The 70,361-nt window shown below is 56.0% G+C and overlaps 1 protein-coding gene across 1 annotated transcript; it reads right to left on the bottom strand.

Annotated features, from left to right (window-relative positions):
* Positions 1-40,790: 40,790 nt before the first annotated feature.
* METRNL (meteorin like, glial cell differentiation regulator) lies at positions 40,791-55,742 on the bottom strand. Its single transcript, XM_039226293.1, has 4 exons — positions 55,325-55,742; positions 49,459-49,847; positions 42,146-42,205; positions 40,791-41,319 (listed from the first exon to the last, which is right to left on the bottom strand). Exons 1-4 carry the CDS (start codon positions 55,504-55,506, stop codon positions 41,003-41,005), a joined length of 948 nt encoding a protein of 315 aa, XP_039082224.1. The 5' UTR covers positions 55,507-55,742; the 3' UTR covers positions 40,791-41,002.
* Positions 55,743-70,361: the final 14,619 nt, after the last annotated feature.

The following is a 70,361-nucleotide window of genomic DNA, read 5'->3' as shown; positions in this document are numbered from 1 at the left end:
TTGAAAAATAGGGTTCAGATCTCCAGTCTCTGTGGATTTTAGGTATTTTGATTCCTTTTCCTTAAAGATGAGTATTATGTCTTACTTATATTATTTAGTCACAATATGTGGTGCATAACAGAGACACTGAAAAGAATGAAGAATAAAGTCCTCAAAAGGCCAAGGATCTGTAAGGAGTAGAGGCTGGGACCCCACCATCACCTGGTGTCTGAGGGATGAGGGTCTGTGGGGGATGGATGCCATGACCCCACTATCACCCGATGTCTAAAGGGGCCTCTAACATGAGGCCCCTTGCACGTGAGTGGCTCTTGGGTACTGAGGGTGCTCTGGGGGTTTTGGGGTGAAAAAGGCATTTCTCCTTAAGCAACAGGAGTTAGCGTTGGAGACATGCCAAGGAGTGTGAAGAACCAAGATTCGTCTTTCACACAGGGTGGGAGTGATGTTGAAACCCGCGCGCCCCCTCCCCAGTGCCTGACCCCCCAGTGCCCGCCCCCCCCAGTACAGACGGTGTCACCTGGACCCCTTGGTTCCCGTTGCCCCAAAGGAGAAAGCAAACAAACTCCAGGGGCTCTCGTTGGTGATTCTCTGAGAACAAGTCTCTGGGCTGGAAGGCTCCTTCATACATCGTAAATCCTGGAGCTCCCAGTGACATAAGGGTACTGGGGAACCCACTCTCTCCCCAGGGTGGGGCCCATCCTGACACTTTGGAGGACTGAATGGAGAGCTGGCCTGTTGTAGGCACAGGAATGGGATCCCCCAGAGAGGGTGTGGGGGGAAGATCAGTCCCTACCAGGCCCGAGGATGTCCCCACCCCCCACTGGAGGACCATGGATGCATGTAGGCAGTGACCGGACAGGCACCCCTCCTTGCCCCAGGCCTCAGCAGTGGCCCCCACGGTCAGACATCCATCCAGGCCCAACACCCAGGGGAGAAGGCAGCACAAGCAGGGCAGTCACTACAGGGGACGGAGGAAGTGGGAGAGGTGCGAGCAGCATGACCCCTTCATGCCCACAATCTCCCGGGACAGCAACTGAGGCAGGTGTGGGCCCCCTGCCCTCCCTCCAGCCCCCAAGACTATGGACAAGAGTGCATGCTGCAGACGTAGGCCAGACACCAGGGCCACAGAAACTTCGGAAATGAGGTATTTGGTGATATAAAAGAAAGTGTGCCGGGCACGCATAGCCAGAACCAAGGGCATGAACAGGGGTTCAAGAGGAAGAAGCAAACCCAAACGTAACAAGAAGTGGTGAGGAAAGAGGGAACAGAGAAAGTGGGGGTGGGGCTGAGCATCGGAGGTTCCAATTAGCCTTTGACAGTAACACTCCGGGAAACGTGACAGTGACAGTGAGCGAAGTGCAGCTGGAAAAGGGGCCAGCGGGATAGTGAGCAAATGTGTCTTGTAAACGCAATGACTTGTGTTTAACATTTTGAAAGATCTTTTATTTTAAGTCACGATGGAGAAAAGCCCTCTGATAGTGTCCTCAACCTGAAGGCATTGGGGGCGTGAGGAGTGCAGAGTGTCCACAGCTGAGTCTGAGGGTGCCTGCCTCCTTCCTCCCAGATGGACTTCAGCCTGACTCAGGGCGGCCAGGCCTGTGGGGCGGGGCCACATCTGGGCCTCAGCCCAACCCTGAGACGCAGCCTGCCCTCCCACATCCTATAGCCCTTGGGTGTCAGGGTCCCGGGGTGCAGCCCCTGACAGCCCTTTGCTCTGGGCCAACCCCCTGCAGACCGACCGCTGGCCCCCCGGTCCCTGTGCCTCAGTACAAGGCTGCCCAGCCCCGGCTTTCCCTTTCCAGACTCTGCGTGTCTCCTTTTTGGCCGTCAGCTTCCGCCAGTGTTGCCAGCCATGGGTGCCTCCCTCAGTCTTGCCGGGCTCCCCTGCTGGGCCCACAGGTGCTCTCCCCAGTCACAGCCCCCAAACACGTGCCCACTTCCTGAGCCAAACCCAACCACTCTGTCCCCATGCGGGCCCAAGTCACACCGATTTCAAGGTAAGGTTGTCTTCTTCTGAGCTCCTCTCGCCCTGAGCTGCTTGCCCTGAATTGCATCCTGACATGTCGGGGAGCTCCTTCCAGCACCTGCTGACCCTCCTGACCATCCCTCCCCTCTGTCCACCTACTAGAGGGACCTGCTTGGAGCCTCAATGCCCTGTAAAAACTCACGCACACAAATCAGGTCTGACTTGCCTGGATACAGGGAAAACCCAGCACCATTTGTAAAGGCCTGGTGAGCCTGGGCCACCTCCTGCTTACCCCCCGCCTGCCCACCCTCCAGACAGCAGCGTCCATGATCACTCCCTGTGTTTGTGGCACCCCATCCTCACCCGCAGGCTTCTCTCTCACTCCTTTCCCACCTGGCTGCTCCCCCTTTCCCTTTCTCAGCCAGTAGTTTCCTGGCCTTGCTAAACAGTCAAATGCACTCTCAGGACCTTTACCAGCAGAGCTCCCCGAGCCTGCCCTTCTGAAGCCCTTTCACCCAGGGTGGACAACGGGGAGCCAACCAGAACCAGGACGGAGTGTGTCCCCAGCCCTGTGCCTGGAGGTACCAGGACACAAAAATGGAACCGGCTGACCACACCAGACCCCAAGCCTCCCGCACCCTGGTTCTCACCTATGAGTTCAGGGGCAGTGTGCCGACCATCTGGATGTCCAAGGCCTGTCAGCCCTGCAGGTCAGCCCTGCGGACACCTCCCCTGGACCCTCTAGGACCTAGGTTCGCAGCTGTGCATGGGATGGCGGGATGCCCCCATTGCTAAAACCAGTCGATGTCTATCTTCACCCCTTTGTTCTGTCCACCCTACTATCCCCGTCAAAGGCTGGTGGTGGCTGCATGGACAGTGGGGGTGGGTGTTTGAACTTCATGTGGGTCTTTGCTCCTAAGTTTCCAACAATTTAAGGAATGTTGGAGGCCCAGGGTCAGAATGTAAACAAAGCTTCGTCACAGAATCAGTGAGGGCAGTGACCTCCCTGTGAACTGCAGGGTGTCCCTGACGCCTCAGACGACCATGTGTGTCTTTTTGGTCTTATGAAAATATAACAGCTTGGCTCTTACAAATGTGAAGTTCATGTCTTAAGCCAACAACTTTCAAGTTCCAGAAAAATTGTTTATTTTTATCATTTTTCTCATTTTGTTTCTTCTCTTTTTATTAGTGTAACTTGGGCGATGTGGAGCACATCGCCTTGGCCATGTAAGGGCCAACAATGTTGCTGGGACTTCCTTCTCTCCCCTGGACAGCAGTCCACGCACCAGGGCAGGCAGGGCCTGCCCCAGAAGAACCGTGCTCCCCAGCCTTGGCCCAGAGGCAGAGAGAGATGGCAAGGTCGCAGAGGGCTGCCCTGAGAAGCAGGCCCCATGGGAGGAAGAGGCATCGTGCACATGTCCAGAGCAGAAAAGAAGTGGGCTTTGTAGGAAGACATCCCCTAGGAAGAAAGGGAAATTATGCGAGATCTGGAATGAGAAACAGAAGCTCAGATAGAAAAATACATACAGGGGCGCCTGGGTGACTTAGTCGGTTGAGCGTCCGAATTTCGCTTGGGTCATGATCTCGCGGTTCGTGGGTTCGAGCCCCGCATCGGGCTCTGTGCTGACTGCCAGCTCGGAGCCTGGAGCCTGTTTCAGTCTGTGTCTCCCTCTCTCTCTGACCCTCCCCTGCTCACGCTGTCTCTCTCTCTCCTAGAAATAAATAAAAATATTTAAAAAAAAAAAAAAAAGAAAGAAAAATACATACATAAGGGCATACAGAATGCTCGCTGAGGATGGGGCGCAGGAAAAAGGAAAATGGGACTCTGGCCCACTGTGGGCTTTCAGACTGTTTCTTTTTTTTTTTTGGCATGCTCATCCATTCTTCATTTAAAAAGCAAAGCAGGAAGGGAGCAATGCCAGGCCTGGTGGCCAAGTGTGTAAACTGCAGCATGTGGGGCAGCATGTATCGGCTGCAGACCCTGACGCTGCCCTGAACACCTCCTCCCAGGACCCAGCTGGACACCACGTCTTCCCTGCAGCCGTCCCCGCCCACTCTTCTCAGGGAAACCCTCCCTTCCATTGCCCCATGTGGAAGGGTCTGGGGTTGGAGCCTTGGCAATATCAGCCCATCTGGGGAGGAGCCACCTGCACCTTTATGGGAGGAACTGCCCTAAATCAGAGCTGGTTTGACAGGAGAGAAGAAAAGGAGTAGAGTGAATTCTAGAACGAGGGTAATAGCTCTAGGGGAAAGGAGTGTTGAGTTTCCTTGCTGTCTGCTGAGAAGGACTCCACCCCCGTCCTTTATGGAGGCTGTTTCGGGGATGTTTGGTGTCTGGGGGTCTCACTGCTCAGGCTGGTACTTTTGGCAGTGTTCTGTGCAGAGGCCCACGTCAGAGCAGAGGCCTGACTTTCTGTGAAAGCCCATGGGGTGGGGCCACAGGTCCTGGTGCAAAATGCGCCCCACCCCAGGGAGGAAGGACCGAGTTGATGGTGGCTGTCCAACCACCGAGGGGACCTACCACATCTGTCGCTGCATGAGGAACACAGGAGAAGCTCTGCCTTGTCCCCACAGAGGCGGAGGAGAACAGCACATAAGATGTAAGGGGGATGAGGTGCCCTCTGCCCTGCCGGGGTCCTGGTGCCCAGAGCAGGGGTGACCCCCAGAGGGTGAGGGAACCAGACTGGCCCTCACTTGCTGCTGACCCCACCTGGGCTGCAGTGGGACCCCAGGAAGACAGCTCCTGGACAGCTGGGGACCAACAGTTCAGCTTCATGCAGCTCTGACTCCAGATGGCACGTAACAGACTGGGTGAGACCCCCAAATACTCCCAAGCAGCTCTCAAAACTCAGAGTAACTAAGAGCTCTGGTCCTGCCTCCCTCTGTCTCTTTCCTCCTCAAGATGTCAGACGATGGTGATTCTTACCTGTGAGGTTTGGTCCGGAGCCATAAGACCATGTGTGCAAGCAACAATGGCACCGAACCCGTTGGTCAGGGACCTTAGGCCTGCAGACTATAATGGCTTTGATTTTGTTATAGTTCATTATAATGAATTTACAAAGTTAATAGAAAACACTGTATGAGACATTAAGTAGGCAACGTGGAGACCAGGGAGCTGGATGAGGTCTCTGAATTCGAGTCTCTGAATCCGGGATGGTTGCTTGAAGACCCTACTCTGCTTCACGTTACATGACACATGTTACATGACACCGTTGGCTGTGCTCCTATGGTAGCTGACGTGCAGGCCGGGGACACGTGGGGAGCCAGCCTCCAGACCATCACTACTCCAGGCTCACTTCCTTGTCCTGCCTGCTAGTCTCAACCCAACCGCTCCCCAGAGTTTCCCTACTACCTCAGGACCCCACCACTGCCCAGTACCCTCCTCACTACCTCAGGGCCCCATCCCTGACCAGAACCCTCCCCGCTACCTCAAGGCCCCACCCCTGACCAGAACCTTCCCCACTATCCCAGAACCCCACCACTTCCCAGGACCCTTGTCATTACCTCAGGGCACCACCCCTGCCTGGGACCCTCCCCACTTCCCCAGAACCCCACCACTGCCCAGACCCTTCCCACTACTCCAGGGCCCATCACTGCATAGACCTTCCCCACTACCCCAGGGCCCCACCGCTGCCCAGACCCTTCCTGTTACTGCAGCGCCCCACCCCTGCCTGGGATCGTCCTCACTACTCCAAGGACCCACCACTGCCTGGAACCTTCCCACTCCCCCAGGACCTCACCCCCGCTTGGGACCCTCCTCTTTAGCACAGAACATCCTGGGGCCTCTCTGGGGGGTGGGGGGTGGGGTATTTTGAGCCCAGGCTTTGGGTAACAGTGTTAGTTGACTGAGTGGACAAGACCACTGCAGGGAACCTAGGCCTTGGAACCCTCAGGAGGCTCTGTGAGTTCCAGGTGGAGGGGAGTGAAGTTTTCCAGTCACATTGGAGGAGAGGAGGAGAGTGATGCCAGAATAGTCTCTGTGCGATTCCAAAGAGTGAGGCATTAGATCCCTTCAGCATCCCAGACTAATCTCTTGCGTTGGTCTGGATCCGCCTCAGACATTCTTAGGGGGTAAGTCATCCAACAGAACATCATTCACCAGGAAAAGTGCAGCCTTGCTTGGGGTGACTGCAACCACCCTCCAATTCCCCCGTAACTCCCTGGCTCCTCAACCACACAAGTAACAGAAGGGAAGTACGAGTGAGGGACTGGCGGGTGGGACTTCCTGCCTGCTATCTGAGCGGCCCGGGGTGGACCCTCTCCCTGCCCAGGCAAATCCCCACTCTGTCATTATGGCCAGAACCCCACCACCACAGATGGAAACTTCCGGATCTTCAGCTTGGTGTTTTTCCTTTTGAAGGAATTGTTATCACCCATTACCATGCAGTGTGGTATTTTGAGTATGACTGAGTTATGACTCCCTGATAAGATAAGATCAGTTGTCTTATTAAATGAAGCAAGAAGCACCATGGCTCGTATTTGGGTCACTGCTGCTTCACATTTAACACACGCTCTAATGCAGCTAAGAAACAATACACAGGCATCACTGTTCTGACAAATCACAGCGCATGTAGAACAGGCAGGACGCTAACTGTGTTCATTAAACTTGCATTTTACGGAAGTAACTAACACGGAGTGACTGTGTTTCTGGAGAGAGCCCCTCTCCAGGCTGCATGTGCCTGGACACGGCTTCCTGAAAGTCCCTGTGGCCCACAGACTTCAGCCGAGCATGTCCTGGTCTATTACACTAGGGACCCTTGCACAGGAGGGCTTCTCATGGAGGCGGGATGAGGAGGGCCTCTGCTACCCAGGCTTACTCACTGACCCCACGTAATCCAGACCTCCCCCAGTCCCCTCCTTGGGCATAGCCTCAACCGAAGGCCGCAGGCCAACTTCAGACACCAGGGTGGGCAGTTTGCCTGGATTGCACTGTGAAGAAATGATGCTTTCTGGTCACCATGGTAACAAGTCCCACCCAGATCTGTGCCTTTGGGGTAGAGGTGGGGGTGCAGAGGACTGCATGCCCCACCCCCCCGCATCTTCTAGAGGGCCACACACTTGCACATCTCTTCTAACCAATGTCAGAACCTGGCTGAGGAAATAGTGTCAGGTGGGAGCCTTTGTTGACTTTCTAGAGGCCCCTAACAGAAGACCAAATCCCCTGAATGTGTTAGTGGCTCTAAGCTTCTAACACATCCAAGGGATTTGTTGACCATGAGCTGGGGAAAGGGAAGTAGAGAGATTCTGAGAGCCACCAGGAGGGGAAGAAGGACTTTGGAAAGAATGACCACCCTTGTCTGCTCCCACAATTTGCCCAGCATGGGCCCTGGTGAGCAGAGTGTGGGGCATAGTGAGTGCGGGGAGATTGCGCAAGGACTGCAGAGAGCCACACAGACACCCCCATGCCTGCAGACTGCAGGGCTGTAACCAGCACCCCTAAGAACAGCTGCACGCAAGGCAGACTCACAGGGAAGCACCGACAGAACACAACGCCACAAGCAACCTGATCTAGGACCTAAACAAAGCTGTGTGTGTGCAGCTCGTCCTAAATGACTACTAATGATTTATGAACTCTTCTAAAATCTGTGATGCCCCTTAACTGACTTGCAGAGCTGTGGGGACCCAGAGAAGCAGGACCAACTTCACCCTCCTGGTGTTCAGAGCTCAGGACATGGCATGCCTTGCTGCAGTTCTTGACAGACACTTGAGAAGGCAGAGTGGTCCAGTCGAGGAAGCCGTCACTCTGCCTGGGAGTCAGGACGGTCTCAGACAGAGTGACTCGGAGCAGGTAGTATGTGTTCCCAGGTGAGCAGTGGTGGAACATTCCTGGCAAGGAAGAGGCAAGGAGCACCCTGATTTCTGCAAAGCAATTGGAGCCAGCGAGGAGTGGGGAGGAAGCAGGAGCTTCACCTCTGGTCAAAGACCGACACAGCAAAACTCTGACCAAAACCTTGTTTTTCACTGAGATAAGCATCTCACCAGTGATGCCATGTGGTGCCCCTGTGAGCACCAGATAACACAGATCTCGAGATTTGGATGCACAGAGAAGTAACTTGGACATCTTGTCCTCTGGACATTCCTGCTCAACTTGCCCCAGGGAGGAAAAGGAGATACTGACAGGTCATCACAGGGGTGGTGGACAGACTCATCTGCCAACAGACCTTAGGGAGATACCAGATCTCAGGACCTTAATGTGAAAACCTGCAGAGCAGAGATGTGACAGGCAGGACAGGCCTATGTCCCAGAGTGTGCCTCACCAGATGGTGGGATAGAACACGCCTACACACCCATTGGATGCTGGTGTAAGGAAAGGTGGCATCTAAAGCGTAGTGAGGCGCGCCTGGGTGGCTTAGTCGGTTAAGCGTCCGACTTTCGCTTAGGTCATGATCTCGCGGTTTGTGGGTTCGAGCCCCGCGTCGGGCTCTGTGCTGACTGCCGGCTCAGAGCCTGGAGCCTATTTCAGAGTCTGTGTCTCCCTCTCTCTCTGACCCTCCCCTGCTCACGCTGTCTCTCTCTCTCTCCTAGAAATAAATAAAAATATTTAAAAAATAAATAAATAAAGCGTAGTGAAAACCAGAGTGTAAATAGACGACATTCAAACAATGAGGCAACCACTTAGGTTGGACACACGCTCGCCCAGACATCAGCATAATTCTAACAGTTTGGAAATGTAAATGGTAAGAAACAAGACCCCCATAGCCCTAGAAGGAAACACAGGAGAGCCTTTCATAGCCTACAAAATCCAGAAGCCATAAAAGAAAAGATGAAAATTTTTCCTTAAAAATCCATAGCCAAAACACCCACCACACAAAGTGAAGAGATGGATGACACAGGCTACTCGCACTACAGACGAAGGGCCGGTCCTCTGGCTGATCAGCCAACAAACAGGCCACCAAAGAAAGCACCCTTGAACATATAACATGCTTGAGCTCATTCATACAAAGAGAAATAAGCATCAAAACCACACTGAGAAACCGTTATTTTTCATATATCTGATTAGCAAAGGCTGGGAGTTTGGCAGAGCGTGGCAGGCAGGGCTGGGCACCTACACACGTCGCTGGTGGGCACAGGAAATGGCACAAACTCTGACCTGGCAATTCTGCTCCTAATTTTATCAACCAGCATTGAAACTAATGTTCACAAATGTGTGTACGTTCAGTCTTACATCCCAAATGCATATCAAGGAGAAAACCGGCAAAATTCCTTATGCCAGGTACATGCAGCAGAACACTCCCTGGTGCAGAAAAGAATCCCAAGCTCTTTGGGGCGCCTGGGTGGCTCAGTCGGGTAAGCATCTGACTTCGGCTCAGGTCATGATGTCACAGTTTGTGGGTTCAAGCCCTGCATTGATCTCTGTGCCGACAGCTTGGAGCCTGGAGCCTGCTTTAGATTCTGTGTCTCCCTCTCTCTCTACCCCTCCCCCACTCATACTCTCTCTCCATCTCTCTAAATGAATAAACCTTAAAAAAAAAAAAAAAGAATCCTGAGGCCTTTTTGTGCCAACATGAACAGATGCCCAAGAAACAACATTAACCTAAAAAGAAACATGCATCCCTTTTCTTTTTTAAGTTTATTTAAGAAATTTCTACACCCAACATGGGGCTCAAACTCACAACCCCTAGATCAGAAGTTGCATGCTCTTCTGTCTGATCCAAGCACCCCAAGACACATTCATCCTAAGTGTGGGCTGTGGATACTGATTTCCGTCCAAAGAGAACAGGGCAGAAAGGGAAGAAAACGTAACTCCACGGTGGAGAAACCTGGCCTCCACTTGCTCAGGAATCTGCTGGCTGCAGGACCTTGGTGGCTTGCAACCATCTGAAGCTCCAGCCACCCTGTGCCATTGCCACATCCCTTTGTGATGATCCAGGTCTGAGAACTCAGCGTCCAGTGCGGGTCAGGAAGCTGGACAAGGTGAGCAGAGTGAGCAGCAACAGGCCTGGCACACAGGTGCCACGTGTACTCTTCAAGTGTCCTGTCCCTGTTCCACTCTGGGGTCTGGAAAACCACAGCGCAGTGTCCTTGGAAAACTCTCAGAACCGTTGGTAAATCCCAGTGCAAATGTGGTCACCATGTCAGACCTCTCAGATTCCGAGGTGAAGGGACCCCCCTGATGACCCCCCCTTAGGTCTAGGATCTGCCCCTTAGCACTGTGGCTCCTCTTCCTGAAAGCGGCCTAAGACGCGGCTTGCAAGGTTGTTGGGAAATTGGAGAAAGTCTCAGAGGCGGTGTCAGTCTTACGAGAGAGTAATATCACAACTGGGGGTTAGTGACAGTGACACTGAAGCTCATCACTTGGATGAACACTTCCCAGAAACCCGTGTACAACCAGCATGCAGCCACTTGTTCTGTCTAAGCGTGTCTCGCGGTAATAGTAAGGCTCGACAGATATGGGTCAAATGAACAGAGGCCTCATACGGTTGTTCTGGAACCCTGGATGGCCTCCAGAGCCTTGGTGGTCAGGTGTGGGACCACCCTTAGGAGGGTCACCCCCAGACCCCACCCTTCCAGGGCAGCTGGGGTGGATGTGGAGGCCTGACTGAGCAGGGACCCTTGCCCCAGACAGACGGCAGAGGGCGATCTCACCGACAGGGTCACAGTGACCACCCCCAGCAGGGACTTGGACTTCTCCACCCCGAGGAGGGTGGGCAGGCCAGGACCCACCACGGAGCAGCTTTGGGGAGCAGGCCCTTGAGCAAAAGCAATGACAGGAGTGACAGGGTGCTGCCTGGGAGACACCGAACAGCCTCGTCATTGTGGGCAGCTCCTCAAAGGACACAGCACTGGCTGAGTGTCCTTCCCTCAGGCCATTCCACACTCTGAGGCCAAAGGTTCTGCAAGGAGCCCCCAGGCCTCGTGTCTGAACATGCCACAGACCAGCAGCCACGCGTGGGGCCTGGCCTCCCTCCACCACAGTCCACGGAGCAGGGCCGGGCTGCATGTCTGTGTCAGTGAGGGCAAGAGCAGCCTCAGTGGTCACCGGGCTTTGTTCTGAGACTTCTTCCTCCCTCTCTCAGTTCACTTCTCTTAGGTAATGAGAGTGGTGGTGTCTGTGGTTGTTTGCTTTATTTTTTATTTTTTATTTTTTTTGGCAAAATTAAAAGGCCATAAGCTTCAGTCAGCCTTCACGTTGTAGGAAGAACACTTAACTGGCTCGTGAAATTCAAAGCCAAAGAGTTGGTTTTCTGGCTTTCTGGTTGAAGCTTGTTCCCCTCAAGGAACCGATCTCATGTGTTCAGTTGGGAAGCAGAGCCAGTTTTAAACCAAAAAACAGAAAAGTCTGAGAACCAGGCTACTCCCTGGTTACATGTCCAGGCGCCCATCACAACCAGGGTAGTGCCGCTTGCAAGACGACAGGCTCTGGGAAGCTCCACACCTTCCATGAAGCTAGAACCCCCACTTTCTTTACAAACACCCCAAACAGTGACTCTCACTGTTCTGTCTTCTGAGAGATGAACTGGGATGAGCCACAACCTCCTATGTGATCAGCCAAACCCAAGCCAGATGGTCAGGGTGGGTTGCAGTCATGCCTGGTGCTGAGCCAAATACTCCACCATCTGCTCTGCATTCCTGGAGGCAACACAAGCTTCCAGTGACTGTCCACGGCAAAGGGTGCAGATAAAGGGGACACGCATGGAGTCTGATGGCCATCAGCTTAGCTCAGAGACCTGGGGTCAGATGTGGGTGCGGGTCCGGAAGAACCACACAGCCCTGAGTGGCCCCAGCCACATCAGTGACTCCATCATCTTGCCCTCAGTTTCTGATCTGCGAAATGGGGACAAGGGGTTATTTCAAGGAGAAGACCTCCCTGGCCACACTGCCCAGGCCTTACTGTCCCCTGAAGCAATGGGGCCACCATGTTGGCCAGAGCTGCTTCAGTCAACCCCAGAGTCCTGTGAAGCATGGGGTGGAAAGTAGGAGCCCAAGGGGTGCTTTTTGCATGAACAATGAATCCATTTGAAGACCACTTAAGGAAGCCCTTCTCAAACTGCATAGAATCCAGTGAAACCCTTACTTACTAGGCCACGTAGAAGTGTAGACAACTTCTAACCCCCCAAAACTCCTAGAGAAATAGAACTTCCTGCAGGAGCCTCAACCCATTCACCCCTGAGTGAAAGGACTGAGGTCAGACCTGTGCGGCCCACCCAGTGCCCACTGGCCCTCCCTTCTAAGACTCCACGGCAGGGGCTCCACCCAGGATGGTCTCAGCCCGGGCTCCACCTGCTGCAGGTAGGCATAAGGGGTGCACCCCCATCTGAGGGCGAGGGCAGGGGTCTGGCTCTCCTGGCGTGACCTGTGCTGCCTGCCCCGCACAGATGTTTCCTGCTGATGCCTGCACGTTTCTGCTTTAACGCACTGCCTTCATGGCACTGAGCACAAGCTGAAAATTATTGCCGACACAGCCCATGTATCTCACTGTGTTGCAATTTATTCTCTCAGCAAATTTCCAGCTAAGGCCTCCAGAGCCCCTGAGACTGAGCTAGATTCAGTTCTCCAAGGACCTGGGCTGCCCGGAACCCAGGGGTGCGGCAGGAAAAGCGGCTGGGAGTGACGCATCGAGAGCCCAGGGGAGTCGTCTGCTAGCAAGTGGTCTGACCGCAGTCATTCAAATGTGAAATTGCCTTTTCGCTGAAATATTCCTGGGCCTGTTCAGGAAGTCAAAGAGCTGTGGCTGGCTCTTCTCAGGCTGCTGCTTCTGCAGCCCTGCCCCACACAGGTGGAAAGAAGCTGCGGCTCCTACGTTGCTGGCTTTATTCTGCTCTGGGTATGGCAGGAGGTGAGCGTGCACTGGCCGCAGGCCTGGACGAGGGCACTGCCATGGTGGGGGTGAGCAGGGGGGCCCAGAGAGGCAGGGAGGGGCACTCTGCAGGCTGGTTCCCTTGAGTTTGAGCCCCAAGGGTCCCGGCAGCCTACAGATGAGGCCCATCTTCCTTGGGCTTCCCTAAATTAGCTCCAAACACATACCTGCCACCATCAGCTCTGCCTGGTTCATTGGCTGAACTCCAGTCAGCTGGTCTTCCTGCACCCTTGGCCTTGATCAAAACCTCCAGAGGTGTCGAGTCTGCTCAAGCCTGCCAGGGGCTCTATATCCCAACCACCTGAAGGCTGAGGTCTCTCGGGCGGCACACCCTTCCAGTCCCGGCCCCGGCCCCTGGAGGGGCAGCTCCTTGGCCAGGCTGTTTCTCTGCCCCTCCCCGCTAAATGTCTCAGTGAGCTCCCCGCCCCCCCCCCCCACATACCTCCCTTGCTTTAATGGACTGCACAGTTTTCTTAGTTATCTGCCTCACAAACGTGCACTGCACACTAGAATGTAAGCTCCAAGGGGCATCAATATTTGAATGTATTTATTATGGAAAATTTCCCCCAAAAATGCAGAAGTTGAGAACAGTGTCATGAACCCCAGCCTCCCCATTACCCAATTTCAGTAACTACCAGCGCGCGGCTGGCCTCCTATCTCTGCCCACTGCCTCCATGTGCTGCAAAGCAAATCCCGCGTATCACCTGACTTTTCTGTAAGCGCTGCTGGAGTTAGGGCTTTTGAAGACTTTCACCACAATACCATTATCACCTAAAAATTTAGTAACCTTGAAGTTGAATACATAGTCAATGTCCAGAGCTCCCAGTTGTCTCAACCATCACAAGATCTGTAAACAACAAGTTGTCAATAGGTCTCAACTACATAAATAATGCTCTCCTCCCTCTTTTTCCTTTTTCTTGCTGAAGGAGCTGGGCTGTCTGCCCTTCAGATCTTCCATCCTGGCTTTGGCTGGCTGCCTGACAGGCCCTGGTCAGCTTTATGTTTTGGCAAAAGCACATCCTCTTCAGGGCTTACAGCCTCACCATCCTCACCCTGCCTTTTGCTGGATCTTCCTCTAGGAAGCACCTTCTTTTTTTTTTTTTTTAATTTTTTTTATTTATTTCTGAGAGAAAGAGAGAGTCAGTGTGAGCAGGGGAGGGTCAGAGAGAGAGAGATACAGAATCTGAAGCAGGCTCCAGGCTCTGAGCTGGCTGTCAGCACAGAGCCCGACGTGGGGCTCGAACCCAATGTGAGATCATGACGTGAGCCGAAGTCGGACGCTTAACTGACTGAGCCACCTAGGCGCCCCTAGGAAGCACTTTCTTGTCAACTGTTTGGTTACAGCTTATCCAGGAAAGGCAAGATAAATGCGTGCTTTTTACTTTATTTGCCATTTTTAGAACAACGAGAACAGTGAGCATCTTCCAATGGCAACTGGAAACTTTTTTTCCTTTTTGTTTTGTTTCATTTTGGTTTGGTTTGGTTTGGTTTTTGGATACTTAAGAACTCCTGAAATGTAACTTACTTAACATGTTTCAGCCCATTTTTTCTTCCCTTGTTCTTTTCTTTTTTATTCCCTGTTGACTCCTGTACTTTCAGATCTGAAAATGCTTTGGCCGCCACCCTCACACAGGGGGTGACAGCCACCGTCCTCCCTCCCACTCCCATCAGACTCCCCAGTCAAAGCAAAAGAACGCCTTCCCGTCCCCTGCTGGACCATCTTAGACAGGGATGCCCGCCTTCACCCTAATGCAGCTGCCCCCACTTCCTTTGTGGGAAGGCTCCATGGGCTCAGAAAGAGAACTTTCCACCTCCTCTTTTAAATCCAAAATAGTTTAAGAGCTAGACTCTATGGCATAGCTTTCAAGCATCCTCATCACTTTGGTTAAACACAGTCCCCAACACAAACTCCCTCATCTGCTTCCGACGCGGGGCAGTGCCACACCCCACCTCCTCTGCGCTCTTTGTGACGCACGTTCCTGTTTTCAGTTGCGGTTCTACCTGGACGTGGGCTCTGCAAGCTTCCTCTTCCTCTTTTCCTTCCCCTTTGACATCTGCCTAGCTCTTCTTTTTCAAACAGCTTCATTGAGAGAATTCACACACCGTAAAATCCACTCATCCGAAGTGTACAACTCAATGGTCTTCAGCATGTTCGCAGAGCTGCGCACCCATCACCCCTGTCTAATTTTAGAGCATTTTCATCACACAGAAGGGAAACCCTGCACCACCAGCGTTGCTCCCCAGCCACCCAGCAGCCGCTCCCTGTCCCAGACACTTCCCATCGAGGGAGCCCTACAGTATGCGGTGGGTTGTCTCTGGCCATTCCCACCAAATGCATGTCAGGGTTCACCCATGTTGTTGGGCCTGTCATTTCTTTGCTGAATAATCTTCCATGGGGTTTATGGACCATGCTTTGTTTATCTGTCTACAGATGGACATTTGGGTTGTTCCTACTTTTCAGCAATTATGAATAATGCCATGTACAAGTTTTTATGTGGACATGTTTTCATTTCTCTCAGGAGTATGCCTGAGGGTGGAATTGCTGGGTCATATGTAACTCTGTGTTTAATATTTTGAGGAACTGCCAGTTTTATACAGCAATGCGCTGTCATACAGCCCACCACCAGCAGTGACGAGTGCTCTGCTGCCTCCTCCCTCGCCGGCACTTGTTAACGTCTATCTTTGGCTTTGATCGTCCAAGTGGTGAGCCCTCACTCCCACGTACGCTCTGCTCTGCCGCCTGCCTTCTCCCAGACTGACCTGTGCTCAGATCTCCGAGTCGGGGACCCCTTCTCAGGAGACCCAAGCATCTCTGCTTCTCTGACTTTCTTCTGGGCCCCTCTGCACTCTTTTTCCCCTTATTACTCTGGGGCCTCCGGAAGCTGTTCTGCCAGTCCTATGGCCTCCACACAACCACAGACTTTTTTCTGATTTCTTTATTAAAATAATTAGGCATGAATATTAAGAACATGCTTTTAGGGACACCAGAGTGGCTCAGTCAGTTAAGCGTCTGACTCTTGATTTCAGCTCAGGTCATGATTTCACCATTCATGAGTTTGAGCCCTGTGTTGGGCTCTGTGCTGACAGTGCGGAGCCAGCTTGGGATTCTCTCTCTCCCTCTCTGCCCCTCCTTCGCTCGAGTGCCCACATGCATTCTCTCTCTCTCTCTCTCTCTCAAAATAAATAAACTTAAAAAAAAAAAAAGAACCTGCTTTTATATCAAATGCACTGTAATGAGTGGCCTATGCAAGCATGAGTGAAGGTTAATGTCATCTGTACAGACCTGTGCAGGTGAACAGAGACACAAATGGTTTCCATGAGCACAGCTTTTCCCTCTGAGCCCTGCTTGCCTGAACTCACACTTCTCGAGCAGCATCTCTCAGCACAGCTGGGGGGTGGACACAGGAAGAGACAAGGAAGAGCCCCTGGACATGGGCTGTTCTTCCAGTCCCACCCGCTCACACACCACTGCCTCCGGCCTGTACGCCAGCACTACTAATACATCTTTGCTGCTGTGAGGCTTCTCCAAATCTTAACTGGCTCTTTGTCATGCCATGCCACACCTGACAACCTCCTACATTCCTATTTCCTCCAGAACAAAACCCAAACCTCTGTGCCAGGCCTATTAGCTAGCTGTTACTGCAGAACAAGACAGATAACAATAATGACCATTTGCTAGCCTCACGGTTTCTACGGATTAGGAATTTGGGAGCTCGAATCTCTCGAGAGGGTATGGTCAAGCTGTGGGTTGAGGCTGCCCATTCGTCTGGAGGCTTGACCGGAGCCAGGGCTCCTCTGCCACGACAGCTCTCCACATGGCTGGGGGCCAGGGCTGGGTGTTGGTGGGAGGCCTCGGACCCACCAAATATGAGTCTGGCACAGGCTACCTGAGCCTCCTACAACATGGCAGTTGATCCAAGAGGCAGACGGAAGCTGCCCTTTCTCTGACCTGGTCCCAGCGGGCACATAGCACCACACTCCACTCACTACTCTCAGTCACTAGGCCCAGCCCACATCCAGGGGAAGGGAATTAGGCTCCACTTTTTTGAAGGGAGTGGTGTCAATGTGCATAAATGTTCTAAAACCATCATGCCAAGCACCCAAGGCCCCCGCGGTGTCCCCATTGCTTAAGGAGACTCACAAGGAACATTTGCATGTTGACGTTTCTAACAAGTTCCACAGGTAAGGAAGTGTTCGGTTTTGTTCAATTCCTGTGAGCTCACAGAAGGCAAAGAGTCGCACATCAAGGGCCAGGCGTCTGTGGGCAACAATTGGAGAGGCAGGTGGTAAGCGCTCCAGGGGCAGTGCTGACACTGTACATACAGAGGCCGAGTAAACGCCACCTCGATAAGATGCTTATCTCCCTCTGTGTATCCAGGTTAAATTCTAGAATGGGGAGTGTCTTGTAGCAGAGATGTCCAGGCCTCTCTTACATCCAGTCATATTGCCAGGATTTCATATCCAGCTCTGACCGCAGTATCATGTGAGGCTTCTCTGAGAACGTATGACACAGCTCAATGCAGGAAAAACCCACATGCAGACCCTTCCTGACTCCTTCCTTGTTGTCTGTGTCCTTTGTGGGCCAGGCTCACGTGAGGAGACACCCCATACAGGGGGAGGCTGTAGGGCAGCTCACAACTGTAGCTCATGGGGTAGATCTGCTATCGTCAAACCACCTCCTCGACCTGGGACATTAGGAAGAGTGGACTGTCTTCCTGAGTGGGACCAAGCATGTTGTCCTCTGTGCTTAGTGAGCTAATTTCTGGGCTGTGGAGTCTAGAGTTTTTCTCTGTCTCTCCTTCAGCATCATCCCATTACCTTCAGATGCTTTGGTCTCAATCTTCCAAGTCTAAGTCGTCATTCCACAAGACCCATTCCGCACCATACTCGGCCTGTTCCAGACAGTACCACATGTGCCTTTGACACTGACCTTGACAGTGCCTTTACTATTTATCTGTATTGACATTCTCCCAGCTTGTCTTCTCTGAGCAGGGCCCTCAGCCCTGCCCCGTGTGACAACCATGAGACCTGGCACCCCAGAATTACCCCCCAGGGATGGCTGTGGTCTCGTGGAAGAGTGCCCACTTGATGCTGCCCTCCCTGAGGCGTGCCAAGTTACGGTCTGAGGCTGGTGGAAGGTCTCTGAGGAAGGCCGGCCCAGACTGCCATGGGGCTACTGTAGGACCCTTTGGCTTACATGGGACGAGATGTCCACCTGGGAGGCTGAGGGGTGCCGTTTTCAGCCAGCGGGGGAAGTCCCCGGCCAGTGCCAGGCGAGAACTGGGGTCAGCGGTCCTGCTGTGCTGGACCTTCGTAGCCTTTTCTCAGGCTCACCACCTTCTTTTTTCACATTTGGTCAACAATCCTCTGCCCCATCACAATTTTCTTGGTGTTTGCCCACTGGGGCTGCCTGTCAGCTGTACAACAAAGCCGCCTGGCCCTGTGAGGCTGCAACTGTCCAAGGGTCCCGGCTGGCCCCTGGAACACACATTCATTCTTCACCCGCCTTTAATTTACTTCTGACACCAGGAGTCTGGAGCCTCTGGCCTCAGCCGCCCTGTGGGTCCAGCTCCAAGGCAACCCCAAACAGGTCCCTCAAACTAATGAGGCTCTGGAGTGGCATCAGGAGGGGCCGCTGCCGTGGAGACAGCCCACGGTCACCCAGTTACCACGGCACCGAGCAGAGTCCTGGGGTCGGCCGCCCGAGGTTTGCATCATCTAGAAATTTCCTGCTTGCTAAACTGTCTGTCTTATTGACACAGAAGTTGTGCACTGAGCCCCTTGGCTGGCTCTGTGGGCTCTGTCCAGCCCGACCAGATGTCCCCTGAGCACGATAATCCCACTGCAGAGCTCTGGGGAGAAGAAGGGCTCAGGGTAGCGTCCTGAGCTACGTCCCCCCTGTCCACGGGCCCCCCACCCCCACCCCTGGCCAGCTCCTGAGAACAGCACTACCCTGTGCACATTACGGCCCTCACAGCAGCCAAGCCCCCACAGAGACACCTTCAAATGAGGAGAAAGAGTGGGAAGAAGGAAGGTGTATGGCTGCACAGGAAGGGAGCCATGTGAGGAAAGTCTACTGCACACCAGATCCCCTCAGTTCCCTGAAGAGCAGGTGTCTTTACTAAGGCCCAGAGAGGCCAGGCAACTTGTCCAAAGTTGAACAGCCTGTGAATGGCAGTCCAGAGGTAGGCTAGGAGCCAGTCGCCATGAAAAGTGTTTAGGAGGCCAGATGCTCACCCCGAGGATACTGCAGGTGTCCTCGACATTTACACGTAAGGGGTCTCGATTCTCTTTGACATGCTGGGACAGGTGCCAGCAGCATTGGGCGATGCAACCCCAGCTCTGCTGGCCACAGCCTGCCGCTGCTCCACCCGGTCAGGATGCCATTTAGAATCAAAGCTGCTGCATCTTAGGGGGTAACCCATTGAACAAGAGCATTTGGGTGCAAAGGCTCCAGGGCCCCTTTGTGGCCCATTGGGAGCCGTGTCCAGCCTCTGTCCCCATTAAAACTTTGGGAGTTTATCACTGAGCAGGGGCAGAGTATAGGAGCCATGCCAGGGCCTTTTCACCATTGAACTTCTAGCAACTAATGACCTGCAAGCTGTCTTCACATTGGGAAGTAATGACTTTCCAAAACTGAAAAGATTTTCTTCACCCCTATCATACATTTTGTGAGTTTTGGTGTCACCATGCAAAAATTGAATAAGGTCTCAGGTCCAGGATAGCCCAGCCCTGAGTGTGACTTGGGCAAACTCACAGACCCTTAAGTTGTCCTAAACCATCCAGGCTCCTGCAAAAGACCCCAGTATCCTACCTGTACTCAAACTCCAGCTGCTCCGATGTTCAAACTGTGACGGACTAGCCCCAGGGCCACAGAAAGAGGCCAAGCACCCGGCCACACTCTCCATGGGAGGCCATTTCCAGTGAGCACAGCACCCCCACTCTCACTGTCGGTCTGAAGCTCCTTAGGGAGGAAAAAGTGGTCTGAAGAAAACTCGTGCAAGGCTTCTGGTTTGAGAGGGAAGCCACTGGTCGAGGAGGGGACACTTCTATTTTGCTATCTCTTCCTTCCTCTAGCCTTCTCTATGAGTCAGGACACAAAAGAAATGTGAGTTTTCAGGTCAGAATTCACAATTCTCTTGCTCTCCTTCTGCCCCTCTCCCTTGTTCACTTTCTCTCTCACACACAAATAAAATAAAACTTTTTTTTAATTAAAAAAAAAGAACTTGCAATCATGTAATGTGTCACCTTTAAGGCCATTTTTCAGAGTCCTGCTGAAGCCCACCCTTGGGCTGGTATGCACGTTTCTGAAGCAATATGAGGCTGAGTGCTCAGCCTTCAGGACAGAGCCACTGGCTGTTGGTAACCTATCACTGCACCCGCTGCTCATGCTTGTCACTAGACACTGCAACCCCAAGGCTGCCAAGAGTCCTCAACGCTCACCAGCTCCCTCTTCCAGGTTGAAGAGACTCTCCTCCCATGCTGGGTCCCAGAGAGCCTTGAGCTCCTTGTGGGCAGTGCTGGAGGCAGAGGAGAAAAAGTCTCAAGTGCTTGCTGAGCAGTGGGAGCCTCAGTTCAGGGACTGCATGGCGAGAGGTGCATTCTTTACCAGTACTGTTTGGAGTTTCGGGACCATTGTCTGGTGAGTAATACAGTTGCTTATAATTATATGGTTGTTAAATGTCTAAAACACAGTCTTCCAGGTGTTGAAACCCAACTTAGCCCTAAGTGTCTAACCTCCAGGTTAGCCAAGACCTTTGTGCTCAATCTGTTCAGATTCAAGCCAGCCAGCCACAGGGAAATGTCACAATGGTTTGGTGACTGACCTGTTTCCAGTTTGGCTAAGCTTCCATCCTGCTGCCTGTTTCAGAGGTGAAACCCCACTCACGAAGCCTGTGCAATCCAAAGGAGAAGAGGGAGCTGGAGGGATATTTGGCTCTCAAGTTGGAGTATTTTTGCACCTGGAGAAAGGGACTGAGACTCCCAGACTCTTCTAAAACTCTACAGAAGGGTCCATACAAATCAGACAGGCATTGAAATATTACCCTGTGCTTATCAACAGGGGCACCAAGTCCTTGTCACATCGCAGCCAATTGCAAGACTGTGAATGTTTTTCCCTATTCTTTGTATTTGCAAGCTCAGAACAAAAGTCCTGATTCCTTCTGGGTGCCTGGCCTGCAACGGACCAGGCGACCATCAGGCGAATGGGGCTGCTGGGCCTGGCTTTGTGACTCAAACCGCCAGTGTTCCCAAAGGTAGGGGCCATTCCCTAAAGGTAAACCAAGCCCCTCATGAGACTTCCTGAAGGAAAACTACTGCCTCTGCGATGCGGGGCAGTGGGAGCTGTGATGCCCCCAAGGTCTGGAAGTGACTCGGGCCCACCCCCAGCTCTGACCCATATGGTCCTCTCCCCTTTCCAAGCCTGACTACATTCCTATCCCTTCTGAAGACCTTGGCTGCAGACCTTGACCACTTGACCCTCCCCTGACCCCCACCCCACCCCTCAGACTTAATTACGCGCCCCGTCAGGGGACAGCTGGATGATTGTTTGAGTCAGAGCACTGTTGGTACTGCCCGTGGCTCTCACAAAACCCGCTCCAGGCACCAGGCAGGGCACCCGCAAGGGTGGATGCTGCAACATGAGTGCAAGTGAATAGATGTGACTTAGTAATTCAAATATAGCTGTTTATGAAAACAGCATAGCATTATTATTAAAAAATAAAATAGTCATCTTAAACCTAGGAAATACTGCAAGGAGACAGCTAATTATACAGCTCCTTTCTCACTGTCTTGGCTCCTCCTTCCTTCCTGGTCCCACCTCCTCTCCTCCTGGCCCCACCTCTTCCTGTCCTGGCTCCACCTCTTCCTGTCCTGGCTCCACCTCTTCCTGTCCTGGCTCTACCTCTTGGTAGGGTCAGTGCCAGAGGAGAAGGGACATATTCCAAAGCCACACTCTGAGTCTATGGTTCTCTCTGGTGTCTGTGAACAAAGGGGAGGGTACAGCCCTCAGAGGCTTTGGTGCTCTGGCCTTTTTAGGGATCTCTGCAAACAGCTTTTCTTTTTAATTGAGGTAAAATCCACGTATAAAATAAACTGTTTTAAGCATTTTATTTATTTTTTTATTTTTTAATGTTTATTCATTTTTGAGAGGGAGAGAGAGAAAGAGAGTGAGTAGGGGAGGGGCAGAGAGAGAGGGAGACACAGAATCCAAAGCAGGCTCTAGGCTCTGAGCTGCCAGTACAGAGCCCGGTGCAGGGCTCAAACTCACCAACAGTAAGATCATGATCTGAGCTGAAGTAGGATGCTTAACCGACTGAGCCACCCAGGCACCCCTGTTTTAAGCATTTTAAAAGCGTATAATTCAGGGGCACCTGGGTGGCTCAATGGGTTAAGGGTCCGACCCTTGGTTTCCACTCAGGTCACGATCTCATGGTTTGTGAGATGGAGACCCGTGTCGGACTCTATTCTGACAGTGCAGAGCCTGCTTGGGATTCTCTCTCTCTCTTTCTTTGTCAATCTGTCCTACCCCCCCCCCACTCATGCTCGCTCGCTCTCAAATTAAATAAATAAAAATTTTAAAATAAAGTATGTAATAATTTAGTGACATTTAGTGCATTCATGATCTTGTGCAGCCGTCACCTCTTTCTAGGTCCGAAACATTGTCATCATGTAAAAGGAAAACCTGTACCCGTTTGCACTCACTCCCCTTCCCTGCTCCCCAGCTCCAGGCAGCCAACGGTCTGCTTCCGTCTCTTCTTTCCCTGCTCTGGACTGTTCTTATTAATGGGATCGCATGATGTGAGGCCTTTTGTGTCTAGCTCTTTTCACTTAACAGCATGTTTTCAGGGTTCACCATGCTGTGATGCCTACCAGTGCACCACCCCTTCTCAGGGCCGAGCGATGCTCCATTGTACGCAAATCCCATGATTTATTTATGGGAGCAGCTGGTTTTACCCTGGGATGGGGACATGGCCCACTTGCTTGGCCCTGCCTCAGCATCTGGCCCCATGGACCAGTGGACTGTCCCAGTTAGGGAGAAGGGTCTGTAGGAGCTGGAGCAGGCAGGGAGGGTCTTACCATTAGCCTCTGGGCACTGGACCTTCATCATTTTCCTGTGATCTATCTGGAGAGAGGAATGCTGGTGTCTGGTTCTCACGACGATGCTATGGAGACCTCCAGCTCTCAGCAGCAGAATGAACTAGAATCTGTCCTCACTTAGTTGTGCCCTTGCCCTGCTGATGAATCAAAGACAAACCTGTACATTTAATTTGTGTGTGCAGGAAAAAAAAAAAAAACAACAGAGAAAATATTCCTAAACTAAGTGCACAAACACTAACACCTTGAAGAGAAAACAACTTTGGAGGCCCTTCTAGACCACTGGTTTCCAAGTGTGACTCACGTGACATGTGTGTGTCTTGCGTTCTTCTTGGAAGCCAAGGAGAAGGGCCAGAGGAGGCATTTCTTCCTCAAGAGCGTGAGCAGACACTGGGGTCACACACCCTTCCTGGCCACCCACCCAAGAGCCTCATGCAAGGATCACGTGCCTTGGGCTCTGGAGCCCTCACCTCCTCCCCGAAAACCCTGCCACATTCCTGGGTCTCAGAGAGATGACATTGCCCTAGACCAGCTCCTTCTCCAGGAGAATGAATCTCTGTCCATTTCACCCCCCCACCAGCCTCTCCCTCTGCAATAATGTCAGACACCCTGCAGGCAGCCTTCATGGGGGACATGCCGCCCATGGGTGGGAGCGCTGCATTTGATGTCACCCTGAGCTGCATGAATAGCTTTTTATGGTCCCCCCACGCTGGACTCAGCCAGAATGTCAAATGGTAATTAGCAGCAAACCCAGCTCTGTCCCTGGTGATATTATCATCAGACTTCTTGGGTTTCAAAGTGAGCAGCCGACTTGAAATGGCAGCAGACTGGCCTCCGTGACGGGCCTGGTGGGGTTTGAACAGTCTGGGGCCCAGGATGCCCAGAGCTGGGGCAGCCAGGGGAGAAGAGGAAGTCCGTCATGTGGAGCAGGCAAGGCTGAATGGGTGCCATGGGGTTCTTGGGGTCTGGAAGTGGCCAGAGTGATGCTCATGGGCCCTGAGCCTGGTTATAACTCCAGCTCACAACTGCTTTCCATGGCCTGTCACACAGCAGCCCCAACTGCAGCCCTTCACCCTCCCAGGCTGGCCAGGAGGCAGGGACTCTGTGTGTGTTCCTCTGGTTCTAGTTTCCTTGTGATTAAAGTAGAAGTATTGGGGGCACAGGCTGGTGTCCCCTCTCAGGCAGAAGCCATGCTCATAAAGTTGAAGAGGCTTTGGTGGAAGAGAGGCCCGTGCCACACTCCAGTGGGTGCGTGGGGAAGAGCAGGCCCTGCACGCGTGCATGGTGAGGGCAGACGTGACCCAAAAGCCTAAGTTCTCACCCTCCCTCTCTGGACTTCCTGTAGACCAGAAGAGGGTTTTGCATCTCAGATACGTTGCTACAAGTTGTGAGCCCTCGGACACCCAGAACACGAGGTGCCACTAGGCCCCCTCCATGGAAGCCAGCAGGGTGGGGCTGGGAGGGAGCCACGTCTTGCTTCTTCAGGCACCAAGGGCTGACACTCTGGGGTTTGTGAGAAGAAAGGGCTAAGAAAAGCAAGACATTCACAGTGGTGTTATTTAAAATTCAAGGAAAAGAGGAGATTTAAACCCTGAATCTATCAATTATATTCCCAAAATAAAATCCAATGCAAACATTAGCCTTCATTCATGGTCATGGAAATGTGTTTGCAAGACATTACATTTTAAAAATCAACCCAGAAAACAGATATATACTGTGACCCTAACTTTGAAAAGCCTGGAAAAGTATCTATATGTGTATACAAGTAGAGAAAATTATCTACACCGAAAGATTAAAATAGATCATTCCTGGGTCACGAACAATGGGTACTTTGATAAGTAGGAGAACAATAGTCATTTTGTGATTTTAAAAACCAAGCTCCTCAACTCAAGGGAGGGGCCCCACACCCCCTGACCCAGGGCAAGCCGAGCCACACCTCCCAGAGACTCACGGGCCAGCTTCCGGCACCTCACAGGAGGCCCATCGTGGGAGCGGAGAGAGGAGCCCTCGCAGAGTCCACACGGGCTCCTCCAGGGTGCCCTCTGCTCTGGCAGCTCTCAAGGCCAGGTCCGGACTCCCTGGGTCCCCATCCCCACTCCCGCAGGACCCCAGCCCAGGTGCAGAGCCCGTGGGCTTCTCCCCAGAGCCTCTGCCACAAGCTTCCTTGTCCTACCCAGCTTTGGAGCACATCTTGTTCTCTTGTTGGGTCAGACTTTGGGAACCTTTTGCTAAAGCCGGGCTGCTTCTACTTCAACATTTCGCTGGCTACAGGTCTATCAATTATGTGAAAAAAGGGAAATTAATCCCCCTTGAGAACTCACCGCCCAAGCGTGCAGACCCAGAGAAACAAAACATGGTGTGTGTGGTCAAGTCACGCACAGGGGACGGAGGCCCTGGGCCCCAGCCCGTGGCTCTGGAAAACAAGGGAGGCTTTGGCCTTGACTGACCCAGCTCCTTCTCCCATAGGCCCCAGCTCGGCCCTGCCATCTCTCGCCTGCTCTCAGACAGTAGAGGACCCACCAGGTAAAGACAGCAAACTCCAGCACCCCTCTCTCTGTCGGGTGGTCTGTGGCCCAAGCACAAGTGGACAGAGGGGACAAGTGGACAGTGGGACAGAGGAAACCACCCCCGAGAGTGGTTTCCAGTCCCAGCACCTGGACTGGCAGTGCCAGCTTGCTTGCTTTTTCCCTGTCGGAGAAAAGAAGCTCGGACTCAGGATGGCAAGGCCGGAGGGATTTTGACCCCCCAACGGTGAAAGCCTGAGAAGTCTTGTCGTGCACATGGCTAGCTCTCCCAAACCTTGAGTCCGTAAAGTCCAACAGGAAAATGAGAACATTTGGAAGAGAGTAAATGTGTGTTGTTTGCTTTGAACAAAACCTTGTTCACAGCAGCATTATTCACGATGTGGAAACAGCCTGAGTGTCCATCGAGGGTTGGATGGATGAACAAAATGTGGAACATAATTCAGTGGAATGTGACTCAGCCTTATAAAGGGGTAAGTTCTGACACACGCTACCATGTGGACGGACACTGAGGGCTGAACGGACACACCCTGCATGACTATGCTCACGGGAGGACCCTAGAGGAGTCATACCCGAAGAGACAGAAAGTAGACTGGGTGGGGGTGGGGGTCGGGCAAGGCAGGGGGAGGGGCGGGGAGCTGGGGTTTAACGGGGGACGGCTTCCATTTCACAAGACGGAAGAGTCTGGAGACGGCCGGGGATGGAGGCGGCACACAAGAACATGAGTGCTCCGTGCCCGCGAACTCTGCGCTTCAGGTGGTTGAGGTGGTAAATGTTATGTTGTGTGTATTTTATCACACAAAAGTTGTAAAATATATATGTGCCTCCAAATGTGTGAGTGTGTGCACATGCACACACAAACGCGTGGCTGAAGCAGTTCTTATAGTCGTGCACCCAGAGGTTGGCGGTCGTCGGCTCTGGGCGCTGAGATAATGCCCCTCTCCCTGCTTTGCTGGGACTTCCAAGTTTTCTAAAGGGGCGGGCAGTGTGTTCACAATGGAACAGAAGTTATAAAATGCACATCTCTCCCCAACTGGGCCTGCCTCGCTGCCCTTTCGGCCTGCTCCACACAATGGGGTCATTCAGCCGCTCTGCCTGAGGCCCGCACACACTCCTCAGCGCCCTGGTTCCCTCTGCCATAAATCAGCCCGGGGGTGAGCACCACCCTGGGCCTACTGCCTCCTTCCTCCCGTCCCTTGGGGCTGCAGCAGGCCTATGTTACACCCGCCCAGTCCCCAGAGGACAGCGGCCAAGGCAGTGCTGGGGACCAGCCTGCGTGTTTCATCTCCTGAAGGGGCAGCTGTGGCACTTTGCTGTCGCCTCGGCTCTCGGTAAGGCAAACAGAATCAGTGGCGTCCACTGGGTTTATTACGCATGTTCCCCAAATGCACAATTATCTTTCGACAAGGCACATTCTTGGTGCCTTGCCATGCCTTCGTGCCAGAACCCCAGACCGTCCTCCTGCATTCCTGGACCGTGACACCAACGCACCGCAGCCTGCTGCACTTGGCCAGATGTGCATGGAGCCGCTCACCGTGCCCAGCTGGGCTTGGGGCAGGATGGACACGCAGTCAGGGCGGAAGCCACCAGGGCAAGGGGCTGCCTGGTGCACTGCTGGTTGGAGACTCCAGAGCCCGGCCTTGACCCTTCTTGCCTGTAGCAGAACCAGGCCCTGTGGTGATCACTGTCTCGAGGGCCCTGGGCTGACCATTCTGCTTCCTGTTCTGCAGAAGAGAGGCCCCACTAGGCCTGGGGTCTGAAGGCAGCCAGCAGGACCGGGGAGGGCCCCGCCTCCTGACTCTGAGCTCCATTGGCAGGCGCTGTCCAGGGGCTCTGTGCGTGAAACCAGAAGGGTAACATGCACCCTTCTTTGGTCTGCCATAGCCAGTGGGTCAGGGACCTCTGGGCCAGAAGGCTGTCGGGACCAGCCATGTGGCCTTGGGCTGGCAGCACACCCCTCCGTACGTGACTTCTTCCTTCAACAAATGAGGGTGATGATGGCACATGTCTCCTTGGGTGCTTGTGCTGCAAACAGAATGAGGGTCTCCAATGTGTGCCTGGCAAGACACGCTTTGCACAAACGAAGCTCACGCTGTCGTGTCCCGCCGGAGAAGAGGGCAGCCCCCCTCAGCCATGACCCTCGCAGCCCTCTGACATCACTGCTCCCAGGAGCATGCACCCCCCGGGCTCTGGTGCTGGCCTCATCCTCCTTCCAAAACACTAGTTCTGTCTCAAAATTCCCTGTTCAGAGCTTCCCTAGGAAGTGGAAGGAGGGTCACATGGACTCGGGGTGCCCAGAGCCCTTGTCTCCCCAAGGTGCACTTTAACATCGGGTTTGTCCCAGAGGACAAGGTTATGCCTCTTTTACTTCCTTTTATTTTTCAGTTTTCTGACCCTTCCAACTTCTCTCTCACAGCATGTTTTCATGTGTGCTTGAGATTTAAAAAGCACTATTTAAAACTCTCAGCAACTCCCTAACCCTCTCATCTGCGCTGCTCAGCCCGGCCTGACACTGCCCCCACCTCCACCCCAGCTGCCCACCATCCCACCTCCCGTCTTACTGCCCGACACCACTCACCCTCCGTCTGGGGCTCTCTCTGCATGGCTGGGACCCCCTGGAGCACACCCCTCGCTGTGTGCAGGCTCCCTGGAGGGGCCACAGGTGACGGGAAAGGAAACCCGGGGCTGGGTGAGAACTTTTGTCCCACACTCTCCAGGCCTCCCCTCCCTCCTGACTTGCACACCCTTTAGGACCCCTCGTCGGGCCCTTCCCCTGGGGGGGAGCCCCGAGGAAGAGCCCCAGGAAGAGCTCCAGAGAGTAGAGTGGGAGACGGCAGAGGAGACTGGAAGCAGCAAGCATCCCAGGAGGGGGACGTGGCCACCCAGCCCCCTTTGGGCTTACTGAGGCTCAGCCTTTAGTGGTTTCCATTGAGGCCAACATTCCTGTGGCCATGGGGCCCCGCCCCCTCCCTGGGCCAGTGGTCACTCATGCTCCCGCCCTGCCCAGTTTGCCAGGATCCCCCACAAGAGTCTGTGTCTCCTGTCTGGCCCCTGAAGTGCCTCGTGCTGGACCTCAGGCATCACTGCTCAGATGAGAGAGAAGGAGGCTGTGCCTCCCTGCTGAGCAGCATCTGGGCGCATGGGGGTCATATCCTTTCCTGTGCCCCCCACACATCAGGGGGTCATCTCCTGTGCCCCCCCCCCACGCCTGGGCCTTCCATCTGCCCCACTTGGACCAGTGCACAGCCCCTGCAATCTGCAACCAGCACACACGGATGACCCTCCAAAGGGGGTGGAGGGGCAGTTGCCAGTGTCCAGCCGCCAAGAAAAACAAGAAGACCACAGAGCTCACCTCCCCCACTCCATACCCAGCCTCCCTCAAAGGGCCAAGAACACAGGAGACAGGAAGCAGCGATCTGATAGCTGGACCTGCTCAGCCACATCTCACAGGACGCTATCTCATCAGGAAACACCAGCCAAACCCTTGATTTCAACCTCTTCCACATGGGTGGAGGCAGAAACGCCTCTCTTGGGAGCTGGGGCCCTGGCAAAGTGCTTGCACCTGGGGACGGAGAGGGGGGCCAGCGAAGGGCCGCCCCCAGTCGCCCTCCTTGGCTCAGGAGAGTTGCCAACCCTCCCCGCATGGTGCAGGGTTTTATACGCTCACACCCCAAAGACGCTAATGGCTCACACATGTGCAGTCAGCCTGTGTCCCGCCTTTCCCCTACTCCATGTCAAAATTCTAATCTAGGTGGGTGTTTGGTGGTGGGAGCTAGGCAGGACGGCTGTCCCCGCCCCGGCACACCCAGTGGGATAGGGGGCAGAGGTCACATGGTTTTCCTTAAGGACGGTTCCTTTGTGTGGCCACAAAGGGGTCCACTGCCCGAGGACGGACTGAGGGAAGGCGTGGACCTTTCCCTGTTCTCTTTTGCAAAGGCTGCCCTTCCCCTTCCCAGCACCTCAGGGCCAACAGCATCTTAAAGGGAGGCTGCTGGAGAGCAGGACCAGTCCTGGGCCAGAGAGGCGACACTCAGACCCTCAAAACCCAGTCCTCCTGGGAGAGCCAAGGGGCGAACAGAGAAGACTGCCTGGTGCTCATCCCAGCTCCCACCCACAGAAAGTGGGGAGACTGAGGCACAGAGAGGCAGGGCTTCCCAGGCCATGCACAGTAGCAGAGCCCACCCTCCCCAGGTACCAGGTGTGGGCACTGCTTGGCTGCACTTAGGGTCTTCAGGAGAGGAGCCCCTGGAAGCACAGAGCCCAGAGCAGTTACCCCACTGGAGGCAGCCGATCTAGGGATTTCCTCCCTGCACTGCCTGAGGGAGGGCCAGCTGCACTTGGCCCCAGCAGGACCGTGGACTTGGCATCTGCACGTGGCCGCCGAGCCCACAAGAGAGCCCTGGACAGGCTGTGGGCACAGCATGTGTCTGCACTCCCCCGAAGCTGGGCACCGTCTACCAGGACGTGGCCACATTGGAAGGAGGACCACACAGCTCTCATCACCACCCCCAGGGAGTCACAGGTGTAGGACTTCACAGGACCTCCACCAGCCCGCATGCGCCCCTAGCGGGCCTCCGGGGCGCCCTGGTGCTCGAGTGGCACCTAGGTGACTGAAGGCCCACAGCCACAGCCTGCTCTCCCCCAGCCAGGGCCAGGGCCAGCCCCCACCCCCAGCAGGAATGGTCCTTTTGTGTCGCTGCCCTGGTCCATCCTCAGCACTGCCTTGCTGCATCATGGGCGAAGGCCACACCACACAGTGGTGATTTCAGGCCACCTGGCCTGGGGCCATGCCAGGTGTAGCCCTTTGGTCTGGAAGTCCCCTTCCCTCCCTCTGGCTGCTCTGGCTGGGTGGGCACCCACTGCTGGAGCCCCTCGAGCTGTCCAGGCTGATCGCCGATCACATGGGATCACATGGGAACCTTAGCAGAAACCCAGCAGAAATTATGTCTCCCAAGGTCACACCAGCAAAGGAGACATGTGGACACAGTGCTGTAGCAGAAAAATGGCAATCCCGTTGAAAAGCAGACACGTGGGTTTTTCCTCACAGCAGTTTTTTGGGTTTTTTTTAAGGGCAGGCCCTGGGCAGGAGGGAAGGACACCCACCCACACCTCTCCCCTCCCCACATGGAGGGGAGGGATAACAAACAATTCTTTGTTATCCACACAAAGGCATAAGTGCCCAATGAAAGCGTAAACCACAGGTGGTTCTCAGGGGCTCCCTGAGTTCGAGGCCAGTCCGGGGAGCCCTGAGGTCAGCAGGCTCCTCCGTGCATTGTCCTGAGGCTAGTATGGCTTCATCCACACCTCACCTTTGCAGCACAAACTAGTCCACCCTAACTGGAGGATGGCAGAAACACCAGGGCCCGGACCGGCCTGCCCCCCAAGGCTGCATCCCCACAGCCCTGCCCCTTTGACCTGGGCCTTCACACGATCACACTTCCAGGCACTGGAGGGAAATGGGCGCACTGAGCCTGTGGGGCAACCAGCCAAGGGGGCAGAGGGAAGAGAGAAGGCCCCCAAGGGAGGACTGCGGGGTCCCAGGACTCAGAACGATGTGACCCCAGCCGGGCCTCATCGCCTGCCAGCTATCTGCTCTTCCGGAGCTCCTGAGCCTCGATCAAGCCGTAGAGGGGTTTTGTCAGGTGGGTTCACCTCTGACAGGTACCACAAGAGGGCAGTCCTCAAGGGCCCCCGCTGGAGACCCCTCCAAGGTGTGGGCACAGGCCAGCAATCTCAGGCCTCCAGCCCAGCAGCAAGCCAGAGGAGCAGGACTGAGGTCCAGACGGGACCCACAGAGAGCTGGAGAGGCCAAGCGTCCTGTTCATGGTGGCAGGGACCAGGGCCGCTTCCCAGCCACCATGCACCTGCAGGGTCAGAACCACAGCTGCCTGTGGGACCCCGGCCCCCACAGAAGTCAGGAGGTGGGGGAAGAATGGCCCAGAATGGGGAGGCAGAACCAGGCTGGGCTTCCGCTAAGCAGCAGTCAGGTAGAATGGGCGCTGAGGAGGCGGTCGGGAGGTGTGGCGTCCCTGCTGCTCGGCCCCTGCAGGCGGAACCTCGCAGACAAGGGGCCCTGGAGGTGTTCACAGGTGTCTGCACCCATGCGGCCTCTGGAAGCCGGGTGTGGTCAGGACCGAGGGCGCCTGGCCTGGGACCACTTCCTTCCACCTGCATCTGAGTTCCTGATGTTGATGGAGATGATGCTGTTGTATACAGGTAGGTGGGTGCTGTCTGCCAGGCCCTGTCCGGGCCCTGTCTGAATACCCTCTCCTGCTACATGAGCCTCTTCTCAATGGTTCTACAAGCCCCCACCCACCTCGGACCCCGGCCACTGTCACAGTGACTGGCTGGGGCCACAGGGCCAGAGGAGCCATGTAGCCCCTGGGTGGACACACCGACATGTGACCAGGTACTGGAGCTGTTGACTACTTTTACACTGTCAACTGTATATTATTTCCCTCTGTTTCAATCGTGCTCCTTTCTGGACATTTCAGTCCACTCAGCAAAGCTGAAAGGGGAAAGCGAGGGGCCTTTGCTCTTTCTGGGCTAGAGCCGAGAGGAGGGCCCCGTGCTCCGTGCCAGGGAGGGGTGGGGCTTGGGGACCACGAGGACCCTCCTCTCTCACCCCCGGTCCTCGGCACACAGGAGCACAGAGGACTCCAGCTGAGGGTGGGAGGGAGTTGGCTTGGAGCCTGCAGGCCCCTGTGCACTCTCATATACACAGACGCACAGGCTCCTTGATGCCCACTGCCTTTCTGGCACAGAGATCCTATTTCTCTGCCTTCTGCTCCCTCCCCCTCGCACGGAGCCTTCAGGGGTGTTTTGGTTTTGGTTTTTTTAGCATTTTTTTCTTCATGCCCCTGATCGAATCGATGACTAGGAAGTATGTGGCTTGGTAAGCAAAATGCTTCTGAAGACGGAATTCCAAAGCCCCCGGCAGCTGTGACCTCACCACACGAATATGCACCAAACCACGGCTGTTTTTATAAATCGCCACCCGCCAGGGGCAGCGCACAATGGCCAGTGTTGACACTGGATTCCGCACGTTCTCAGCAGCTCCCACCCCAATGCGGCTCCTGCACGAGGTGCTGCGTTCCCTGAACAGCCTGATTTCCACCCCTTGAAGCCTCGTCACAGCCCCATGTTGTTACATGTCATTCCCCACACCCAGAGGTGATCTGCTCCCCTCCCTCCCAGGCCCATGGGTGGACCCTCACCTGTGACTGAGTGCTGCACCTCAGGGCAGGTGCCTGGGGCTCACGCGGTTCTTCCATAAAGAATATGACCTGAGCTTCTGCTTTGCACCAGGCCCTACGTGCTGCACTAGGAACAGAGGCCCTGCCCTCCTCCCAAGCCTCAAAGCCCCCGCATCCCACATCTAGGGTTGCCCTGGTGGAAAGGTACCTGGGAGAGGACAGAGGGGGAGAGTAGTGTCCGTGGCCCCAGGGCTTTGGCCGCGGCCCCTCCCTTGGAGGGCTCTCTGGGGCTCCGGGCCTGCTGGCCGCGGCCTCTGCTCAGGGCTGACCCCACAGGCACGCACAGAGCGACAGCCCCACCTGCGCCTTCCCCATTCGCCTTCGTCACCACCTGCCATCTGGAGCGGAGTCTGCAAGCCAGCAGGGCCCGTGGGGTGCCACGCACAGTAGGGCCGCACCCAGCATTCACGGAAGGGATATCAGTTCACAACTCTGGGGTCTCAAGGCTCCCCTGGGGCCTCCCCAGTTGCGACCACACAAAGCAGCTGGAGAAGGGCAGTGTGACTGATCTCACTGATTAACACGATTCCCTGTCACATGATGCCTAGAACCAGTGCCTACGCAGATAGCTGCCCCAAATTTTACCCTGACAGCCCAGCGGTGCCAGTTCCCACCACACAGGCCTGGACTGAACAGTTTAATCAATTAGTGAGATGGATGCCTCGTGTCAGCTGCAGCTCTGGTGAAGGGATCCCAGCCCCCACCCGTGGGACACACTGGACTTCTCCCTGGGCCCCTGTCTTCCCTGGTAGGGTACAGCCCAGGAGCAGGTCTGGGAACCTGGTCCTTGGCTCCAGCTGGACGCTCAGTCAGGTGGTGTCAGGCCCTCCCTGCAGCCAGCTTTCCTTCCAGAACCCAAGTGGCAGAGCAAGGAGGGGCCAACGGGCTTATGTAACCATCTCTGCTTGTGGACAAGGACACTGGACATGACCTGACAAGAGTGAGGTCACAGGGACCCTGGTCCAGTGAGCCCAGATTCCCTCCCCACCAGCTTCGTCAGCCTTGCACACACCCACACACCCACAGATGTACATACATATTCCACACTTCAATTTCTGCCTGGGGTGGGGCAGGGGGAAGGTGTTTGTTCCCAAAGCATCGGCACAGGGAGGTCCATCCTGCAGAGACTCAGGTCTGGAGCCTCCCCCTACTGTGCCCAGGTGGAGGGTCAGGGTCGGTATGAGTGCATGTGCACATGTGTTCAAGCATGTGTGTGTGTATGTGTGCATGCGAGCACATGTACATGTGGAGAGCATGTGAGAGTGCGTGCGAGCACATGTACAAGCATGTGTGTGCAAGCATGTGTACACGTGAGAGCATTGTGCAAGCCTATCTACCTGTGTGCATGTGTGAGAATGTGCATGTGAGCACCTGTGCAGGCATGTATGTGCAAGCACACATACACGTGAGAGCATAGTGTGAGCATATTTGTGTGTGTGCATGTGAGAGTGTTGTGAGAGTGTTCATGTGAGCACATGTGTGAGCATTTATGTGCAAGCACATGTACATAGACATGAGAGTATTGTGCAAGCCTATTTACCTGTGTGCATGTGTGACAGCATGTGTGAGTGTGCATGAAAGCATGTGTGTGAGCATGTGTGTGTAAACACATGTACATGTGAGAGCACTGTGTGAGCATATTTACATGCGTGCATCTGTATGTGTGAGAGTGTGGATGCAAGCAAATGTGTGACATGTGTGTGCAAGCACATGTACATAGACTCGAGAGCATGTGTGCAAGCATATTTACCTGTGTGCATGTGTTAGAGCGTATGTGAGTGTGTGTGAGAGTACATGTGTGCAAGCATACATACATGTGAGAGGGTTGTGTGAGCATATTTATGTGTGTGCATGTGTGAGCATGTATGGGAGCACGTGTGTGTGTGACCATGTGTGCATATGTCTCTCTGTGTTCCACTGTCTCTGCCTCCATTTCCACCCCTTGCCAGTGTCTGAAGTGTGAGTGACCCTGCTCCCTCTCTGCCACCGCCTTACCCGAGGCTTTGGGCACAACCACACCAGCTGCATGTGTCCTGATAATTCCCAGCCTGCCTGGAGATAAAGACGTTTCTTCACGGCGTGAGGACACCAGAGAGTCGTTCACATATTGACAGCCAGGAGGCTGTATGTTTCAAAACCTTGCTTTGGTGAGTGGGAAAGACCAGCAGGAAATAAAGCAAACCTGGTCTGATGTCCTCTGACTTTCTTTCTAAAAAAAAGGGCAGAGCTGCAGGTCACTGGCTTCCAACAATGACCCCAGCAGTCATCTGGTGTATCTCCTCTTCTCGGTGCCACATATTCTGGAATAAAAGCCTGCCAAGGGAGCCCAGGCAGCGTGCTTACCCTGTGAGCCCTGTGCCCCCTGGCCCAGGGGGCAGACTCACACCACACCACAGCCCCCAGCCCCCAGGCCCCAGGGTACGTGAAGGACAGGACTCAGGAGAAGGCTACTGAACAGGGCAGGCAGGCCAGCGGGGGCCCGGGGGCTCAGGCACTCCCGCGTGCAGGCTGTAGACCACACTCTCCAGCTCAAGCCATCTCCGTACATAGCCCTTTATCCATGAAGGGTTGTCTGGTGAGATGGATGGTGGCTCCAACTGGGGGTCCAGGAAATTAAGAGTGTGACACTGACATGTCTACCTCATCCTCAAAACCACTGAGGGCCATGGGGGCCAGGGGTGCAGGGAGCCCTCACCCAACTTCCTGGGTTCTGAGGAACAGAAGGGGTGGGGGAAGGACCCTCCTCTCCACCCACGATGAGGCAGTGGGTATGAGGGCAGAAGGGCTACCGGGGAGTTGAGGGGTCTGTCCTGGCAAAGTCTCAATCGGTACTTGATGCACTTGGGGGAGTGTCTTAGAGGGTTAGGAAATGCTCTCCAGCCATTCAGGCAGGACAAGGGTTTGGGGAAAGTCCTGGGTAGGGCTCCCCACCAACCCTCCCGATTAGGGCTCTCCAGGGGTTGTTGACCCTGAGCCCCAGCAGCCTGGTCTCACTGTGGTAGAGAGCACCTCAGCGGCAAAGCCAGACAGGACCACAGCAGGGACCACCTTTTGTGAGTCGGTCCCTCCTGGGCCAGTGAGGGCCAGGGAACCCGGGCCTGGCTCCTCACAGCTGCGCCCACACTGGCCCCAGCATGGCTGTTCCAGTGAGGCCACCTCCCTGGGCGACGTGTCTGTGTCAGGTGTGACCCTGAGCAGAGCCCTGGCAGGCTGGGCGTGGCCTTGACACAGGGCAGGGGGGACACCTCAAGGATGACAGGCAAGGTTCTGAAATCCAGCCACAGAAGAAGACTTGGGGGAAGGGGTTCCACAGACCTGGGGTGTGTCCTAAAGACCAGACAGAGTAACAGAAGGCCCAGGAGGCTTTCAGCACATACGAGAGCCATGACGGGCCACCGGGAAGAGGGTCTTGGGCCCTGGAGGGGGAGACCACAAGTGGGCCCTGCGGGGTGTCACTGCGGCTGGGGATCAGTGAGTGCCCGAGGACACTCCACCTCCCATCTGGGTGGAGAGGGTGACTTCAGACAGGTGAGCCCAGGTGTGGGCCGGCGCGTCCCGCTGGTTGGGCACCACACAGGGAAGCAGGCAGCTCCCCACAGGGAAGCAGCAGGTTGGTTGGCAAAGAGATAAGGAGAGGGGCGCAGAGATAGACAGAGACAGAGGCAGAGACAGGGGGATGGAGAGAGGGAGGTGGGAGAGGTGGGGAATGGGCACAATCCCCCCGGAGATCTCTCAGAAAACACACCTGCCCCATACCCTCCACCCGCATGGAGTTATGTTCCTAAATTTGAGATTTTGATAAAAGTCATGAACTTATTGAGGCGCCTGAGTGACTTAGTCAGTTGAGCGTCCGACTTCGGCTCAGGTCACGATCTCTCGGTCTGTGACCATTCCGCGTCGGGCTCTGTGCTGACATCTCAGAGCCAGGAACCTGCTTCAGATTCTATGTCTCCCTCTCTCTCTGCCCCTCCCCTGCTCACACTCTGTGTCTCTCTGTCTCTCAAAAAAAAAAAAAAAAAGTTAAAAAAATTTAAAGTTATGAGCTTGTTTTCTAAAAATGCAAGTAGGTATATGACCCAACATCTTACACAACCGTAGGGGGATTCATGAACCGTGTGAGGAGCCCATAGAGCCTCTGTGACTCCAGATGAGATGGGACATGGGTGTACTTTCCCCCACGGCTGCTGTAACAAACTCCACAAACTTGCTGTGGCTTAAAACAACCCAGGTTTATTATCACACGGCTCTGCAGGCCTGTGTCCCACATGAGTTGCACTGGCCTGAGACCCAGGGGTGGGCAGGGTGGGTTCCCTCTGGAGGTTCCAAGGGGAAAACAGAGCCCCCAAAGCCTTCAGGCTGAGCCCTTCTCAAGCTGTGTGCCCTGGTTCTCTCTCTGCTGCCTCCCTCTCCCACTTGTAAAGACCCTGATGACACAGGGCCAGCAGATGATTCAGAATAGCCTCCTCGTCTTATCAGCAATTGTAACTCCATCTGTGACCTTCCTTCCCCTTTGCTGTGTGAGGGGACATGGCTACAGGTCGCAGGGACTGAGTAGTCTTTGGGGACATTATTCTGCTGACCACCACGGGCAAAGGGTGTTGTCAGATGACAGACAAGATAATCGGGTGTGGAAATCGGGCCCGTCTAGAAAGGAATCAAAGAAATGCAAACTATCAGCCTGAGACCCTGTTCCTCATGGGCCAAGTGACAGGAAACAGAAAGCAAGAGGGGTTTGCTGAAAACTTTTAAAAAGTGACCTAGTGCTCTGGCCCCTCCCCTGGCCGCCAACCCTCCCACCCAGGGCGTTTGCATGCACCTTGCCCCTCTCAGAACCCTGCCCTCCCAAGGCCCTGCCACAACCGCCATAGCTGAAACGGCAGTTCAGGGTCCCCACCCACCCAGCTCTCCACCCCCTTGGCACTAGCAGCCACTTCACACCAGGATGGTTCACAGCTACCCAGCTCCTCTGGAGGGCAGGCTTCCAGTGCCGGAGCTGGAGGGGAAGCCCTGTGGTACAGCTGACTCAAGGCCCCATCCCCATCCAGAGCTAGCAGCGTGTGTCAGGCTGGCCAGCCTGGCCTGGGATGCCTGCTGGGAGCCCTCACTTGGGGGGCACCTCACCACCAGAGGCCAGAGCAAGGATGCCCACACATGGCAGTCTTGAGGTTCCCCTGGGCCTCAGTGGGCCACCTGCGCAAGTGTGGGTCGTGGCCAGACGCCGACGGAGCATGTAGCCCCCACAGCTACAGCCTGTCTCAGCCAAGCCCTTCCACGCAGGTACCATGATGCATAAAACCAGACATCATGCACAAAATCAGGGCCTGACCATGAAGGCCACAGGGTCAGCCTGACTCCCCACAGCCAAGACTGGGGAGAGGGGGGCGGTCCCTGAGCACTGGGGTACAGGGGCCTGAGCCACTGAGGACCTCAAGCCAGCAGGAGGACAGGTGTGAGGCCGCCCCTGCGGCCTGTCTGGGGCGGCAAAGGCGCGGAGAAGGAGCACGCACTCGGCTTGCCTCCGGCCCCGGAGCACAGTCTGCAAACAGAAGAGCATGCTGCCCACCGATGTCATGGGTGGCACAGCAGTGCAGAAAGCCTCTGTTTTTCTTGATCTTCGTGTCACTGGACAGGCCCAGACCTGGGGTCCTGCAACTGACATGTTCAAGAACCGTGCTAAAAGAAGGTGTCCACTGAAGCGGAGCCGAGAGAGTAAGGATGTCCCTTGGGGCCTGCTAGGAGCAGGCACGTCCAGAGCCATTGCGGGGGCCCGGTCGGCCAGTGCAGGGGCCCGGGCACGTGGCTCCCTGGGGAAACATACGAGGAGGGGGTGAAAGCCCCTGCAAGGCCAGCAGTGAGGGAAGAAGAGACGGCAGGCAGAGCCCTCGCCTGCTGGGAGGGCCCGCCTTTTCCTTACAGCAAGATGACAAAACTGTAGGGGGGGACACTGGGGGCACAGCTTGGCAGGAAGGAGGGCCTGGGTCACACTTCCCCTTCAGTCCCCGGACAAGGACGAAGAAGGGTGCCCGTGGCTCCGTCCGACACAGTGACTGTGACACTAGGCCAAGACCCTGTGGCAGAGCCCCTGGTCAGCCAGAAGGACCCTCCAGAGGACCCTCCGAGTGCCTCACCCTGGCCCCTCAGGGCTCTGCCATGTGGAGGCTCCCCTGAGGACATACGTGGGAGAGCAGGAAATCTGGTGCCACAGAGCAAGCTGGGCACGCAAGGGCCTCAGATGGCCGCTGGAGGCTCTGGACAACAGGAGGGCATGGCTCTCGGAAAAGGTGACCCTTCCAGCCCCTCCCAACACCAAGCAGCCTTGGGCCGCTGACCCTAAGTGTCAAACACTGCCCTCTCCCCCGACACCAGAGCGCCCCACCCCCCCCCCCCCCCCCCCCCCCCCCCGGCCCCGGGACCCTGGGACACAGGCCCTGTTCTCCCTCCAGATCTCCAGCAGGAAGAGTAGCTCTCACCTGCTGCCTCACACCTCGAGTGAAGCACTCCACACGTCTGCACATGGGGTTAGGTCCCTGGCTCCTCCCATGGTCCCCGTACGGACATAAGGAAGAAAGCCAGCCCTGAAACTGAAGCCCAAACCCGACATTCCGGTTCTGCAGCACCTGCATGCCCTGTGGCCTCCTCCAGCGTCAGAGTTAATGACCAGAAAAGCCCCAAGCATGAGCCTGACAGCAGGGTCACCGTGGCCTGGCCTGGCCGTTGCTGCCCGGCATACTCCTGAAGTAAAGTATCACACTAGCCACAGTAGGACCTGTTCCCGTCACCAACCCCGCGGCTTCGGGTTGTGACCTGCGGGAGCCCACAGACCTGAGCACACGCCTGAGCTGGGGCATGCCCGGGCCAGGCCACATCCACCTGACACACGGCACACCTGATGCAGGGCGCTAGGGAGCCAGGGCACACCTGGGCTAGCAGGCGGCACCTCCCTATGGCCACAGTGTGCCTGAGTCTTGGGCGCAGCCTGCACGGTGCTCACGAACCGGTGTCCTTTCCAGGTCCCCCTTCAGCCTCCGCAGCTGTTTGGGAGAAATCACCTGACGCATTGATGCAGATACAGGCTTAAATCTAATTATGTGACACCCCAGTGACCCCAATACTGGGGTGAAGTGTCCCCCCAAATTCCCATCTACCCAGAACATGTGACTGTGAACTTATTTGGAAATAGGGTTTTCATAGATGTAATCAATTAAGATGAGGTTGTACTAGATCAGAGTAGGACCTAATTGTGTGACTGGTGCCCTCATGAGAGGAGGGATTTGGACACAGGTACACAGAGAGGAGAAGGGGGCAGAGCCTGACAATGCATCTACAGACCAAGGACTGTGAGCAGTCAGCAGAAGGTGCCAGACACAGACAGTCTCCTCCCCGAGAGCCTTTGGAGGGAGGCTGGCCCTGCCCACACCTTGACTTTGGACTTCCGGCCTCCATAACAAGGAGAGAATGAATATTGTTTAAGCCTCCAGTCTGTGGTCATTTGTTACAGCAGCTGCTGGGTACTAACTCACCATTGAGAGTGTGGAGGTCACCAGCCTAGTGCAGACCAGCCCCTGGGGGGCCAGAGACTTGCTATGGACTCAGGCATTTGGGGGGAGCTGGCGTCAAAGGGCAGCATCAGGGTCATCAGGAAAGGGAAGGCAGCGGCTGAAGGGGACAGGGAGGGGGGAGGTGCGACATCTGTTTTCTGAAGCCTGAGAGCAACAGCCGCACTTATAGTCGGACCCAGAGTGAAAGACCCTGAGCAGCAGGGCCGTGGGGCTCCCTCGGGTGTGCTGGCCTCAGGAGAAGCCCTACACGACACCACTGAAGTGCGGCGTAGACCCGTCAGGGCTGCAGACAGGCGCACCGCTGTTCTGTCAGATGCTGGTCTTTATTCTCTGGAATGGAAACAGCCAGCAGCCCAAAAGTGACCATGGCTAGCAAAGTACATTCTTTGAAAAACAAAAACAAAACAAAACACAAAATAAGTATTTGGCTCCATAAATCTTCATCACAAGAAACAACTCTGAACGGTCCTCAAGCTTTGCACAAAGCCTGGTGCTGGGCGTCCTCCATGGGCTACGGCCCCAGCGCCTCACCCAACACACCAGCCCAACACAGTCCTGTCGGGTGCTTTCGAAACACAGCATGAAATGGCACACAAGGCATTTTAAGACACTGGAGTTTATTTCCTATGGACATTTCTTTTTTTAAAAAAAATATAATAACTTAGTTTGCATCTTACAACATTTTCAGTCAGTCAGGAAGTCCTTGGCCAGGAACTCGTGGGGTCGACGTGGCATGTGCCTCCACAGCTTGTGTGCCAGGGAGCCCCCAGTCCGAGTGCCCGCTAAGGCCGCAGTGGTGCTGCCCACAGTCACTCTGTGCCCATCTCACAGGGGTTCAGGCCCCTCTCCTCGGCATCCTTGTACATCCTTTGGAAGTCCTTGAAGCGCGGGGCACAGCCAAGGTGGGCCTCCCCAAAGTGTATGTGGCCGGTGAAGAGGAAGTCCCCACGCCCCGGCTTCACGCCGCACTCCAGCAGCGTGGTGACGTGCCCCCGCCAGCCTCCGCCCTCTGGGGCTGGCCGGAAGACCCTGCTCTTCTGCCGGTAGAGCCGGCTCACGTGCAGGTGGATGGCAGACTCCTGCTGCTCCGGTTGGTGGGTGACGTTCTGGATGGAGCCTCGGACAACTATGGAGGCAAGGACACAGCAGTCAGTAGGGTCATCAGGGGTGTTCCTGCCAGGGCCGACCCTGAATTCTGCATTCCAGAAAGCCCATTAGAAAGAAAAATTCACACGTTTGAGGCCTTCTGGGGGTTGTCCCTGCCACTTAGACTCGGTCAGGGTAACAGCCACATGAGTGGGGAGAAACAGAAGGCAGACACCACAGTGTGCATCAACTTTTCAAGTTAGAACAAGACAAGCAACGGCAATCAATACCCACGATCTGCTGTATCCAGGTGGGACAGAAACGGGGCTGCTCGGAGGGGAGGGGGTGATGGGAGGGAGGTGGGCAGAGCAGGCCCTGGGGACAGTCCCCCACCCTCCGGATGCAGGACCACAAAGTGGAAAGGAGCCTGCACCCCCACCACACAACTGCCCTCAGAGCTGGAGGCGCTCAGAGCCGGGTCCAGCCGGGCTATCTTTCCGTCCGGTAAGCTCACAAAGCACTTCCACCCTGTGCCCAAGTGCACAAGCGGGCAGCTGATCTCAGCCCCGGGCCCCCAGGCCTCCTGGGCCCCCAGGACCAGGAGCTCCTGCCGGAGTGTCCACAGGGGCCCAGAGAGGGCAGGGCTCGGAGGTGAGGCCAGAACCAGTGCTTGGAGGAAGATGCTCAGTGACCACCTTGAGCAGGACTCCCAACCCTCTCCCTCCCATACAGCCGGGTCCCTCCCCATTACACCTCCCCGCCCAGTGTCCTCGGCAGTCTCCCCCCGAGCTGAGTCCCAGCGCTGGAAGGCCCTCCCAGGCCCACGTGGGGCTCCCGACACGTGGCAGGAGCACAGGGACACTTACCAAAGTCGCTGGTGCAGACCGCCAGCAGCACCTCTGTGTCGCTGCAGGGGCGGCACGGGGCTGTGGGGAGAGAACAGCGTCAGGAGTAGGGGCTGTGGGACTCAGACCTCCGCTCACACCCGCCAGGTCCTGTAGGAGCTCTCGCCTCAGAGAACAGACAGAGGACCTAACCTCAGCCAGCACGTGGGGGAGGGGCTGACGGATCCAGGAGCCCCAAGCTTGAGACGCGGCTATGAAGGGCGTGCACCCCGAGAGACGGCTGGCGTTCATGCTTGTCCCCACCTAGCCTGTTGGTGCAGCAACCGCTGGGCCCAGTGTAAACTGCTCTCCCACACCCATCACCAACGGGAAGCCAACCTGAGCTGGTCTGAAGCTACTCCCCCACACCTGCTTGGCTGAGACTTGCCTCCTTTCCAGCCTCCACATCCATGCCAGCCACTCACACATCACCTGTTCCCAAGGTCCCCATCTGCAGCCGAGACCAGAGGGTCAGGGCACTGGTTCCTGAAGGTGTCAGCGAGCATTGAGGGTCACGTCTGCGGGCCAAGGCCGTGGGGCTCTCATCCAAACGAGTCACAGCCCCTTCCCCAGACCCCTGACTTCAGACCAGATCACTGCCTGCAAACACCTTCTACAGCAAGCCTGGTTCACAGAATCCCCGACCCCCCACAGCCTGACGGGGGTGGGGTGGGGGCTGGCTTCCTCCAGCCAAACCAGGCCCTGCCCCATTAACTTCTGCCCCAGCACAGCCCTCACCCTAACTTCCTAAGAGAGGGTGAGGCCTCAAGAAAGGCTAAGGGGAGGCACAAGCCTCTGGCTCTGGCAACTCTCCCCCTGGACCACGGCGCTCCTAACCCAGCACTGGATTTGGGAGAACACAATATGATTTGGCGATCACACTGCCTCTGCCTCCTGGCCACTGAGTCTCTAGGGTGTGGCACAAATCCCTCCAGCTCAGGGAAGGGTTAGGTATGAAGTCTTGCAGGAATTAAGATCACTTCCTCAAGGCCCCAGAATGTCCCTGGCTTTTGCCCTTGTGGGCCCTCCCAAACCCTGAACTGGGCGAGCAGTCACCTGTACCCTGGGAGCAGCAGAGACTAGAGGCATCAGGGGCAGGGCCAGGCCCCAAGGAGCAGGAGCTCAGAGAGGCCTTCCGGGGCCGGGACACAGGGTCTGGACCGTCCCCAGGCAGCACGGGGTCTCTGCAGACCCTGGGGGGTGGACGTGAGTTTCCAAGCACTGGCCCTGATTATCCTGCCCTGGGCAGGGGTGGATATGCGTGCCCGAGGCCAGCTCAGGGGGGCCTGACTCACTGGCCCACACACTGCCTGCCACTCTATCAGGTTCTCAGGAACCAGGCAAAGCCGCGTGACTAGCAGAGCCGGTTGGGTGTGTTAAAGCCTGGCCAGCCTGGCCAAGGGGATTGGTTCCACCTACCCAGCTCCAAATCCCAAAGACTGGGCCCACCTTGCTTCCATGTATGGAACCCCAGCCTCAACGCCTCTCTTAAAAAAGAAGGCAGCCCACTGGGGGTCCCCTTCCCTGCTCGCCCCTCCAAGGGCCTGCTGCCCACACGCATCGGGTAGGATGAGGCCGGGCTCTCCAGTTCTGCTCAGAGGCAGCCCCTGTGCCAGGGGGCGCACGGCAGAGGTGAGACCTCCCATCCTAGCTGGCACTGCCTAGTGCCCAGGGGGTCAGAGGCCTCACTCTGGGTGCCCCTCATAAAGCACTTGCCCAGGTTGGGGGAGCCCCAGCAGAGCCCCTGGGGGCCAGCCCTCGAGGTGCTCCAAGCAAGGGTGGGCGGGAGGCACGGGTCCACACAGGCTCTCCAGAGGCGCATCTCAGGTTGAGTCAGCTGAGACAAGCCACAGGCAGTACCCACAAAGACAGCAGTGGTGCAGCGACAGGCCCAGGCCACACCCGGCAGTCAGATACCCGGCCTGGCAGCCCGTGACTCACCAAGCCCGAGAGCTTGACCCTCTCCATGGACACAGGCCCAGGGACCCCCCCCCACTGAGGGCTAAGGAGGAAGGTGGCACGGAGCCTGCCCGGGGCGGCCATCCTGCTCACACCCCACGGCACTGCGGAAGGTGTGGGGATGCCGGGGGCCCCGGGGGAGGGCGGTCAGCAGTCCACAGATCCTCCCACCAGAAGCCACCACAGCTGAGCTAATAAAGTGCCACCCAGGAGACTTCCCTCATAATTCTCAGTTTTTACGAAGCACAGGTCACCTTCTTGGAAAATCCAGGCTGTGGACGCCAAAAGAAGCAATCTGGAAACAATTATTAATCGGAGTTGGGCTCATAAAGGCAGTGGAATGCACTGGTTTCGGACACACTGAATCTCGTTTCCTTGAAGGGGAAGATGAGGAGGGAGCAGCCAAGAGGCCAGCTGGAATTATGGTTGTTTGAGAGGGGCTGGCTGAGATATGGACATCTTAGGAAGATTATTCCAGAATGTGCGTAAAATGAACTGAAGAAGGAAAACACAGGGTCAGGGAGACCAGCCGGGGCTACTGCAGGGACCCAGGTGAGGATGGCAGGTGCAGCGGGGAGGGGGGCGGGGGGGGCAGCCGCCGCGTGCTAGGCCCTCGCCCAGGACAGGTCTGCCTATGGCGCGTGCTGGTGTGGCAGGCGGGGCTGCCGTGGAAGGACAGACACAATTTCCAAAGGGAAAACTGCATGAGGGCACCCGCTGGGGTCGTCACTGAAGCGAGGCAGGTGGTGGTGGGTTCAGTGGGTACAGCGCTGTCACAGGGAGGGGACACGGCTAGAATGGAGCTGGTATGAGCTGAGTCCCAGCTGCCATTTCAGGTTCTGGAGCCTGGTCCTGCGTCACCACAGCCAGCCGCAGGCCGGTGTCGCCCTGAGGCGGTCAGCTGCCGCGGGGATATTCCGTCTCCCACCTGTCCTCCTCACTGTTGCGCCAGCCCTATTCCTGGTGAGGAAGCAGGCGGATGCCACACGCTTTCATCCTAAGAGTCCAGAGACGGGTACGATGAAAAATAATTACCCAATAATTACATTGGCCAGAGAAGCCACAGAGAAGGAAAATAAAACATCCTTTGGGGGAAAAAATCTCTTCTCTCCTTTTCTGTTTCCAGGACATATTGAGGCTTCTTTCCATTTCTGCTGACCTTTGCTACTCATCCCCCACAGCCCATCAGGGCCACCACCGAACTGAGAGAGCTCCTCGGGGGGGGGGGGGGGAGAGGAGGGAGGAGGGGCGGGCTTTGTACCCACCCACCCCACCCCTCGGGCATCATCACCCCCCCAACACATCAAACACAGCAGGTCTGAACAGGGAAGGGGTGATGAAGCACACTGGAAACCGTGTGACTGAGGCTGCCCACTAGCCAGCAATGCCAATAACTTTTATGTATTCATGGCCAGCACCGTCCCCTCTAGCTGTGGGTCTAAAATGCCACTGTCTTCCCACCTCATCTGTTCAAGGAAGCCTGCTCTGGGGAGGCATCACATGGACCCTAAACCCCAAGCCCCAGAAGGTGGATGTGGCCAAGCCAGTAAGCCCCTGCTATTTGGCTCCCCGAAGAATAAAAGAACAGACTGGAATCAGGGACCCACCTGGGCCCCCTCAGGCAAACCAAGGAGAAGAAGATCTGTCTCCACTCCCGAGAACCAGACAGAGCAACCTCCTGCCACCCTTCACTGGCCACCACCACACACCCCCAACCCTAGCGGGGCCCTGGTGTGCCTGCTTCCCCAAGTATGCTGGGGCTCTGGGGAGGACGGCCCCCGGACAGCCCGGCTAGGTTCCAGGCATGGCTTAGAGCTTTATCCATTAGTTAGCTGGATCTGGCCACTTGCCCACCTTTCGTGTCCTGCCAGAGATTTTCAGCAACTGCGTTACTCAGATGCCCTGGTGAGGCTCAGGGAGGAGGAGGGGGACATGGGGCAGGGTGGGGAAAAGTGGCTCGATCCTGCGTCCCCCCCCCACCCCACAGGCCACCTCCTATCACCCACCCCTCAATCTGTGCCTGCAAGGAGTGGCCTGCCTCTCCATTCTGGCCCCTGCTTGGCTATCAGTGCATCTCAGATCATACCAGGAAGCTTCCTATTCAACTCAAGTGCACCCTGGGCGACCACACTCACTGCAAATACTCCCAAGCGGAAGAGTCCAGGGCCGTGAGGCTCACATACATCTCTCATCTGGGAGCCTCTCTTTTCTCCAGTCAGCACAAACTAGAAGCTCTGAATCATCAGTGAGGGAGAAGGCTCATCTACCTCCCCAGCAGGCAGGATCGGTGATTATCCAGCCCACGGGCACATGCACACCCCCGCGTCACAGGTGTCTGGGCTCCAGCTTCACCCAAGTTTCCTGCAGCTGCAGCCAGGGCCAGAACGGCAGAGAGCCGGGAGCCACGTGCTACCATCTAAGAGCCTGCCTGGATGGCGGACAGCACTGCTGCCAGATGGCTGGCACCGACATTCCACATTACGTACCCATTCCTTTGGCATTAAAGGCTTAGGGGCCCATCCCCCGATGAAAGGCAAACACCCTGGGGAGAAGGGATGAACTAGCCTCCCCAGATCCCTGCTGCCCCTCATCTCCCTCAGACTGAGGAAGTGCTGAGCCCCCAGAAAGGGCCCAGAATCTCTGCCTATTTCCATCCCAGCTCCCAGAGCCCCAGACATATCAGAGTCCCCACCCCAAGTTCTGACAGTTGCTAAACGTCTGTACTGTCCCAGGCCAGCTTCCCGGCCGACGAGCAGATGCATGCTCACACCCCACCATTCACGGGGTGCTTGGATCCCTGCAGGCCCCAGCTTTAAACAGACACTCCAGGGCACAGTGAGCATATGTCAAGGGTGGGGAGGGGTAAGAAGGGAACCTCTGGGCCTCATGAAAGTGCTGGGCCACCCAGACTGCCCAATGTGCAGCCACAGTCAACGTCCTACATGGGGTCTCAAGAGGCCAAGCAGAGACCGCAGCCAGACAAGCCGCCATCACGCAGGGCCTTGTCCCGGCAGCCCCAAGGGAACCAAGGGCAGCTCAACCACTGACCACACAGGCCTCTTGTAAACCTGCTCACTGTCCTGGCCTGAAATCAGGGGCCAGGGGACCTGAGGTGCACAGACCCCGCCCATAAAGAGAGGGAGAGAGACTAAGTGTCTGGCCTCCGAGAGCGGAGCCATGGTCTCTGCCATCGCAGCACGTGACCGCCCCTGTGCATTTTCCTTCTGGACAACTGGGAACGCTCAGGTGTGCAACAAACAGCTGGCTGCCCAGGGCAGCACCAGCATCTTGGAAGACTGACCCACCAAGTGGAACAAAGCTCAAGCCACAAGAGAACAGGGCAGCAGCAAATGTCTTTAAAGGGGAATCAATATTCAATCAGTAAAAGGCGGCAGTGGAGCGTGTGACTCCTGATCTTGGGGTTGTGAGTTTGAACCCCATGTTGGGTGTAGAGATTACTTAAAAATAAAATATTTCAGGAAAAAAAAAAGGGGAATTGTTAAGTTCCTAACATCTGCTTCACTCAGCCAGCAATCACCAGCCAGAAATACTGAATCCGGTGACTGGGTCTTTCCAGATTTTGATTTTACTGTTAGCTTATCTCTAGGTCCCCTAGAGAAGGCTGGCATACCTTCCTCTAGCCCTCCCACTCACCCTCCTATAGCTGGTCATCAAGACAAAGGCTGTTGTGGACAAAATGTCATTCAGGCCCTGAGATTTACAGCAGCTCTCAGTGCCACCTTCCTGGGCTGGGGGCCTACCCAGGCGGCTGGCACTTGGAGGGGGACGGGCTCCTCCCTGTGCAATTCTACACTGAAGTTCTCCAACAGACCAGTTTAGTTTGAGAGAGACTGAAGGTTTTGAAAACTGATCTGAGCCAAGAATGCAGAACAATAAAATGCGGATTCACATTCAGGAGCAAAGTCTACATTTCAAATCCTAGCAGATCTGTTTTTCCCAAATCAAATTTTTTATTTACTAAAATGTGGAGATTATACTATTCTTGGGGACGGCCCACCCCTCAAACCAGGTATCTCTGCCTTGGCACTGCTGACACTTGGGCCTGGGTCACTCTTTGTATTGGAACCGCCCTGTGTGCTGGGGGTGGTAGCATCCCTCCCTGGCCTGTACCACTCAATGCCATGGCACCCCTACCTGCCCACCATCCAGGCTGCCTGGTCACCTGCAGAGTGGCCTTCTTGGAACCTGCTCACAGGACAATCCAAGCTCACACCTTCCCACTGGGAGGCATCTTGTTACAACCAGCTTTGGAATTGACACAAGTGGTAGTCAAGGAGCCCCACGCCACACACTTGGACCCCAGGAGGTCATCTATGCCTTGCAGTGGGGGCCACGCTTGGCCTGGGTGTCTGTACGAGAATTTCTGCACCCGCTCCCAGCACGAGGCGTGAGATCTGCCCCATGTGAGAGCTCTGGCGGTGCTCGCTTCTCCTCGGGGTCTGCCTCGGGAACTTTTCAGAGGCCAACACTGCCCTCCACACAGGGCCCTGAAAAGCTGTCTGCCTGCCTCAAAAGGAAAAACGAAGGACAATCTAAAGCCAACTCACAATCTCCACGTGCACACACATACGCACACCCCTGGCTACTGAGAGACTCCTGCCAGAACCACTCCGAGAAGGGCCGTTTAGTGGTGGGGGCTCCTTAAGGGCCGGCCTCACGGGACACCCAGTGAGGTCCTCACTAGTGGCACTAACCGGGGTGACTGTCTGTTGCCGCCTGACTCGCCACCCACAGCCCCACAACCCTCTCCTGGCACACTGCTGTGTTGTTTCCACACCACACGGGCTTGTCCTTATAACACCCACCCACAAAATGCCTCCGGAACCTGGGACCAGCTCCACAATTCAGGTCATCAAAGCTCTGCACCTCTCCGGAGAATGAATCAGCCTTGGCTCCCACCCAAAACTGAACATGTCAGAGGGTGCAGCTGATGTCAAAAACACTCAGCCAATCCTCTGTCAGAAGAAACATAGGGGTGATGTGAACGGCCACAGCACCCATGTCTAATTACAGTCTCGAGCACACAAAAGGGGAGCAGGGAGCCAGGACCATGACCCATCACAGCTCTCAGGTCCGAATGACGGCCGTTCTCAGGGCACGTGTGTTTACTCTCCTCAAACACAGCTCCTGAGAGTGCGTTGTTTCCCCATGTGCAAAACATGCACAATGCTAATGGCGCCACACATGTCCAGTGCCCACTGCACAGGGCGGCCCGTCTGCCGGCAGCAGAAGGGTTTTCACAGAGACTGGGGGACGGGAGATGAAGGGAACCCCCAACCCCACTGCCCTCCCCACCCCGGAGGCATGCCACTCACCTGACTGCGCATGCAGGTCCGACCCCACACACCGGCTGGTCAGCTCGTACTGGAAACCTGTGTTCCTCCTGCTGATGTCCTGCTGGGGCGTGGCCTCCACGAATAGGCCACGCTGCGTGAAGTCAAAGCAGTGCACCTGGCGGGGCCCGCGGTCCCCATCCCGCACCAGCAGCTGCAGCTCTCCAGTTTTTTCCAAATAAATATTGGCCCCCGAGGAGTCCCTGAGGGGCTTGATGCACAGAGTCAGGTGTTGTTGGGAAGATGGGAAGGTGTTGGGCCGCACGTTGACGATGAGAGCCCCGGTCGGGTACATCCACTCCACAGAGCCCGCAGAGCACCGCAGGTACACCTGCTCCACCTCCTTCCTGTGGGCCTCGCGTGTCAGCCCGCTGCAGAGGGGACATGCATCAGTCAGGGCCCAGCAGCCCACATGCACCCACCGGGGGACGCCTGCCTAGGTGCGGGAGCAGCCCCTCACCCACACACAGGCTGCCGCCCCTCTGCCCTGCTGCCAGGGGCCGTTTCCAGACAGGGACAGCCACACGGCCCCCCGCCCAGTTCCCTTCAGCAGGCCTACCCCAGAGGGTCATGGTGAGATGGGCCCATGGTGCCCTGATGCACATAGACAATGTTTGTCTCAGACCCTGTCAACACCTCAACCCGTGTTGGGGAGGCGATGCGTGCAATGGAGGGAAGAACCCAGGAAGGGTGGACCTTCTGGAACATGATCAAGGACACACCAACAGGACTCTGGCATCAACCCAAGTTCCAGACGACCCACTGAGGGCCAGAATATGGCAGATGCCCACGGAGTGTGAAAACAAGGAGCAGGTTCACTTGGTCCAGAGAGTGGCTTTTAAACCAACTAGGAATGTTAGCAGTCTGGGAGGTTGGAGATAGTTGGTGAGTTTTGTCTTTAGCACCTCACAGATGGGGGTGTTTCCATTTTCCTTAAAGTGACCATTTGGTTACTTTTTCATTCATTTGCAAACCTGAAGGCTCTGCATTGCCAATCATATTTTTAAAAATAAACTCAAATATCATCACAGCAAATTACAAAAGTAAGGTGATGGTCCTCCATGGGGAAGCCACAGGGAGAGAGATGCAAATAGTAGGCAGACAGTTCATCTGCCCAAGGGGAAGTGGTGGACTGCCAAGTTAATCTCACTCCTAATAAATGCTAAATAGGAAAAAATGAAGTCTGTACACTCTTCGTGAGACAGGTCTTGAGTAAAGTCATTACGTTATGTTTTCAAGAAATTGAAACCATCAAAAATGTTAAAGTTTCCCCTACTCAAAATTTTAATGTGAATGTCAGCTTGGGCTAATGGTTACGTCATAACCACCAAACAGCCCTGGAACTCAACCAATGACTTCAACCAAGTGTTTTATTACATGAAATTCGGTTCTGATCGGATCTCAGACAGGTTCACCACATTCTTAGGATTTTTATGTGTAATAAACAATGCTATATTCAGAGCTCTGGCCTGAGTGAGTTACCAGAAACCCTTTCTACAGAGGAGAAAACATAACATATGGTTTGCATTTACTGTTGGTGACTCATGCTCTGTGCTCCAAAAAACCTCACTTTTCATACGACGGCCAGCTGTGGGCTGGGGCTGCACAGTCATCCTGCAGACCACATCAGAGGGAGGTGTCAAGGAGGTGACCCCCCTCCTAAACTGCTCCCTGCCCCCAAAAGCCCTGGGTCACTAGCAGCCAGCCTGGCCTCAGACGCCTACCAGAGCCGCACACGCGGAACAGACTTACAAATTACAGTCAAATAAAACTCATATAAGCTCATCTGACACATATGTGTGGACGAGTATAATTATAGTGCTGTGAAAAAATTAGACTAAATGGTAAGTGGCTGACACAGATGACTATAATCACCTCTGCTCTCGGGCAGCCAAAACAAACTTTATCATAGTGTCCCTCCTCTACTGTCTCCAGCCTCAAGGGGCAGCTGGACACTTGCCCCATGCCCAGACACCAATCCTCAAAGCTCTCTCCCCTAAAAACCATCCTGTTCAAGGCTTCACTTCCCTCTCTGTGGAGGGAGGGGACCCTGGGACTCAAGGGAAAAGAAAGCCCATACCAGAGGCTTTGGATACCTTTCACTAAGTCACTTTATTTTTTTAAGTTTTTTTTTCTTTAATTTCTGAGAGAGAGAGAGAGAGCGTGAGCAGGGGAGGGTCAGAGAGAGAGGGAGACACAGAATCTGAAACAGGCTCCAGGCTCTGAGCTGGCAGTCAGCACAGAGCCCGACGCGAGGCTCGAACCCACAAACTGTGAGATTATGACCTGAGCGAAAGCTGGCTGCCCAGCTGACTGAGCCACCCAGGTGCCCCTCATTAAGTCACTTTAACTCAAACGATGGTGAGGGAAACAGAGAGGTCCACAACCCATCCACATCTTAGGCAGGGGCAGAGGGAGCCGTTGGGGGGACAGGTGGCCAACCCATGGCTGTCCCCAGGCTGCACATATGACCACATACATCTTGTGCAGTATACCTAGATCCATTTATCCATAAGCCACTTGACTAAAAGAGGACCAGGAACTACAAAGAAGTGGACATAGAAGAAATAAGGCACCCCATTACTTCACCCTTTACCTAATGTCTTCACTGGCACCCAGAGACCTGTCTATGCCCATCCCAGGGTCCACAGCCAGCATACAACTCTGCTCTGCCTCTCCCCTCATAAGGCACTGAGATCAACAAGAGTGAACCAGGCACTCAACACAGGAGTGCTCACATGAAGGTCAATAGCATGTGATGTCCAAGACTGCCATTCAGATGCACATTGAGTCGCCTGGGACCCCACTGAGCCTTTAATAAAGTCAAGGACTCATAGCCTGTCTGGTGCTTACCAGAAATTCTAGCTAAATCTCTCTCTTCTAGGTTTCCAGCACCACAGAAAACCTGAAAAAAAAAACTTGTGTTTATGCAAAATTGCTGGAGGTGCAAAAATGTGCCACATCTGTGACGTCATTGACGGTGGCATTAATGATTTTCGCATGGTGTGCAAGTGACATGCTAATCAGGCAGAAAGAAAATACCTGCTTTCTGATGTGATGAAGTTAATGATGCCGGAAAACTGGTTCTAGTCACTCTTACAGAACTGAGAATACTGATTGATCTTGGATTATTTAAACTGGATTCCTTTATTTTCCAAAAAAAGAAGAAGGAGGAGGAGGAGGGGGAGAAGGAGGGGGGGAGGGGGAGGGGAGAGGGAGGGGAAGGGGAGAGGGAGGAGAAGGAGGAGGTAGGGAAGGGGAGGGGAGAGGGAGAGAGGGAGGGGAGGGGAGGGGAGAGGGAGGGAGAGAGGGAGGGGAGGGGAGGGGGAGGGGAAGGGAGGAGAAGAAGAAGGAGAAAAGGGTCTGCAAGAGTCACTCCCCAGGCAGACACACCTTCAGGGAAAGGACAGCAAATCCCAAACTGACATGGGACTTCCTGAAGGGGTCAGTGTGGCAGCAGCAGGGCTCATGCCACTTAACACCCACAGCCTGGCTCACCTGAGTCACCAGAAGTAAATTATGGTCTCTTGTTTACTTAAGCCAGGAAGAGCTTCAGATCAAGGGCAAACCCAAAGGTTATGATAACCGGAGTTACCTTTCATTTCCCTACCTAGTAGGAGAGCTAACCCAGGTGTGACAGACCCGCAAACCCTGGGCCGTGGCAAAGTTCGTGGCCCAGCTTTACGACCACAGCCTAATAAAGATCAGGGCGCTGTCCTGCCCCTGCACAAGCGACAGGGATTGCAAAACCTCCTGCTTAATTGCTTGGAAACACCCAGAAAGACATTTCAGCCTGTCAGATGTGAGTGGCCAGTGTCATAAAGAGCAACTCCCTCCCTCTCAGGGTATCAGAACGCACCCAGGGCATCAGGGCTCGCACCACCCTGTGCTGTCTTTAGAACAGCTCATAAAGAGTCATAAATGCTACAGGAGGCTGCAGACGAGCCAGTGCACCCAGGTTTCCACAGCGAGGATCTGTCAGCTGATCCGCAAGGCGCATTTGATAACTAGGGCAGCAATTACAGTGCAGGGGGGCTTATACACCAGCACTGTGGCCTGGGCCTGTCTTCACCGCGGACCCCACAGGACAGCCCCCGCAGCCTCCCGCCGCCAGCAGACTGCCTTTGGGCTGAGTGGAGGGCAGCTGGAGGGGGTCCAAGGCCTGGAGTGTGTTAGCAGTGACGGAGAGAGGCAGGCGGCAGGCAAGCGTCCCTGCTCCTCCAGGTAGGTGAGAGGAGGCAGACACCTGCGTAGTCCAGGACTGGTTGGCCCTCTGACCAGCACGCACTCACAGCCCTCTCTGATCCCCAGGAGAGCCATCCCCTTCCACGCACACAGTCCTCTGAGAGCGTGAAAGGGTGTCAGCTCCTCCTCTGGAAACTCAGGTTCCCAGGGTGGGACAGGGTTTCTGTTCCTGATCTGCTGAAGCAGGACACCCTAGACCGCAGTTTGGGGGTGCACTGATTCATCCCGCAGAAGCTGCAAGGCAGGGAGTTTAATTACCAGCGTGGGGGAAAGGGCAGCCCTGGAAGAGTGTGTCAGAGTCAGAGGCTCCCAGCCAGCCCTGTGCTGGCGCCAGCATTCTCCAGGCCGGCCCTCCCCCCGAGCTCCAAGCTCATGGCCCCAATCTCGGCTCCTCCATCCCAGCTCTGGTGTGTGCAAGGGAGCGAGGACACCACAGGCCCCATCTCTGGGGCCCAGAACCCCGGTTTGGCGGGGGTGGGGAGTGGAGAGCAGGGTAACTGCCAGTGTCCACAGAGAACTGAGTCTGTAAGTATCCAAGATGACCAGAGCCCAGCACACTGGCACAACCCCCCAACCTTCCCGGAAAAACTGTCTTCACTCAAAATAAACCCGTGACACTCCCGCAGCATGAGGTGTGCTGGCGGGAGTCTTCCCATCAGATATGAGGGCCAAAGGGCTTGGAGAGAGGCCCTGCTCCACGGGGCACCGCGACACCGCGACCCGAGGGCAGCCCCTGCCCACAGAGTTTCAAGAGATTAAGATGCGCATCTCCGTCTGAAAACTCCTGAACCGGCACTTTCCGCGGCACAGAACCGGCTTTTCCCAACTGCGAGCTGCCTGCAGCGGGGCCCGGGGCCGAGGGCGCCCTGGGCGGATGGCGGTTTCTCACCGGAGTAGCTGTGCCCTCAGGCGCCCCGCCCGCGTACACTTGTGATTTGCAACTCCTTTCTGCTTGTCACACTTCAGTTTACAAAAAAAAAAAGGCCTCTGCTGCCACGGCGGAGGGGCGTGAGGGGGGGCTCCCCGAGCCCAGCGCGCGCGCTGCCAAGGGCGGCCTGACCTTCACCGAGGCCGGGGCGGGGATGGGGGGCGCCGCGGGCCCTGCTCTCGGCCAGCGCACAGGTGTCGGCCAGCGGGTCTCCGCGCGCGCCAGGGCCCCGCTCGGTCCACCGAAGCCCCCGCTCCCTCCCGAGGACCCGCGGGCCCTTCCCGCCCGGCCCTGAGCGCAGGCCCTGCTCCTCCCGCCCCGGGCGCGCAAGTCCTCGCCGCGGGCAGAGCCGGGTAGGACCGGAGAACCGACCCCCGCCCGCATCCAATGCGGGGTCCGCGCGGAGCGCGTGGGCTGCCCGGCCGGGACTGACCCCGCCGCGCTGAGGGCGCACCTCCCCCTGGGCGTCCTCCGGGCCGGGGCACCGGGCCGCCGCGGGCTCTTTTGTTCTAGAACCGGGGGCGGGGGCGATGCGTACAGGGCTCTGCCTGGAGAGCGGGCCCCAAAGTCCCCGCCCGGGGCCGCGCCCCCGCACGCTCAGCGGGCCTGAGCGGGGAGGGCATGGGAAGGGAGGGCGGCGGACCCGAAGGCTGGGGTCGCGCGGCGCGGACTCACCTCCCCTTCCAGCTGCACCGGTCGCTCGAGTACTGCGCGCCCGCGCCGCCCAGCAGCGCGGCCAGCAGCAGCAGCAGCAGCGGCGGCAGCGGCGGCGGCTGCGGCGGGCCAGGGCCCGGGGCGGGGGGCCGCGGCCACAGCTGCCCCGCGCGCCCCCCGGCCGCCCGCGCCGCGCCCCGCATGCTCCGGCTCTGTTCGGCCGCCGACCCCGCGTCCGCGCCCACCGAGCCGACCCTCCACCCGGCGCGGCTGGGCGGGCGGGGCTCCAAGTCCAGGCGAGTCACGTCGTGCGCCCCCCGCGCACTCGGCGCGGACGCCCGCCCATCCCGGTCGCAGCCAGGGCCGCTGGAGCCGCTGGAGCCGCGCAAAGAGCTCCGCGCCCGCTGCCGCCACCGGAGGCTCAGAAGTCGACGAGTCAGCGGTCCGGGTCCCGGCTCAGCTGGGGGGCGGGCCCGCCCGGCCGCCCCGCCCCCGCCCCGGGTCCGCCCCGCGCGCCGGAACTCCGCCCCTGCGCGCGTCGCGAGCGCGGCTCCCTGGGCGCCCCGGCGGGGGGTCTCGGGGCAGCTCGAGAGACCGGGAGGAGGGTCCGAGAGAAAGTCCCGTGCACGTGCCCGGCGGATGCGCTGCGGGACGCGGAAGAAACCAGAGCCCGCAAGTCTGTGCGCCCCGAGCCAGCGCCGGGCCGGCGGGTCGGTCCGCGGCGGCTGCGCTGTGCTGTGGACGCTTCGCGCAGGCTGCGGCGGGGGCTCCTGGCCGTGCCACTGCTGCGTAACCGGCCAGACTCCCATCAGGGATGCTCCTGACCCAGACCTGTGCTCTGCAGAGGTGCGGACTGGGGCCCGGTCTGCACCCCAGGCGGGAGGGGAGGCCCAGCCGTGGCCGGTGATGCGACTGACTCCCTGTTGAGCGCGCCGCGGACTCCAGAGCACTTCTCTAAGGGCTCGGGGCCAGGCCTCCTGTGGTCGCTGCGGAGCTGTGCCTGCTCGTCCCCACCACCCCCACTCCGGAGCTGGTCTGGTACCTGTTTCACCGGCCTCCGGCTTGATTCTTCCTGGAGATTGTCTGATGCATTGTTAGATTTTGCTGGCGTCCTGGCCCCTGTGCTCTAGATGTGAGTGCCACCACGGCCCCAGACCTGGCAACCCATACCGTCCCCAGTTGTTGCCAAAGGCCCCCAGCGTGCAAAATCTCCCACTAGCAGGACCCAGCGTGGTGAGTTGGTGAGTCCAGTGTGATGAGAAGGGCTTCCTTCGCCACAAAGTCAGCGGGGCCACCATGTTGGGAAAGGTGCCCTCCTCTGGCTTGGGGGCCAGAGGCCAGGAGCTTCGGCCCGGTCTGGTTAGAGGGCGGATGGGGGACCCCTGGGTCTGCTGTATTACCAGGTCATCATCCTAGAAGAAGGAAGAGGGAAGGAACCATGGTGCTCCACACAGCCACCTTTTCTGCTCACAAACAGGCTTTTCTGCTTTCTCAGACTCTGGTATTGGTCTGAGCTCCACAGTCTCAAACAGCATCAAGTGGTAGAGAAATCTGACCTCATTTTAGCATTTCTTTCCCAGTCAAGATACGTTACAAGAGGAATTTCAAGTGACTGCGAGGAGGAGAGCAACCTTCTGCACCTGCTAGTTTGGATGTTCTACCTTTCTCATCTGGACAGAGGGTCAGAAGTGTAATTGGTTGTAGGGATGGAACTGTCACCCTCTGGGGAGGCCTTTTCTGCAGGGCCCCAAACAGCTGGAACTGAAGTGAGGAACTCGGGGGAGAGAGTCAGACCCCTTGAAGGTGGTTACAGTTGAAACGTCTGCTTAGAGAAGGACTGGGCAGGTCAACCCTACCCCCACCAAGCTACAGCGCAGAGTGAGGGTCCAGCCCGGCCATAAGAAGGTATGTCACCCCAAGGCCCACAGACAGCTCTGAGGCTGAGGGGGCCTCCTGCACCCTCCCCACATGGCCTTGGAGTGTGTGCCCTGTCCCATCACTGCAGGTACCAGGGTGCAGAAGTGCTGGAGCCCGGGAGAAATGGGCGAAGTGAAACCACAACTAAGGCTGCTTGAGAGAGGAACCTGCCAGTTGTGAATCTGGAAACGACAACCACCTCTTACCCACAGCCGTGTCCATGCAGCTCAGCAGCACCTGGCACCCAGGGGGCTCCCTAAAGGGCAGTATGCTTGTCAGGGCTCAGGGCTTCACACTGGGGAAGGGGCGGGGGCGCTTTAGAACACCTCTCCCCATGTTACAAGCGAGTGACGTGCTCAAGGTTTCAGAACTCCCTGAAGACCACTGGACCAAAGGGCAGAGGCCACCCCTGGGGCAACATGGAGCCAGTTCCCATCCTAGGTTCAAGCTCTGTGACCTGGAGAACTGCCAAGCCACCTGTGCCAAGACCACTTCCCTAAAACTAGGGCAGTACAGGGGTGCAGGCAGACCTGCGGTTGTCAATATACAGGAGGGTAGAGACTACAGCCTTTAGTTAACAATGTATCAAGATCAGCTCATTGATTGTAACAATCATACGTGTTCATGATATTAACAAGAGGTTAGTAACCGGGAAATGAGGGGAGTACATGGGAACTCTCTGTACCCTCTGCTCAGTTTTTCTGTAAACCTAAAATAGTAACTCTACTAACTAAAAAGAAGAGCTCAGGGAGTCATGCCCACCTGGCAGTGTTCTTAGGAAAGGCCTGGCCTTGCTACTCTCGGACCTATGGCTCTGTGACAGGCCCTCCCTTCTGGGGACACAGGTACCTCCGGATTCCTGAGGGTCTCTGAAGCAGGAATTTCCAGACTTCCCTCCTCCTGACAAGCTGAAGTCGCCGGGCAGCTGTGGGGTGGGGCCATAGCAGCAGAACTCGTTCCTGGTGCTTTGCTCAGCTCCTGGAGAGGTTTGTGCTTCAGCGATGCTCATGGTTTCCTGGGCACCTCTGTGCCTGGCAGAGTGGGGCTGCTGACCCCTCCTGACCCTGCAATGAAATGTCCTCATAAATGTATCCCTGGTGCCCGTGGCGTATGTTTGGGCCTGGGGACGGCTGAGTGAGGGGGGTCACTGCTGTCTGAGGCTGCCCAGTGCCCACCTGCCCCGCCTCACCCTATAGGGCCTAGTCAGAAGTAAAGATACCCTGTGGGATTGATTATGGTACAGAAGGGTCCTTGCTGGCTAGGAATGCAGGCTCACCCTGGCAGTAAGGGCATCTGGGAGTGTGCTCACCTGTGGATGGCTGGGTGTACTTCCCAGTGAGCATTTCTTCAGTTAAACCCAGCAAGGGCCACAGTGACACCCACAGTGGGAAAGAGCTGGGGATCATGGCACCCAAGCAACATTCAGAGACTTCCTGTGCTCACCATCCTCCAAACACCAGAGGGAGTGTTGGAAGATAGAGTGCAAGACCAGGACCTGCTGGAGTCACGAGGGCAAAGCTGCCCCTTCACATCTGCTCATGAAGGGACACTGCCCCACCCCAGGTGACAGCAGCCAAGGGGGCCCGATCACCACCATCCTGCCTGAGGATGTTCCATGGCCAGAGGGATGGGGGACGGGCTCAGTGATGGGCTCAGCGGTGACAGCAGCCCCCAGGACAATTCAGTGTGCCCTGTGAGGTAAATATTATGGATGAGGGCAGGATGCAGGTCACCTGCCCCACCCTGTGGGTCACACCAAAGCATGTGTGGGGTGAGTCTATGGCCCAGATCCAGGTCAGTGTCAACCTTCACTTGTCACCTTGTCTGTTCACTCAAGAAATGTTTACCAGATGTCTCCTGGGCATGTTTCCATGATAAGCTCTGGGGCTGTGGCCCCTGACCAGGGCTGGTCTCAGAAGGCTGGATGTGGCCGGGCAGAGAGAGCCCCCCACACCCATGGCAGCAGCGGTGGCCTCCAGTGTGACCAGGACCACGATTACAACTGGACGACACCTGTGGGCTCCCCAGCGTGTACCTGGCCTGGGAGTTCTTGTGGCTTTGGCTACAGGTACACACATTATCTCCTCTGGTTGGGGACTCGTCACCTAAGGGTGGAGACTTGCTGGAGGTGGGGTCTGAGGGGCGGGGCATCCTCTCCTGGCCTGTGAGTGTGGGGGTTCATGCAGGTCCTGTGGGGGTAGGTGGACTGGATGTGGACATGGCCCCTCCCTGGTCCCCCTCACACAGGCTGTGTGGTGGGTTCTTGTCCCTGAGTCTCGGTCACCTGCAGGGTGAATGGTGTACTAATTCTCAGGTGATGTTGGCTTCATGACATCGTCACATGAAGCCTCATACCAGGTGGGCATCATAGGCCTGTCTCAGTGGAGTTCAGGCCCTCACGTGGGCTCCCGCCCGGCCAACGCCCCAGTGCGATGTCTTGGAGCCGCTAACAGAATCGAACCACTGTAAACAGTTTTATTTTCTGTCCAGTCCTGAGGTTTTAAAGTCTGTATTGATGTTCCTTCTGTTATTCAGAATGGCCAGTCACCTGAATCTGCTTGCTGAGGAGTCGGCTGCCTCCCCCAGAAACTGGACACTTAGAGAAAAATGTTAGAAGGTTTTCCCAAACATGCCCAGGAAAACTTCTCCTTTGACATTTGAAAAATGCCTCAGAACTTTTGCTGATGGCGCTGTCCACCTTGTCCTTGGTCATCTGTGTGAAAACTCCCAGACCCCTCACTGCCCGGGAGGTTCAAGCATGGACCCAGTGCCTTCCCCACTCAGCCCCCAGCCTCCCAACTCATTGCTGCCACACTACTTCCCCTTTAAGGTCATTTGTGCTGACCTTCTCATAGAGACATAATTACTATAATTGTAGACAAACGCTTGTGATTTATGTTTAGCAACTGCAGCAAGCAACGTATAATTAGACATAAAATGAGTCCAGCCGGCCTCAACCCTGTAACCCTCACCTAAACACCTCCCTAACCTAATTTGCTGGCACGGTTTGCTGTCTGTGCAGAGAAAGGTAGGAGGGACAACATGGGCAGCCAGCTGGATTGGGAGCTGAGGGACTCCTCCCATTACCCCAGGGCCACACGCTGGCTGTGGGCTTTGAGTCCAGGCTGACTGGCCAGCGCATGACTGGCTGGTGCCACCTGGAATTGGTCTGGGGCTCAGCAGTGAAGCCTGGCTGCAGTGATATGATAATCCCTGCACCCTTCCACCACTGTTGTTGACCACAGCCACTTTGGGCCATCGGGCCTCAACAGCACCTCGCTCTGCCTGGCCCTGAACAGACCACAGGCCCCAGGGTGGTGACTCCACAGCTGTCACACCAGCAGAAATACCTGTGCATCTGGATTCCCTCAGCACAGCACTCCATGGGAAGGAGGGCCCCCTGACCTCTGCAGGGTGGACTCAGGAGGGACCCAATACAGTAGAAGGTGAATTTGTGTGAGACATGGACACGACTGCTTGACATCCCAGAGGCTCCTAGTGTGGCTGGCCACTTGTGCACATAGGCTGGAACTCTGAGCAACCATGTGCTGAGCTAGGCCTGGGCTGGTCTGGGAGTCTGAGCCTCTATCTTCAAGGAGTTACATACCCCAAGGGCTACCATTAGAGCTGGCCTAGAAGAAGGTATAGAGAGGGAACACCCAACCAGAGGGGCTGGAATTGAGGAGGGAGGACATGCCCCAGCAGGCAGGAGTCCCCAGGCCCTGGACAAGTCCAGTCCACTCTAGTCTGTGGTGCAGGGACCTGGGCAATAACACTGGTCCAATGGCTCCTAGCTCTGCCTTGAGGGAGTGTGGTGTTGAGGGTTACCCCCAAGCCTGCCTGCTATACTCTGGCCTGGCCCACATCTTCTGAGCCACATGGGGATCTTCCCAGTCCTGTGTGGAGGGCAACCCCACCTCCTTTCTCCAGGGTGCCAGCGCCCCACCCTCCTGGGTGAGTAGAATCTCAGGTGAGGAAGACAGGGCAACCCTGGACTCCCGGGCTGGGTTCAGACCTTAGACAGGTAATCGTAGTACCAGGTACACAAAACTCGTGCACCACCTACTTGGTGAGTGTTGCTATGAAAGCTTAATGCCCTCCCTCACAACCCCCAGCTGGTAATGCTCATGCATTACCTCTTCTGGGAAGCCTTCCAGGCTCCATCCCACACTTCTGTCTGGGCAGCTTCAGGCCAAGCTTCACAAGACTCCCAGCATGTGTGTTTCTACTACCCTGCAGCTCCACACAGCCTATCATGGAGGTTCCCTAAGCAGAGCTGGGATTGCCCCTGTACTCATAGGCTCCAGGGTGGTGACTACCAGAGGGCAGGGTCCTGGCTGCCAAGGGCAGAGGCCTCTCCCAGAGACCCAGCTTCTATACAAAAATGCCAGCTTCAGCCTCCATATCCTCACCCTGCACGAAGCTTGGCACTTGTAGTAAATGGTCCCAGGTACTTCTATAAGGTTCCCCTAGGTTCTCCCAATGCCTCCCATTAGGTGCTCCCCATGTCCTCCAGTAGATGCTCCCATTCCTCCCCATAGGTGCTCCCCATGCCTCCATATGACGCTCCACATGGGCTGCTCCCAACTCAACCGCCTGGTTGAACCAGCCTCTGAGGAAAGGACTAGGCTGCCTTCAAGGCAGGGGAATGTCTGACACAGCAATTCCCATTTTATGTCCCAATTTTGCATCCAAAAAGTCTGAGGCTGTGTGAGTGTCCTGGTGCAGTGCACCCAGCTCTACAGACTCTGATTTAGCAGCTGTTGGTGTTGGCATATCTCCATGTGTTTTGTGTCCACACATTTGTACATTTTCCATGGGACCATTTGAAAGTTGCTGAGGTCATGACCCTTGCTCCCTATACGCCTGAGCAGTCACTAGCCGCCAGGACAATGTATGATGCGAGCCACCGTCCTGGTACCATGGGCTGTACTGCCCCGGGGCTTCATAAGGAGACAAGACCCCTAGTCACACTGAGTTTGCATTTCTCTGTCGTCCCCAGAGCATGCAGTGTAAAGAACACAGCTGGGTCTGGGTAACATGGGAGCCCCAGCCCTTTGGGGGCTCACTGGTGTTGCCAGAGACCACCATCTTGGGCAGGTGGCCCTGGAGGATGCCGAGCCAAGCCATTTGTATCAGAATTCCCAGTCAGTATCAGTGATGCTACGGGAGCGGGGGAGATCCCATCCAGCCCCTCTGTGCTCTGCACCCACATACCGTGGCCTGTCAGCGTCAGGGAACCCAGGAACCTGGGCATCTGGAGCAGAAACAGAGGTGAGGAGCTCCAGGCTTTTAAGCGAGTGAGTTGTGAAATCCCCTTCCTTCCCCAATAAAAGGAGAAGGTGGTCCCGTTGAGGCTGGAGGGCTGGCTGAGTGCCCCCCTCAGGCCCCACAGGTGTGGGGCAATGCCTCAGTCCCAGAGGAAGCTGCACACACCAGGGATGGAGGTGGGGGGTGCAGTGGACTGGCCACGGTGGAGGCACTGCTCGGGGACTGCCCAGCTGGATGAGGTTTGCCCTCCACGACCCCAGCTGGAAGGCCTGGGGATAGGCCCTCTCTGGGTCAGCTCTGAGCCGCTGCAGTGACCCAGCCCAGGTGAGCAGGCAGGCACTGCTGCAGAACACCCTCATTAGGGGCTTGTCCGATGGGGCCTCCATCCCACCTGCCCCAGCTCTGGAGAGAGGCCACGGTGGGCTGCCGCCTGAAGGAGGGGCTGAGCGTGGGTCTTCATCCCTTTGCAGTAAGGGTCTCACTTAAATGGACAGACCCGCCCAGAGCCAGGAGAAACAGGCAAAGCCAGCCTTGGAGGACAGGTGGTGGCCAGCTCGCTGAGTCTGCAGTCTGTCCGGACATGGCGGCAGGGAATCCAAGTGGGCCTCACCCTCCTTGGGTCCGAGATTCAGGCTGGGCAGGGAAGGGCACCCAGAGCCCCATGTGGGATGGCTTGGAGTAGGAGTCCTGGCAGCACGGGGAGGGTCCAGGGATGTGATCACATGTACTTGGGCAAACCTTAAAGACAGTGGTAAGAGGAGTCAGGCAGGGGTTGGGGGAGGGTCATGCGCTGGACCGTGCAAGCTGAATGTGGGGGAGGGCCAGATCATGGATGTGGCTTCCAGACATTTGCACCTAAAGTCACCAAATGCCATAGGCAAGGTCAACCAGATGGTGACTTGGTTTCATTACAGACTCATTCTTCTAGTCTGATTTGTGCACCCCTTACATAAGCTAGGAAGCACTTCTTCAAGAACCTCTACCACACGGGCTCTGGGAGCATGGCCAGGGTGATGAGTTTGCCCCAAGAAATGAGGCGGTGGGTTGGGAAGAGTCCTATGCCCCTCACACACAGTTAAGGTTAGGGTTATAGGTAGGGTTAGGGTTGCACCCCACAGAACACCCCGGTCCCTGTATTGCCTGCGGACCATAAGGACCATATGGCCCCTCCAAGGCAGCTGCCCTGCAAGACAATGTTCAGGACCGTGCCACCACCCCCGTGCAACTAGACCTGTGACCAAGGTCTCAGCAGGCCCTGAAGATGGGGTTCAGCATGTGCCCCATGAGGAAGTGGGCTGCATTCCAAAAGAACTACCTGAGTTTTCTAATCTATACACAGAAAGTGTGTGAATGGATGGAGTGGAAGGAAGACAACGTTGGATTAGGCCAAATTCAAAGCAGTTGACATGGGCCCACCAAGCAGAGGCTCTGTGTTAACACTGCAGCTTGGGGTTAGGGATGGCAATGACAGCCTGGGTGGCTGAAACGTGGACCAAATGGCCACAGTGAGTGGGTTAGAAATGCCTGAGCTGCCCTGGTCCAACGTAGAGAAAGGGACCCAAGAGGTTAGGGATGTTGGAGTGACTCAGTCATTTAAGACCAGTTCATCTACATGGAGAGTGTCCAAAAGATGCAACTTCCACCAAGTCTGTGAAGAGTAAATGTGTGAGGCAACCCTAGCATTCCTGAAGAATTCCACGGTCCCCCCATGCAGGCCAGAGCCTCCAGAGGCAACCACACCAGCTCAAGTAACCTGAATATGATAGAGTACTTGGATCCTGGGGTGGCAGGGGCCAAGTGGGGCACTTACCTGCCAAAGGCAAGGTGGGTGTGGTCCCCTGGGTGGACAGCAGAATGGAAGCAGCAGTCACAATAGTGACTCGCAGAGACCTGTGGTGTTGGCTGGTTGATCATGACATTGCTAGATGTGAAACATATAGGAAGCCCACGAATTCTCACTTGATCTACTTAAGCAGAGAAGTTCTAGGTCAAATGAGGTAAAGTCTGTCCTTAATCATAAAAAACAGAGTCCTGGCCCCTCCATCAATTCCCAAATCTGAGCCATTTATAGACACAGAACCCTTGAAATGGGAGAGACAGGGTCCCCTCAAGGAAGGGCCTAGTACACCCACCACCGAACCGGTAATCTTTCTCCCCATCTTCCTCAAAGCCATCTGTGGCCTTTCATCCAAATAACTGTGCACTGGGGGAAAGGGAATACTCAGAGCTTTTGGGGACTACCGGTTACAGATTTTGAACAGACACTGACTCCAAGAGACCCAAACCGTCACAGTGGTCCAGCAAGAGTAGAGGCACATGGAGGCCAGGTGGTCCAGGGAGTTTTAGCTCATGTCTGTCTCACAGAGGGTCTGGTGTGGCCCTAAATGCACCCTGTGTTTACGTCCTCAGTTCCAGAATGCTTGATTAGAATCAACACACCCGGGGTGCCTGGGTGGCTCAGTTGGTTAAGTGTCCAACTCTCAGTTTGGCTCAGGTCATATTACTGCGGCCTCATGGGTCTGAGCCCCACATCAGGCTACGTGCTGGCAGCACGGAGTCTGCTCGGGATTCTCCCTCTCTGCCCTTCTTTGCACTGTCTCTGTCTCTCTCAAAATAAATGAATAAATAACTTAAAAAAAAAAAAAGAAGAAGAAGAAGAATCAACACACCCAGCAGCTGGCTGAGTCCCCAAGCTGGTTCCCAGGCCTGTGGAGTGAGGCCTATTTGGGCAGGAAAGGCCACGTAGAGCCACTGGAATCGCCTCTAGTGGGAGAAGAGTAAGCCCAGAGCAGCGCCACACTCCTGGAAGGGCTGCGAGATTAGTGCCCCATCGAGGACGTGGAAGGTGCAGGTTCCCCCATTTGGCCTGTGCAGGTGGACCCTGAGAGTGACAGAGGGCCAACCAGGTGGTGGCAGCCGCTGCCCTGGCTGCACTTTCACTGCTTGAGCAAATTAACACAACCCTGGTACCCAGAATACAGCTACTGACCTGGAAATACCTGTCTCTCTGGCTTTTGGAGGCAACTTATTCCTCCTCCAAGGGTGTTACTCCAGCCAGTTTACTGAAGGGCTAAAAAGCTGCTTGTTTTGAGAAGGCCCTGGGGCAGGTCCAGGCCACGGTTTGAGCTGCTCTATCACTTGGGCCTCTGATCTAGCAGATCCAAAAGTGCCTGAAGCATCAGGGACAGATAGGGAGGCAGCGTCCGCCATAACCTCCGGTACGTTCTGTGTGTGTTATTTGAGGAAGACCATCCTGGCTTCAATCTCCCTGTTCCCCGCCTATAAATGGACTCGATGAAGTCACAGTATGGACCCCACAGGGGTGGGTGGCCCGGGGGGAGCACGCACAGCCGCAGTGTGGGCGTGGGTCCCATTTTTGTCGTGACTCGGGAGCAGTGACGGTTCCTCCCTCTGTCCCCTCCACTGTCCAGTCCTGAGCCTTCAGCCCCGAGCAGCAGCGGCTGTTCTACCAGAGGGTGGAAGGAGACTGAGTCCTGCTGCTTGGGCCCGTGGGTGCGTTGCCTTCCACCACGCCCTTGACCCTGAGCAGCCACCTGTGTGCCAGCTCTGTGTCATTGAGAAAGTGACATGGAAAAGCCTAGAGAGCCCATGACAATGTTGTCAGTCATATTCTTTAACCAAGACAGTAAAAGACTTTTTAGGAAAAAAGTCTACTGTGCCAGAGGAACTGAGGAAAAAGAGCAATTTCTCCTCACCCTTCCCTGTCCCTCAATGACACGTACGTCTCCCCGTTTTCCCCTTGGTGTTGCCGGTACACGTGCGCATGTGTGCATCCACACGTGTGTGCACAGGAGCAGGTGTTTATGTGTGTGCGTGGATGATTGTGTGAGTGGTGTGTGTGTGTGCGCGCATGTATACGTGTGTGTGTGTGTGTGTGTGTACTTCCATGTGGCACTCAGTGTGTTAAAGAGGGGCATCCACACTGTCTCCCGGCACCTGCAGCAGGGAGCTCGCAGGGCCCTCCAGGCTGGCACTGCTGCCTGTGAGGCAGGATCTGGATTTCAAACCCAGTTTTTAAAAAAAAATAAATCATAGGGGTGGGGGCCAGTGGGGCAACTTTCTTTTCGCGTCCTGGTTGTCACCCTGGGGGCTGCAGCAGGGCCGTGGCGCCAGTGTGGGATGGTGGGGGTGCGGAGGAGAAAGGAGTTGAAGTCTGTTGGTGTCGACAGGAAGCCCTTTTGTGGGCATCTCTGAATTCCGTCTGTTCTCACTTCTTTCAAGCCCAGCTGAGGGCGGGCGGCGCGGTTGCCATCTCCCTGGGTGACCAGCTCTGAATATTCAGTCTCCTGTCCTGGCAGCTGCCCAGCCTGCCCACCCACAGCCCTTCCTGACCCTCTCTGGGGTCTCCGGGCCCCCAGAGCCCTGCAGCCACAGGCAGGGTGCGGACACGGACGTGAGAGGGCCCTTGGGGCGCAGGACCCACTGGGCCCTCCCCAGCCCCCACCACCTCTTCCCTGCAAAGATCCCGTCTCGGCCCCACCTGCCCCGTGAGGAAGGCCAAGCTGCGGTCCTCAGGGGTCTGGGGAGGGAGGCGCCTGCCCTTTTAGGCTGCCGCTCCGGGAGTCAGATGTGTCTTTCTCAGCTGTGGGCCTCCAAAACCTGCCACAACATCTACACATAGTAGGCATTCAACAGGACTTTGAATCCCAGCAGACGGCTACGGGGAAGGCCCCCTGGGTGACTAGGAGGAGGGCACGCTGCACAGCGTGCCTGTGGCCATTGGGTGCCTACTCCTCACAGCCAGAGTGGGGCCATGGCCCGCACATCACCCAGCCCCATGTGCTGCACAGTCTCCTAGGAGTATGAATGCACCTTGCAGCCCAACTTGAAGGCCACCTCCAGCCTTGGCCATCTCCTTCCCCGACTCAGACAAGAGGGGAGAAGCCGCTGTGCTGACTGGTGCACCAGCAAGCCAGGGCTGGAAGGGAGAGGGACAGGACTTTGTCTGGGCCCCAGTTCACGGACAGTGCCCCAGGGCGCAAGCCGGCACTCACACCAGCTTTTCAGGAGGGAAAGGCAGCATAGCCACCACATGCTGTTTCCAGCACCTTCCAAGGAAGGGTCTTCTGTGGTTCTCAGGGGAGCCCAGGCAGGACCCCATCACCAGCTCCCACTGCAAGGGCCTGTTGCCACCAAACTGCTGGCAGACAGTGTGGTGGGCGGGCCCTGCTCACACACTGGTTCCCAGCTCCACCACATGGAACATGCCCAGTGCCCTAGCCCATGTCCTGGAGCTAAGGATGATGGCCCCTGCTCTCCACTGCCCATGCGGAAAAGCTGGTCCCCTCGGGCACACTCCCCATGGAAGGAGAAGGTTTGGAGGCACTTTCCTTTCTTTAGTTAAACCCCATGTGTTTCCTGTGCTTCCAAAAATGTCCAAGCAGGAAGTACAAAACCTCAAAGAGCAGAAATAACTGTCCCCCAGATGGCCCTGGGGAGGCCACAGGTCACTGTCTGCCTCGCCCACACTCCTAGGTCTTGGGTCTGTTTCTTGTAATTTTAAATCTGAGCTGAGATGGCCTAACCTAACCCCACCCATTCCCAAAAGGACCAAAGTTATGCTCGTAGCTGGCTTGAGGCCTTCCCCTGTGCCTGTTTCACTGAGAAGAGGTTTGGATGGTGTAACAAATACCCGCAGGGCAGAACAAAGGGGCCAGGTAGGGGTCAGACCTGGTCAGCACGTGGTGAGGGGGCCAGGAGCCACGGTGCTGTCAGTGAGGCTTGCAATGTCCACCGGGTGAAAACAGCCACCCTGGCAGAGGGGGAAGGTCCGAGAGGGTCCTGTGTCAGGAGTATCAGACGCCCGCAACCCCATCCCAGTGGATGTGGCATTCCACCACTTTTTGTAACATTTCTCCAGCACATAATACGGTGAGGGGCAGCAGGTGACCACGCCAGAGCTCGATGTCACCCCTTCTTGTCGGCCCGCACCACCACCTCCCCCCACAGTTAGGCTTCAGGAGCCACTCCCTGGGGAAGCCGATTTCAGCCACAGCTCCAGGGGCCCCCTGACCTAGACACCCAGAGCGTATCAGGCTCTCAGGCAGTAGAAGGGCAACAGAGTGACACTCAGGGCTGAGACCAAGTAACCCCCACCAGCTCTACTGCTGACGTTCTTATTACGAAAGAACACATCTCGTGATAGATTTATAGATAACAGAGGAGGAAATCTCCCAACCACAGGAAGGAGCATTTCAGGGGGGAGGGGCGGGGGGATTGCGGAGACTGTAGTCCCTCAGACGTGAGGATCACATCTGTCCCTGACGGTGTGCTTGGTAAAGCAAGGCCTCTACAGTTCGGGGTGCAGCCAGGCAGGCCGGTCCTGTGGAGGTGATGTCAGCTGCAGTCAGGTGGTGACTGCCCACGGTCGCCTGAGGCTGCTGGAGCCAAGAAGGTCCCAGGTGAGCTGAGCACAAGAGGCCAGGCCCTCCACACCCTGGGGTGTCAGAGCATCCTCACCCCTTCCTGCCAGGGGCCTGTGCAGGCATAATCCTGTCTACCTGGCACCCTCCCTCTCTGAGGGGTTTCCTTGCTCCCTCTGGGAACATCACCAAGTTCCACGTCCCCCTAAGCCCTGACCACCAGTTCTTGCTGGGGCTCAGTGACCAACTATCCCAGTTTTCCAAGACAGAGGGGCTTTCAGGACTCAAGACTGTCAGGGCTAAAGCCGGGACACTGGGTGCACCACAATGAACGGGTTAAGGTAGTTTCCACTGAAGCTGGAGGAGGGAGGCCACTGCCCTTGGGCAGCCATGCTGGCAGGAAGCTCTACCACCCCCAACCACTGTCAGCCCTCCAGGGCAGACTGGAGCCCTCCTCTGCCCACAGGGGCTGGCACCAGCAGACACGGGGCTCTGTTCCCTGACAACATCGGTGAGGCTGTGGGCACCAGTGACCAGCTGATACTGTATTTTTAAGCCAGTTCAAACCAGTTCAGCCAGGAGTCCTGGATTTCCAAATTCATATATGGGCAAAGCCACAGAGTAATGTCAACACCAAATGTGACCACCAGCTTTGGCCCTGCGTGAGAATGTCACCTTGAGTGTCCCAGACACTAAAGCTGTTCCATCCAGCTGCCCTTCCTCCCTAATGGCTACCACAGGGCCTCACAGGGAGTCCGCAGAGCTGAGCTACAGCCTGGCAGTTTTCCTCTGCTCCCCTATGATCTCCCAGCCCCAAACCCACATGGGTTGCAGACATTATTATTTCCATTTTGGAGGCAAGGACACGAAGGTGAAGGGAGGCTGTAATGAGCAGGTTGGGGCTTAGGGCTGACCCGGAGCCCCTCACCACGGTGCCTCTTGGCATCGCCTGGCTCTCTGTGTGAGGCTGGACCTGGCTGTAGAGGCTGCTGCCCTGTGGCCACTGTGCTGGTGCCCTGAGGTCAGGGAATGTCTCTCTGAGGCTAGTCCCCCCCCAGGCCATTCCAGGGAGCGGGTACAAGGGAGGGCCCGGAAGGCACCAGCCAGGGCCAGAGGCCACCAGCACTTCCCTCAGCTCCAGAGACACAGGGCCTGTGAGCCAAGAGTGAGGCTGCATGGGCGAGCTCTTCACCTATTCGCGGCCCTGGATTCGGGCCTGCACAGCTCCTGCAGTGGGGGCTCTGCACATCATCAGTGCCTCTAATTTCATTTAATAGACCAAGATTTACACATTCCCAGCCCATCGGCTCTGGTGGGCACGGAGCAGACGTGTAGAATGGCTAACACGCATCTTCAAACTGAGATGAGCCACCGGAGCCAGTGTTCCTCCCACAGCTGGGGATACGAGGTTGCTGGTTATCATTTCTTATTCTTCAGTATCATCAGTTCACAAAGCACAGCAGCCACGCAGCAGGCATGATGAGCCA

Source organism: Hyaena hyaena, unplaced genomic scaffold (assembly GCF_003009895.1).
Source record: "Hyaena hyaena isolate Hyena2069 unplaced genomic scaffold, ASM300989v1 scaffold_21, whole genome shotgun sequence".
Lineage (NCBI taxonomy): Eukaryota > Metazoa > Chordata > Mammalia > Carnivora > Hyaenidae > Hyaena > Hyaena hyaena.
The sequence above is the reverse complement of the archived record's forward strand: the minus strand, read 5'-3'. Positions and strand labels throughout refer to the sequence as shown.

Coding starts and splice junctions, on each gene's coding strand:
- METRNL (XM_039226293.1), bottom strand. CDS start 55,506: ATGCGGGGCGCGGCGCGGGCGGCCGGGGGGCGCGCGGGGCAGCTGTGG. Junction 49,848..55,324: donor CGGTGCAGCTGGAAGGGGAG/GTGAGTCCGCGC, acceptor TCCCCTCTGCAG/CGGGCTGACACGCGAGGCCC. Junction 41,320..42,145: donor GGTCTGCACCAGCGACTTTG/GTAAGTGTCCCT, acceptor TTGCCTCCATAG/TTGTCCGAGGCTCCATCCAG.